Source organism: Poecilia formosa, unplaced genomic scaffold (genome assembly GCF_000485575.1).
Source record: "Poecilia formosa unplaced genomic scaffold, Poecilia_formosa-5.1.2 Scaffold74, whole genome shotgun sequence".
NCBI lineage: Eukaryota > Metazoa > Chordata > Actinopteri > Cyprinodontiformes > Poeciliidae > Poecilia > Poecilia formosa.
The window spans coordinates 654,850-719,289 of record NW_006800013.1 but is presented as its reverse complement, the minus strand read 5'-3'; the positions used below and the strand labels follow the sequence as shown (position 1 = coordinate 719,289).

At 39.2% G+C, this 64,440-nt stretch overlaps 4 protein-coding genes and 1 long non-coding RNA gene across 8 annotated transcripts; 3 read left to right on the top strand and 2 right to left on the bottom strand.

The window, feature by feature from the left end:
* Positions 1–7,338: 7,338 nt before the first annotated feature.
* On the top strand, positions 7,339–13,096 carry LOC103140712 (retinol-binding protein 2). Of its 2 annotated transcripts, XR_001662623.1 has the most exons (5): positions 7,339–7,482; positions 8,382–8,560; positions 8,648–8,749; positions 9,062–9,177; positions 13,086–13,096. XR_001662623.1 is itself a non-coding variant. In XM_007555970.2 (4 exons), exons 1-4 carry the CDS (start codon positions 7,410–7,412, stop codon positions 9,113–9,115), a joined length of 408 nt encoding a protein of 135 aa, XP_007556032.1. In that variant the 5' UTR covers positions 7,339–7,409; the 3' UTR covers positions 9,116–9,210. The 2 variants fall into 2 exon arrangements, 1 of the variants encoding a protein (XP_007556032.1); XM_007555970.2 differs by lacking the exon at positions 13,086–13,096 and having other exon boundaries at positions 9,062–9,210.
* On the bottom strand, positions 11,057–13,286 carry LOC103140711 (tubulin alpha-1C chain-like). 2 transcript variants are annotated; one of them, XM_007555969.2, is made up of 4 exons: positions 13,170–13,286; positions 12,460–12,616; positions 12,169–12,348; positions 11,057–12,093 (listed from the first exon to the last, which is right to left on the bottom strand). In XM_007555969.2, the coding sequence occupies exons 2-4, from the start codon at positions 12,565–12,567 to the stop codon at positions 11,113–11,115; spliced, it is 1,269 nt and encodes a 422-aa protein (XP_007556031.1). In that variant the 5' UTR covers positions 12,568–12,616; positions 13,170–13,286; the 3' UTR covers positions 11,057–11,112. The 2 variants fall into 2 exon arrangements, with proteins under 2 accessions (XP_007556031.1, XP_007556030.1); XM_007555968.2 differs by having other exon boundaries at positions 12,169–12,317; positions 12,394–12,616; positions 13,170–13,284.
* A 2,809-nt stretch (positions 13,287–16,095) lies between these two features.
* Positions 16,096–26,958, top strand: LOC103140709 (COPI coat complex subunit beta 2). The gene is made up of 22 exons (XM_007555966.2): positions 16,096–16,202; positions 16,635–16,772; positions 17,097–17,183; positions 17,319–17,445; positions 17,543–17,691; positions 17,777–17,923; positions 18,573–18,672; positions 18,757–18,899; positions 18,984–19,183; positions 19,489–19,599; positions 20,538–20,626; positions 21,409–21,515; positions 21,590–21,733; positions 21,866–21,996; positions 22,080–22,287; positions 22,565–22,675; positions 23,692–23,906; positions 23,990–24,082; positions 24,274–24,454; positions 24,812–24,883; positions 25,361–26,299; positions 26,388–26,958. The coding sequence occupies exons 1-22, from the start codon at positions 16,200–16,202 to the stop codon at positions 26,463–26,465; spliced, it is 3,573 nt and encodes a 1,190-aa protein (XP_007556028.1). The 5' UTR covers positions 16,096–16,199; the 3' UTR covers positions 26,466–26,958.
* On the bottom strand, positions 26,957–31,835 carry mrps22 (mitochondrial ribosomal protein S22). The gene is made up of 8 exons (XM_007555967.2): positions 31,703–31,835; positions 31,269–31,417; positions 31,032–31,196; positions 30,792–30,935; positions 30,399–30,482; positions 29,828–29,973; positions 29,002–29,110; positions 26,957–27,387 (listed from the first exon to the last, which is right to left on the bottom strand). Exons 1-8 carry the CDS (start codon positions 31,827–31,829, stop codon positions 27,295–27,297), a joined length of 1,017 nt encoding a protein of 338 aa, XP_007556029.1. The 5' UTR covers positions 31,830–31,835; the 3' UTR covers positions 26,957–27,294.
* An 11,617-nt stretch (positions 31,836–43,452) lies between these two features.
* LOC107836687 (uncharacterized) lies at positions 43,453–47,412 on the top strand. Of its 2 annotated transcripts, none has more exons than XR_001662626.1 (2): positions 43,453–43,674; positions 47,064–47,412. It is a non-coding gene; the product is annotated as an uncharacterized LOC107836687 (long non-coding RNA). The 2 variants fall into 2 exon arrangements; XR_001662625.1 differs by having other exon boundaries at positions 43,453–43,728.
* The last annotated feature ends 17,028 nt before the right edge of the window (positions 47,413–64,440 follow it).

Below are 64,440 nucleotides of genomic sequence, written 5' to 3'. Positions count from 1 at the left end.
TATATATATATATATATATATCTTTACATTTTAGAACATTGTGAATAAAGGAGTGAGTGTGGCAAAAAACTAATATTTCTCCTCTCTTTATTTCCAGCATACAAATCTGGACACCCTATCCCAGGCTGATCCCCCAGGACCCTCAGCCCTTTCCAGCTCCACAGAGGAAGCCACATGCATTATGTATCACCATCCAAGCCTATTTCAGAGCAGAAAAGCAAAAAATAGAGACGCAGAGAGCATCTCTGGCTCCAGCAATCAGTCCCACGGTTTCATATGTTTCTCTGGTAAACGAGGTCTTGTTCCTGCCGTGCGGAATTACCAAGAGGGATACATAAAATATTTAGCATTGTCATCCCCCTTCCTTGCTCTCCACTTTCCCCCTCAAACTTACTGCGAGGTAAAAAGTAAAAGAAAATGCAGAGAGCCTGCGGTGGGATTTCTGATTATCTGGAAGGTTTGTAGATTTGTGAGTAAGGGAAGAAGAACCATGCAAATTGGAGGAACCCTTCACTGCATGACTGTTGCCATCAGGGAGGAGGAAGCCACATGTAGAGGAGGAACACGAGATTTGATCTACAGCGAGAGGAAGAAGTCAGGACTCAGGCTGGCAGAGGTCTGGTCCTAGCAGACAGGAACAATAATGATATTCAGGGAAGATGAGGCTTTTAACAAAAAAAAAAGACCAAACAGCCATGCACAAGAGTGGACACATGCATATATTTATGAGAGCACAGAAATACATGAGGCTCAGCAAGGCTTGCGCTTTACCCCTGGCAGCTTCTCCAAAACAGCACACGCCTACAGTTCTTATTGGTGACCTTGACACGGAGCACACCTCCACAGGTACCTTGCTGCAAGAATGTTTTTTGACACCTTAAAAGGTTCCCTCTATTGACATTGAGGCTGGCCAACTGGCAGACCTATTATTTTCTGCTCTCTGAAAGACTGCACACTATTTGTGCGTGTGCAGAAGCCATAAAAATTGACTGGCACTTGCGTAGCTTTTGTCCCTTCAATTGGAAACTGCAAAGCTCTTCCAGCAGGATTTATTTTGCATCTTTATCTGTTTGTGTGGAGACATAGCGTGTCTTTAAAGCTACTGCATCTCTGTAAGTTTTTGTGGTTTGTAGTTCCAATCAGGTTGCCAATCATACTTCAGCAGACTGGGGGTGGAGACTGCTGTATGCTTTCAGTATTATGAAAGCATACAAGCGTGTACGTCAGTAAACTGATGATTTACCATTTTTGGGAAATGTTCTTATTCTGGTTTTGTGGGACAGAGAAGAGAGGCAACTGAGCTTCTTCACAGTGAGAACAGTTGACTAGGTTTCGCAATTTCCTCCTTAGTGGCCAGCAGGTTGAAGAGCCTGTGAAATGTTGTGGATTTTGTCACCTGCAAATTTGAAGGGCTTTTGTGGGTGATGTAAATGTCCTGCTTCTGTTCCCAGAGGAAGTGTAGGAACTGATGGGCTGTCCTGGGCAGTGATGCAGTGTTGTTGCTCCATGACAGGTCTTCAGAAGTATCCACTCCCAAGAAATTGGTGCTGCTCACACACTCCTTTTTTTTTATTTTTTGTTGCAACATTTCGAAAGTTTGTCTATAATTTGCATGACAATTTAACAGAAACTTAGTTACCAAAACGATAAGCAGAGCTCACACTTAGCAAACGCTGAGGAAAAATCTTTCTCATGCATGAGGCTGCCACCACAATGTTTTACCATTAACCGCAGCAACTTCTTCTATTTGAGTGTTGAATAAAGGTTTGTCTGCAACTCATAGTTATGCTTTTGGCAGAACTTTGCTGGGTTCGCAAAGTTACCATGAGACACCTGACTGCCTCTGGGATCCAAGCTCTTCCTGCCCAGTCTGTCAGTTTAGATGGTTGACTCTTGGTCTTGGTAGGCTTGCAGTTGTGTCATCCTGTCTCCATTTTTAGGTGTTACATAGAACAGAACTCTGTTAGATGTTCAAAGAATCGGGATATAGTTTTACAACCTTTCTCTCTGAGCTGTCTCCTGTGTTCCAATGCAGCAGTGTTTGTTCACTGACATTATTCAACAAACCTCTGAGGCCTTCGTAGAACAGTTGCATTCATACTGAAACTAGATTACACATAGACTGACTCTGTTTGCTGCTACGTAACTTTCATTATATATGAGAAAAGGGGGGTGGGGCGGGGATGACAATGCATCTCAGACTTTTGCAATTTTGGGGTATAAACAATTCTGAGACCCACGTATAATTTTCCTTCCACTTGCACTACTCTGTGTTGTTCTGTCATGAAATACATTGAAGTTAGTGATTGTAAAGGCACAAAACATGATCAAATTAAACAGGTGTGAATACTTTTACATGGCACTCTGTGTTGTTTTGATATGTGAAATATCCTCTAATGTGTGCATGCGATTTGTTGGTTTTAATTATGAATAAAGCCAGAATAATTCAACTGTGTGAGAACATTCGGGCCCTTTCAATACTCACTGGGACGCCAAAGCACACAGCAAGACGCAGCACTATTAAAATCCATGGGTGGGCCGAAAATATATCACAAACACATCTACTCTTGGGGGTTTCGTAGGCAAGAGCAGCCTTCTCTCAGTCATTTGTGTCCTCCGCGGATTGTGATTAATCTTAACTTTGATGTTCCTAAAGCAACGGGGAGGAGGAAGATATTGGCGAGAAGAGGGAGCCACTGCTGGAGCTGCGAAGGGGATGTAAAGACAGAGCACTAAACCTCTGCTTTAAATGTCAAGTTAATGAAGCAAATTGAATTGAATCGCACAGGATATTGAAATTGTATTGAGCGACACAGCACGCAAGAACGATGCTCAAGGTCTTACTGTTATAAGATTAGGCTGCCATAGAGGGATAAGAAACTCTGCTCTCAGAGGGAGAGGAGAAAAACCCAGCGACAAAGGAAACAAAATTATACCATTAGATCAAAGCCTGTCAACTGCTATAAGATGTGAATTGGCACGAACATTGTTTAAACACATTGCATATGCATGCAGGCAGGTGGAAATTACAACTGGGATGTATTCAGAGCACACAGACACACACAATCGGTCCAAACAAGAAATATCTTTGCATATGAGCACTTGGGGCCTTCAGGACTATTAGGCAAAAATGCATTTGGGGTGAGTTAAGATGCTTTAATGATTCATGGTGCAAATTCACGCTTCTTCCTTTTGTTTCATAGTTACTATAAACCAGTCAGCGAATAAGTAAAGTTGATCCTGCTCTGTCAACCTTTTTGTTTACCAGATGGCTCTGTTTAATCTGCGCTTGGATCACAGTATAACTTGTGAGGATCTTATTTTGGCCTCAAGTTGCACAATTGATGCATAAACACTGAAGCCTCCACTTATATGCAGCAACATTGCCCCTTTGTGGCAGAATGCAAAAATGTGGAGACGCTTGATAAATACCTAAAGATATAAATGCTTCACTTGAATCTTTGGGTTAGGGTTAGGGTTAGGAGAATATTTAATTTATGTGGTGAAAAAATGTCCGATTAGGAATTCTAATGTCAAAAAGACCAACAGAAAATCCACACTTATATTACCAACCCACAACTCATCATCAGTGTAGGGTTTCGTTCACACTTTCAAACTGATATGGCTCAGACTTGAAAAATCCTCAGACTACAGAGTATGAATAGCTGGAAACATGTGACATTTGTGAAGCAATATATTACTCATGCCAGGTTAGAAGTGTTTTTCATGTGTTTGTTTCACTCTCTCACCCACTTACTTTTCACAGCAACCCCAGGAAGTGGGGCTACAATACAGCCTGGGGTGTCGCAATGAATTCTGGGTCCCATGACAAAAGAAAAAATCTAATGGGGCCCCTCACCTCCATGTAGGTCCTTTCACCACAACTTTATAAAATCTAAAGGTTTTTGAAATATATATATAAAAAATACACTTAAATATAAATTTACGTCTGTGTGCAAATTACAACATGTATAACATTTAAATTAAAATGCATAAACATCATTACTTCGAGTAGTGAAAACAGCTGATTTTTTTTAACAAGATCATAACAAATAAGTTCTTGAAAGTCAGAATATTCAATAAAACATGCCGTTAGACAGCTATCTGACCTTTGCTCAGCCTGACTCACCAAGTCTGTCTAACACTGCTATGGCTAATAAAATGTGTGTTAGCAACTCTGTTTATTAAAAGCAGGATGTTCTTTGCTGCTGCTTGACCAAGGCTGCTGTTAAGTACTTCCATCGAACTCTGAAGCCCATGGTGAAAGCTTAGGAGAAAAACACTTTTGCACAATTATTCTTACTCTACAAGCAAGTTCCTGTTATGTTATATAAGTTCATTAGGGAGAATTCCATATATTCTGCCACCGTCTGCTGGGGTTGCAGCATAGCATTCACGGATTTAATAACAAGCTAATAAAAGAGGCTGGTTTTCTTTTGGGGACTGTTCTGGTGCAGTGAAGGATTCTTCACACAATAAAGAACACAACTGATAACGCTGAACATCCTCTTCATGAGCTTGTCTAACAGCAAATATGACCACTACTGGAGATCCTTCCTGACCTCAGTCATCACCATCTACAACAACTGACAAAATTGAAATAATAAGAGTAACAACAACATTCAATTTCCCTTTTAGATTAATACAGTTATTTTAATTGGTAGGAAATATGAATATTTCCATAGAAGTGAAAAGGTAATTTCAGTTTTAGTGGAACTTGGCTGTGCAAATGACATCACAGTCTACTTATCTGTTTTTCCAAGTGTAAATTTATTGCAAAACAAACAATGAGAAGTACAACTCCTTAACTATCATGATGACACAAGTGTAGTCATGAACCCATTGACTTACATGTAAGCATTTTGAAGGTGGCACTGCTAAAAAAAAATAAAGGGAACACTCAAATAATGCATCCTAGATCTGAATGAATGAAATATTCTCATTGAATACTTTGTTCTGTACAAAGTTGAATGTGCTGACAACAAAATCACACAAAAATCATCAATGGAAATCAAATTTATTAACCAATGGAGGCCTGGATTTGGAGCCACACACAAAATTAAAGTGAAATGTTCCCTTTATTTTTTTGAGCAGTATATTTTGATCCATTAAGCATGAATCAAGGCGAGATGCATGCACTTCTAATAATCTTATCAGTTCTGATAAACTTCCCATGCTGCTTCACCTTTAACCCTCCACATACAAGTCCTTCATCACAGGATCAATTAATCTTCAGATAGAGCATTATCGTAAAGTTGTTGTAAAACCATATCACCTAAGCTGATTTTTTCCCCCCACGTTAAAGCACGCGAGCAAGCTCTAGATATCAAACATTACTCTACACAATATTGTGTTGAAGTTTCTTAGATAAAGAACAGGAAGAGATTAGATATTAGATAGCAATTTGATTGAATTCTCATTGTAAGAATGACAAACCACTGCCTGAAACCTCAACAAAAACTAAGAACTTTTCATTAACCAGAGTTGTGCAGCTCAGAGATATAACACACAAAATGTTGTCATAAATACTTTATCAAGGCAGACTTGCACACTTTGCCTGATAAAGAAGCTCCAGCAGACTGAAGCACAGGCGTCTTATCTTAAAGTGATTCAAAAAGAGAGCTTGAAGCATGGACTCTTAGGGAACACTTGCGCAACTATGTACTTGAACTTCCATCTAAGCGAACAAAATATGCTTTCTATAGTAAAAGAAACTTTCTGTGAAAATAAAAACAGAGAAAATAACATTTCTGCTCAAAAAAAATTGCACTAAAGAAATGAGCTCCTGCTTATTGGTGGACATCTGTCTTACAGCTTCTCTCCGTCTCGCCCCCTCCCCCCCACCCCCATTCCAACCCATTAGATGGAGTAAAAGCAGGCACCAGCTTGATGGCAGGAAATGGAGATGGAAAAAAAACAACTGGAGATTCCTAGAGGACATGCAACAAATGCATAGTAACACTGACAAAACAAGCTGTTAGAATTTAACCAATTAAACTGGTGATTTTAATTATATTTCTTTGTAGACATGACATATGTTTAACAGCTAAAAAAAAAAAAACACTCTTTAAAATGTCTTTTGTCCAAAACAGTTTGCTAAATTCAAAGGTTTTTTTGGACTACATTGGCTAATTTAATTAATCAAATAAATCATTTGTATAAAATTGATATAAAGTTATATTAAGTCAGTATTTATAGACTTCGACAAGTAATATTTGTCCATTTGTGTTCCATGTTCATATATCATGTTCAGAAACATTTGCTGGGTTCTGTGCTGCAGAAAGACATGAAAGGACCATCACTGTTATCATCATGAGGTCATCTGGTTTGTCCTCCATGTTAAGACAAAAAAACCAAAATAACTGGTTTTTGATTGAAGCATGAAACGTTACTGAATTAGTAAGAAGCAGTCTATTCTTACAATGTACCATTTAAACCATTTCTGCAACTGCAGCATCAAAGGAGCTTAGGGTGTTAGCAAGTTTAGCATTAGCATTATGGCTGAATTAGCTAAAGCCGGAGAGAAACGTGCATTTTTGTGCCATAACATGGAAATGTTCCTAACCAGAGTTCTTATGGAAGTTATTAATCTTTTCTAACCTGATATACTTATGTCATTCATATTACAACCCACACAACCATCTTAGCATAAGAAATATCTGCTGGACACCAGCATAAATGAGAAAAACTGCTAAATGGACCTGACCCATTTCACTGCCCCCAGGAATATCTTCTATACTCTGACAAAGATAAATTTTGAGACAATCTACAAAAGAAACTAGAAGAAAGGAAAATGCAGAAAAAACAAACAAAAAAATAACAGGAAAAGCATAGAAATTGGCTAAATATTTTTGCAGATAAGCTTCTTTTATGAAGCTTGTTGTACAAAGCTATGTGTGTTATTTTTTTGCCATTAATCTTTTGCAATTAGCTCCGAGTCTTTGAGGTCGGATGGCATTTTGCCATCACCCTAATCTTTAGTTCCCTCCACAGATTCCCTCTTAGAATCAAATAAGGATTCTGGCCAGTATATATTGAATTTTTTTATAGCTAAAGTTTACTATTGTTCAAAATGCATTTTTATAGTGCAGAGAGTCGTGTCCACTCTCTACAAAACAACATTCATCTTGTGATGTTCTGCCACAGAAAAACATGTTCTGTAAAGTGGTTACAATGCAGCGAAGGAAGCATGAACTTTATGCCACATACACACACTTCCAATGTCCTGAAGCAATTATCAGGCGGACCATGTCCTTTGGTCCACATAGTCTCACACATTCATACACACACTTAAGCACACACACAGAAACAAAGTGTATATAAAGGGCTGGGCCCTTGAACTCTCTCCCTTCGTTGGAAAATCATATCTCAAGGCAGGCTGCTACCTCCTCTCACTAATTGCTGACAAAATGCCTGCAGACTACAATGGACGCTGGGAGATGGTGAAGAATGAGAACTTCGAGGATGTCATGAAGGCTCTCGGTAAGTTCCATCCTGATGCAACGCATGTAATTTGATCTTGTTCAATTGATCATGAAAATCGTCTTGCTCAAATCAGAGTGCCATACTAAATGATAGAGTCAGGAAGAAAGGAACATCTTTGCAGAAAATGTAACACCAGTGTGACAGAGAGAGCAAGAATGCTGGTAGGAGAGGGACAGAAAGGAAAGCAAAAAAGAGGTGTGATGTGCAACTGCTTCATTTCCTCATTGAGCTGCTGTCAGGCGAAGTTAACCTCCTCTCTATGAGCAGTTGCTGTCTGTTGCTGGGCCAAATACACATTGATTCAGTCCCTTCTGCATTTTCTTCGTTCCCCATCTAAGAAAAAAGAAAGATTCTGACCCTGGATCAGCTGACGGGAGCTGGCTCTCCTCCTTGCGAGTCGTTGATCAGCCCCAGAAACACTTTCATTTTTCACAATGACTTTGTCTGCAATTCACAAAAAAACAAGCCACAGTGCAGTGAGCTCAGTCAAGAAATCCGGGGTAATCCTTGAGTCCTCAGACACATTTCCTTGGAGCAGATTGGAAAAAGAGATCCTTATGGAAATGGGCCAGAAACTATCAGTCAGATGGGTAAATATGGTGCCCCATCTGTAAGAGTGATGGAAAGAAATTGAATTTCCACTTTACGGCAAATAGGATATGAATATCTAAACGATTAGGATGGGTGGTTCACTGTGGCAGAGCCTGATGCTAAAAGGGTCAAAGAAAGTCATTCAGATCTATTCTGACTGAATTCAAGGTGATTTTTGACAGGTTATTGTCACATCTGTGTTTTCACAAATGCCATCAGCATCCAGGAGAAGTTTTCACAACTTTACAAAAACATACATTAGAGTCTGTTTCCTGACCACATCTGACCTCTCTCCACAAATCCAGACATTGACTTTGCCACCAGGAAGATTGCCGTCCATCTGCACCAGACAAAAGTGATTGTGCAGAACGGAGACAAGTTTGAAACCAAGACCCTGAGTACCTTCAGAAACTATGAGGTCAACTTTACCGTGGGGGAGGAGTTTGAGGAGCACACAAAGGGACTGGACAACCGGAAAGTAAAGGTGGGGCAACCAAAGGGTCAATGAAGGGGGGGTTGGATTCTAAATGTGTTGGTCTTTGCTTTAAATGTCTGTGATGTGATATATCAGAGCCTGGTTGTCTGGGATGGGGACAAGCTGGTCTGTGTACAGAAGGGGGAGAAAGAAAATCGCGGCTGGAAGCATTGGATCGAGGGAGACCTGCTGCACCTGGTGAGAATAAGCGTGACACACTGGCAACTGGTGTGAATTTATTGCCTGTTTCCTCATTAATAAATGAATTAATTTATTAATTTAACATTAATTTCCTCATTAATTACTGAACATAAGAACTCTACTTCATTTACTTGAACCAGTCGTTCCCAGTTGCATCACATTGAGTTGCCTCATGTCTCTGGGCAATAATAAAATGCTTTTGAAACATGCATATATATATGTAAGCTCTGCCTGCTTGTGCAACTAATAGACGCCCTTGTTGCATCACATTCCTCCAAGTTTGAAGGTCTGTGCCTTTTTTTTTTACAGGAAATCACAGCCCTCGACAAAGTCTGCCACCAAGTGTTCAAGAAGAAGGAATAAAAGGAGGAGGAAGATTGATTATGTGTAAAACCCTGACTGCTGTGTGTGTCATGTGCTTAAATGTGAACTTTATTAAAACATTTTAATAGAAACGATGTCTCGTTAACTGTCTTTTGGATGTGTTGTTTTTAAAAAGGCATCACGTTCTTTCACATCACTTCATCTCACTTCCACTTTTCCTATTTTAGATCAGTTGGTATCACAAGTTTTATTTTTTTTTGCCACCTCCCAGAATAACAGACCAATTTTTTTTCAGTCAATTATGTCTGCATTCTTTAAATTCAGAACTTTACATGCTACCAAAATTGCTTTGTAGATGGATTGTAGGGCAACACCTCCAACATAATGATTCCTTTTGTGATTTTGTGAAACAATCCAAAGAGAAGAAGTCCACTTCTACAATCATGGTATTTTAGGGTTAGGTTCTTCAGCATGTTTGGATCGTGTGATACTACTATAGATGGAGGGACTTTATCCATAAAGAAGAGGCCTGTGCTTCAACTGGCTGATAAGCCACTCAGTGAGGAAGAAGCCATCACTCTAACAGAAATATAAAAAGCCTGGTGGGCAAATGTTCTGTGGTCCAATTTAATAAAATGTAATGATTTGGCCATCATGACTTTGCAAGCCTGGCGAAGAAAGTATAGTGGTGGAGGCATAATACTCTGGGGTGCTATGCTGCAGCAGTGAAAGGTGAGCTTTGTAGAATAGATGGCCTCACGCAAAAGAATATTAAGTGTAAATATTAAATCATAAAGGAAATTAAGGCTTGGAGACAACTGGCTCATCTGAATGGACAACGACTTGTAAAATTACTTATAAAGTTGTTTAAGAGCAACAAAGTCCATGTTTTGGAGGAGCCATTAAAGATCAAACTCTCAAATAGACTGTGGGCAGAATTGTGTGTGAGCAAGGCAACCAACAAAACTGACTCAGTCATCCCAGCAGCAATATTTACCTGGAGAAAAAGAAAACATCTTTAATTTTCAATTTACAAAAAACAAGCAAATTTCCTGAAACATCTCTGGACATTATAAATCAGAGATACAGTTGGAGATTAAGATGTTTTTGTATGTTAGTTTCCCCTTTGCAATTTTAGGCAGTGTCATTCATTTGTTTTTGTTTTTTTTAAATAGGGGATCAAGAAAAAATATGCAGCACATGGTAATATTGCTAATAGTTATGCTGCTATAAATTCCTTAATTTCCCTCCCACCCTTCCTTCCTTCCTCATCCCCACTTGTCAGATATAGGCTAAACGGTCAATGACAGGAAATATCTTGGCCAGTCCTACTCTGGCCTAACCTGAAGCTTTATCTGACTGCAAGTATTAAAAAATAAATCTAAATTTTAGAGTATTTGTATTTTTCTAAGATCCCTTTAACGTCCAAGCTCTGTAAATAAGTGAATGAACGCCGTTATGTGGTAAATAAGCAAAGAAAAATGTACTGATACTTAGAACGCTTGCTTTTATTTTAAATGTGGTTTGAGAAATAGACTAAGAGGCAAAAACATAGCAAATATTCCCCATTTGGTCCAGTTTTGTTTAGACTAGAGCTGTAGAGAAGCTTAAAGCAGACTAATGGGATCACTGGCAAGTGCTAAACAGGCTCAAAGTAGGAGAGGAAAAAGGAAATGCAAAAATTAGTCTATTTTTCATCTTAATTTTAAAATGTATTGTTTTTTGTGTGCTCCAAGTGCATAAAGCAATGCAATATAGGTTTTAAGGTAGTCCAAGTTTAATATTGTATAATCTGTTATCCACCACAAAATGCATGCAATTTTTCTTTTTAAAGATACTTGACACAAGAGCCAACTTGTAATATTAAGACAGCCCAAGTTTGTCACCTCCAATCAGCTTTACACTTGTCCCATGTGAAGCAGACCATCTTTCAAGTGATAGAAGATATTTTAAGTTAAATCACCACTTTGAGCCAAGAAGCGCAATAATGCAACACCATTCTTTATTAATCAAATTTATATAAGGAATACAAGTCTTTAATACTCTTCTCCTATATCATCCACTGTAGCTTCCTGGGAATCTGCGCCAACCTCTTCGTAATCCTTCTCCAGGGCTGCCATATCCTCCCTGGCCTCAGAGAACTCCCCCTCCTCCATCCCCTCACCCATGTACCAATGAACAAAGGCCCGCTTGGCATACATTAGGTCAAACTTGTAGTCGAGTCGAGCCCAAGCCTCTGCAATAGCCGTGGTGTTGCTCAGCATGCACACAGCCCTCTGAACCTTGGCCAAGTCACCACCAGGAACCACAGTGGGTGGCTGGTAGTTGATGCCAACCTTAAAGCCAGTTGGGCACCAGTCCACAAATTGGATGGACCGCTTGTTTTTAATAGTGGCAATGGCAGCGTTGACATCTTTGGGCGCCACATCACCACGGTACAGAAGGCAGCAAGCCATGTACTTGCCGTGGCGCGGGTCACATTTCACCATTTGATTGGCTGGCTCAAAGCAAGCAGTTGTGATCTCAGCCACAGTGAGTTGCTCGTGGTATGCCTTTTCAGCAGAGATCACAGGGGCATATGTGGTCAGAGGGAAGTGGATGCGTGGATATGGCACCAAATTGGTCTGAAACTCTGTTAGATCCACATTAAGGGCTCCATCAAAACGAAGAGAAGCGGTGATTGAGGACACAATCTGGCTGATCAATCTGTTCAGGTTTCTGTAAGAGGGGCGCTCGATGTCAAGGTTTCTGCAGCAGATATCGTAGATTGCTTCATTGTCCACCATAAAGGCACAGTCTGAGTGTTCCAGGGTGGTGTGAGTGGTCAGGATGGAGTTGTAGGGTTCCACTACAGCAGTCGACACCTGAGGGGCTGGGTAGACTGAAAATTGCAGCTTGGACTTTTTGCCGTAGTCCATGGAGAGACGTTCCATCAGTAGGGAGGTGAAACCAGAGCCGGTTCCTCCACCAAAGCTGTGGAAAACCAAGAAGCCCTGAAGTCCGGTACACTGGTCAGACTGGCGACAAAAAGGGAAACCAATATGGAACAGGTGCATCAGCTCACCTAAAATAAAACTGCAGAGATTTCCTACCAGTTTGCGAATCCTGTCCAGAACCGGCTCAATGATCTTTTTCCCGATTGTGTAGTGTCCACGGGCATAGTTGTTGGCAGCATCCTCCTTACCAGTGATCAGCTGCTCTGGGTGGAACAACTGGCGGTAGGTGCCAGTGCGCACTTCATCTGACAGACACTGACTTAGACTTCTAGCAACCTTGGGGTTGAGAATTTGTTGAAGCTTAACAAGTGATCTGCTTACCAATTACTGAGGGCTCTAGATCCACAAAAACAGCTCTGGGAACATGGTTCCCTGCGCCAGTCTCACTGAAGAAGGTGTTGAAAGAATCATCTCCACCACCAATCGTCTTATCACTGGACATCTGGCCGTTCGGGTGAATCCCATGTTCCAGGCAGTAGAGTTCCCAACATGCATTACCGATCTGGACACCAGCCTGACCAACGTGTATGGAGATGCATTCACGCTGTGGAGTAAGATGAAAGAGTTATGAGCAAAAAACAAATTGATGCAATTACATCCCAAGGCCTCAAACCCCTTGGGGCAAGCTGCCTTTTTCCTCCCGTAGCAAACAATAAGGGTTCTTGTAATATCTGAATCTGATGAATGAAATGTGTTTAACTGGAGCCTTGAATCCGATAAGTAGGTTTTCAGTTGACAACCCAATAATAGAAGCCCTGGTTCATTGACTGAAAGGGACACAGGTGGAGCTGATTAAACCCGTGGAGGTCATTTCTGTACAAACGCGGGGTGCTTAATGAAGCCATCTGAAGTTAAAAACTGTAGCTTCCATTAACCAAAGGACCACACAACTTCTAAGAAGCAGTTTAAATAGAGCGTCGCCTCCCCACACATAGCCAGCAAAAAAAAAAAAAAACAATAAATAAACAAACAAAACAGGGAATAGCCGTTTTAATCCGTCGAGGCAAACTAAGCAATTTTCCTCAAAAGTCTCCCATCAGTTTAACAATAGACTTTTAGGAATTCAGCTATGCCATAAATATAACATTAATACTCACCATTTTTCTGAAGCCAGATGACTTAAGAATCGGACAAAAGACAAACGCTGCCGAATCTTGTCCCACTGGCAGGAGTGTTGTGAACGGATATTGGTGCGGCAATTAAATACATCTGCGTCGGAAGTAGGTCTTTTATTCTGATACGTCTTTTTACAAGAGGCAACGTTCTGATTGGTTGAAAATGAACACTGTGACAGAGCATGAGGTTCACATCAAAGCGACAACAGATGTGGGAGATCATCGCTTTTAAAAACGAATTCGAAAAATATATTCATTATGTGCAGTTTTCAGCAAACTCCCAAGGCAATTAAAATTGTAGTTTGTCAGGTTCCACTCTTCTTTTTAACGTCTGTTATCGCTCCCTAGCGTTTAAACAATCGTGCTTTTAAGAATAAAATAAATACAAAATATTTTTTATTTAATTTAATAAATGTATTTATTTTAAAGGCACTCATACATTTTATATCGCAATAATGTTGAGCATCAATAGTAACGGCAAATGGAATGCATATAGTGACTTGGAATCTCTCTGGTTGAATTTGATTTACTTTTTTTTTTTAACTTATGCATTGTTGGCATCTTTGGTAATTTCTGCATTATAGCTATCTGTTGTGCTTCCTCACTTATTGTTTCTTCCCTTTAGCTCAGCCCAAATGTTTTTCTTTCCTGTGTTGATTTGGCCATGTTGGATCATTATCTTAATGAGAGACCAGCTGTCTTCACATTTTCACTTTTCTGGAAGAAGCTACAAGACAAACATTTAAAATCTCTTCTTTCATGATGCCTTTAACCATAACAAGATTCCCGTGCCTCTGGAAGAGAAACAGGCCAGAGGGTAAAAGAAAAGAGCCTCTGCATCAGTTCACAAGTCACAAATTACTGAACAGTCTTAGGGCTGCAAATGTAAGCTACAAACGTATGAATATTTCAGTTACAATTATTTTAAGTTTAGAAGGTTACCAGTAATAGTACCTCAAGTGATGTTGTGAAAAACCATTACTTCTTACTGATTATTTTACATTTCTCTGTGGGAAATTATGCTACAGCAGTAAAGCATGTGTGTATGTTTGTTTAATTTGTTTTGACATTTAAAAAGATAGCATGCATGCGATAAATTGGGTCTATCAGATTTTTTATTTTTACCAGAAAATTTAAAATTTTCCGCTTATTTGTTTCATAAACTGTGATTTGAAGGCCGTTTATAAATCATTTTCAACAGGTTGCATACATGCAAAGATTTATTTACAGTGTGTGAAAGAATTACACTCGCTTTCCAGTTAGACATTTTTCTGAAAATATTTCTTGAGAAATTATGTAAAGGAAAATATATCAGTGACTCCTGAATTTAATCTGAAATACTAATTTGTGTTTCAACCCCAAATACCTTAGCAATTGATCAGGAGTGAATTCAAAGTTCTGAAGTGGTTCAAGGTATTAACGATTTATGAATTAATAAAAAGTTTAATTTCAAATTTAACTAATTAAATTTCAGAGTAAGATTTTTTTTTATATAAAATATAAGATGCTTTCATTTGCCTTCTGATTTTTATGTAGATTTCAAAGTTCACAATTCAAACGCCAGAGGGAGACAAAATCGTTTTATTTTTCTATCACCCTTTATTTTGAAACTGACTTGAATTAGAAAGTAATAAAATTTATATTTCAGGTGTACTGTTCATAAGTAAAAGCTGGACTCTTGGAGTCTAATCAGAAAAAAACACACAACAGAACTTTTTTTTTTTTTTTTTTTCAAAATCTTTTGTTTTAAAGGTTCCTAACAGGAAATGTGGCCATACTGTCAATCAATCGATCAAGTTGTATAACACATTTCAGGAATATGGCAGTTCAAAGTGGTTTACATCATAAAAAAAATACATACACACACAAAATACAAAGTTATAGAACACACAGTCAACAATTCTTGGGTCATTCCAAACATCCTCTCCATAGTCTTAATTGGTGTCACAGGCAGCATTATGTTGTGGGAAAGTTTTTGTTGTTGTTGTTGTTGTTGTTGTTTTTCTTAGTCGGGACAGTGACATAGGTCAGACTTGATAAGAAGACAGATGCAGTCCTGGAAGAAAATATTGCCATTGAGAGTTGTAAAATTCTAATAAAATACACTATACATAAAATACACTGTTTCAATGTGACAAAATAACAAAAATAGTTCAGTGGGTATTACCTTGGAAAACCAGAGTAAATTATCTACAACCGAGACAGATCTAATTCCGCATTAGCTGATTTAAACTAAACTAAACTAAACTAAACTAAACTAAACTAAACTAAACTAAACTAAACTAAACGTTTTAATGTAATGCCGACAAAACACCACATTCCTAAAATAGAATCAGTTTTTTTTTATTGTCGTGCATCAGTATTTGTACGAGTTGCAGGTACAAAGTGTTCTGAAATCGCTGAAAGATCCACGTTGCAAAGTAAAAAAAAAAGTGTCAAGTCAAGTTTGCGTCGACACAGACAAAACAGGAAGTTGAATTTCTCATCTTCAAAGTAAATGCTTACAAAACAATTTGAAAGAGACAACAAAGAATCCACAAACCCCTAACCAGCTGAAGCTAAAAGAGCTTTTGTCAAAAATTATTACGAGTTAAACTTAAATAAATGCAGATTTGGTGACGTTTGTGCCATGTTCGAACTCAAAATTAATATTCATGAGTATGAATTTGAATACACAGGTAAGACTGATAAACGTTAGAGCTGCTTCACCATATTAGCTTATAAAACTTAATCTTAACTTAGCTATTCATGCGCAACACATTTTTCTCCTAGTTTATAGTTTTGTTTATGTTTGTTCTTCCCGTTTTTTGCTAAAGGCGTTAATTTTGTTACTCGTCACTTCGGGCAAAGTATTTACTTTGAAAAGCATCACCGGAAGTTGTTTAGATATTGTCTTCAGCATGATAATCAAACTTTTCTCCGTTTAACTGGAGGGACCTGAAGCAGCACAGCAGCAGGATGGTAGGTGGGTTCTCCCTGGACTGTAACTGAGACACACGCTGACGTGGAGACATGGTAGGTGTCCCAAACAAACTATTTATCACGTCACAGTTTAAAAATGTGTTATTATCAGAACTGTACTCGCCACCCTGTTATACTTTAATGGCACTTAGAAAAAAGTACAGTAAACTCTCACAGCTCAAAATAAACAAATTACTAATATATACATCGAACCTTCATAATAAGCATTTAATTTGAAAATCTTAACAAACTCAACGTGTTGGAATGTATATTTTATTCTTTCATATGTCGTGCGATCGGTGAGAAATCATCGATGTGAAAACAAATTTAGGCAGGCATGCATGCAAAATGTGGTATGGGAGAACAGACACACCCACTCCCTAACTAAAGCCAGAACGTGATTTAAAGCTGCAGAGGAGCATCCTCCAGCCTAGCCGATGCACAATGTTGACCCCGCTCGTTTTTATTGTCTCTTATATTAACCAGCCTCTGAGGTTGGACATCCAGCGGAGGCTGACAGCTCGGTCAGAGAGAGTGAAGAGTGCCGACCTGCACCCCACTGAGCCGTGGATGGTGCTCAGCCTCTACACCGGCACTGTTGTCGTCTGGAACCATGAAACACAGGTGTCTATGAACCACTCCCGTCATTTCGGACTCACTCCCTCCTAATTTTATTCCAACATTTCACTCAAGAATGCTTATTTTTCAGTAAAACAAAAAGGATTCACTTGTCGCCCAAAGTTCAGACAGATCAAATTTCCAATCTTGACCAATTGGACTTAAGCCTAGACCTTATTTATATATTTAAATAATTAATATAAAGATACAATAAAATAAGTATGTACATGTGCATCCCTTCAAAAAACCCTTACAATGATACATTTTGATAAGGTTTCTGTGGCATGAACTCTTCAGTAATACTGTCTGACCTTGCTTCTCTGTTCCTAGGCAATTGTTAAATCCTTTGAGTTGTGCGATCTGCCTGTTAGAGTGGCCAAGTTTGTAGCCAGGAAACACTGGATCATTACCGGAGCAGTAAGTGGTTTCTGGATAAAAGTTTGTGCACAAATCTTTTCTGTGACTCTTAATTTTGCAGAACAAAAGCAGCTATTCTGCTGCTGTGGACTGAATTGGGATCATGTTTTGATAAATCTGTTCGCTTGCCCACAGGATGACATGCAGATCCGTGTGTTCAACTACAACACGCTAGACAGGGTCTTCATGTTTGAAGCCCACTGCGACTACATCCGCTGCGTCGCTGTGCACCCCACGCAGCCCTTTGTCCTCACCAGCAGCGGTAGGAAATGCCTACCTGGAGTCATGCAAAATACAGTCGTCCAAAGACAACATGTAAACATTTACTGAGTTGTCTGACGAGCGGTGTGTGTTTCCAGATGACATGCTGATCAAACTGTGGGACTGGGACAGAAAGTGGACGTGCTGTCAGGTGTTTGAGGGACACGCACACTACGTCATGCAGGTCGTCTTCAACCCTAAAGACAACAACCAGTTTGCCAGTGCCTCTCTAGACAGAACCATTAAGGTACACAAACATAGGTGAGCACAGACTAAAACTACAACTATACTTCTAAAACACTAGTGCTACAAGTCATCTTGCTGTACTGTAGGTGTGGCAGTTGGGCTCCAAGTCTCCCAATTTCACTCTTGAGGGTCACGAGAAAGGAGTGAACTGCATTGATTACTATAACGGAGGAGACAAGCCCTACCTTATATCAGGAGCAGATGATCATCTTGTGAAGATCTGGGATTATCAGGTAATCCAACACACATTGGATGCATATAAACATGGATCCTCAAGTAGTACACCTAAAAAAAGAGCACCTATTATAAGATTAAGAGCAAGTATGATAAAAAAAAGTTTATTCAGCTTCAAATAAAATCTACATTAAACCAGTGCTACAAAAGGCATCGATCTTTTGACCAAGAGCAAAAGCACATTTTTATTGAGATCCAGCTGTGTTTATATTAGTTGACTAACATTCCTCTTTTGTTTCTCAAAAAGAACCTGCTGACACCTACAAACGTGAGTTTAATTTGGAAAGTTTAATCTGGAGTTGCTCCCGGTTTACCAGTGGGAAATCCGAATTTGGATTCCCAGTTTTGACTAAAACTTGAACGCAGCATTAGTTCCTGGAAAGTTGAGAGTGTAAACAACCTACTCAGCTAAAAACAACATGCTTAATACTGGTGAAACTAGCACTTTTCAATATCTAGACGTCTATAAATCGACGTGGCAATTTGGAAAACAGAATAGCAGTTTTGATATAAAACCATATCATTTTTCCAAAGGATAGAAAGTGAGTCGTGGGTTTCCGTCTGAAAACTGAAAGCGGCATTTTCCTCAGGTGGTTTGTATTAATACCACCAGGTAAAGCCTTCGTCTCTTCTGATTTTATTTGCCAGAACAAAACGTGTGTTCAGACCCTGGAGAGTCATGTGCAGAATGTGACCTGCGTCTGCTTCCACCCTGAACTGCCGGTCATCCTCACAGGATCTGAGGACGGTGAGTAAAACCTGTCTCAGTTATTACTGGGTCACAAAGAGAACACTAACCTGGTTCCACTTTCCCACTTTGACACACCCACAGGCACTGTCAGAGTTTGGCACTCCAACACCTACAGACTTGAAAACACACTTAATTACGGGCTGGAACGAGTGTGGTGTATATGTGGGCAGTCTGGCTCCAACAATATAGCTCTGGGCTATGATGAAGGCAGCATCATCATTAAGGTTTGTGCACCGTCAGAGCTTTAGATGAGTGCACTGTTACGTTTTCATGAACACATATTTATATTTATCCTCACCTTGTTTCAGCTGGGTCGGGAGGAGCCGGCCATGTCCATGGACTCCAGTGGGAAAATCATGTGGGCCCGTCATTCTGAGGTGCAGCAGGCCAACCTGAAGACGCTGGGAGAGACAGAGATTCAGGACGGAGAGAAGCTCCCACTTGGTGCCAAAGACATGGGCAGCTGTGAGATTTACCCACAGACCATTCAACACAGCCCCAATGGCAGGTGAGCCATTGCAGAGTGGGAATATAACCAAAGCAGTCATCATACGTGACCCAAACAGGAGACTTTTTAAATTTGACATTAAGTGTCGTCATCTCCATTTCGAATGGAAAGGCAAGCTTGTGTAAACTGGAATGCTTGACATTAGTGCTGGTAAAATTGTGTCTATACATGCTGATGGTTTGAGTGAAACCTCATATCTGTTATTGTTACAGTCAATGTCATGTTTCATTTTAACAAAACTTGATAGGTATTCTGTCTGAGATTTCTAAATGGATACATATGTGGTGTGCGTTTCATTCTGGCAGATTTGTAGTGGTGTGTGGAGATGGGGAATATATCATCTACACCGCGATGGCCTTGAGGAACAAAAGCTTTGGCTCTGCTCAGGAGTTTGTCTGGGCACACGACTCCTCACAGTAAGTTCTACCAATTAAAGGAAGTCCTTTTTTGTTAAGCATTTAAAAAAAAAAATAAAAATAAATATATATATATATATATATATATATATATATATATACACACACACACACACATACATACATATATGTGTGTGTGTGTGTTCCCTTTCTAAAACAAGTATATTTATTATTGAAATATTGTAAAAGAAAAAAAAAAGGTTAGAGTTTTTGTAAAAAGTTTGGTAAAGTTTGTACTTTTTTTCTTAGTTATAGCTCCTTCGCCGTTTCCACTGTTGTTGAAAAGTTTAATCACTGAGCTCTAAACTGACTTTTTTGTATTTTTTTCAGAATTAAAAGTTTGGATTTCAGAAGTAATGAAAATGGTTAAGACTTTAGTTGCCTTTTTAAAGATGTCAGAACTGTGCCACAGATGATATACAGATAATATTAGCATTAGATGCTTGCTTTAAAACAAGACTTGACTTCCAGTTCATACTTCCTCTTTGAGTGACAATGTTTTTATCTTTACTTTTCATCTATTTATTAATGTCACATGCCATTTTTATTTCTTCTTTAATTAGGTAAAGCACCTTGAAATGCCTTGCTGTTGAAATGTGCTATGCAAATAAAATTTGATTGATTGATTGATTGATTGATTGATTGATTGATTGATTGATTGATTGATTGATGTCCTGGTGTGAAGTCATTAAAACATCCCATTGTTATACACCATGATTTTACCATCTGAACATTTATTAATTATACCCAATTGAAGAGGTTCAGTGAAGTCTGAATGGATCATTAGGAAGATCAAAATGGCAGCTTTTGAAAACTGTTGAGGCTCCCTTTAGCCTCTTCTCTAATCCAACTCACTGGGTTTAAATTGTCCAAAGTTCTGTTCCAACAGCATAAATCCAGTATTTAAAATGACACACCTTTTTTTTGTTTCTGTGCAGGTATGCCACGAGGGAGGGCAATAGCGTGGTGAAAATATTTAAAAACTTTAAAGAGAAGAAGACTTTCAACCCTGATTTTGGGGTTGATGGTACGTTTCTTTTGCCACTTAAATCACTTTTTTCTACATTCAAATAGTAAAATGAACTGAATCTATGTACTACTGTACTGGCTAATCAAAGTGCTTTATCTGTGTTTAAAAGTGTAAACATACTTATGTTGTTTAAATGTGGTGCCTTTAAATGACATTACATTTGAAAATTTGGTTTCAGGGTTGAGCAGCAGAGTTGGTTATGTTGGTAGCACCAACAAATAACTCGTCAAATCCTGTCTGCCAATGCCGAACAGCATGTTCTGGCATTGACCCTTATTGGGTGTTGTTCATTGAACTGGGGGATGTACCACTTCTCAACCGGTTCTTGTTGCAAGTCAGCTGATGTGGTTATGTTGGTCACTCTGGTGCGAACAGCTGACCCAGGATGTTCAGTGAGGTTAAGATCAGGACTGCTATAAATTTGAGAGTTTATCAGGTTTACTCCCAAATTCTGGTGGTAAACCTGATAAACTCTGCCCCGAGGGGACAAGTCTTGCCACCTTGGAGGATGGAATTTGGTCCCTAAAAATGGTATAGGGTTGTCACTTAGAGTAAAGTCTATTCTTGATCATTTGGAGCATTGAAGTCACCTCCAAGCCTTTTTTTCCAGTATGTCACCCTGTGCTTTGACACCACCTCCACCAAAATTTGTCTGGTACTGAAATGTTTTTAACGGTTGCAACCCACAAAGGAATTTTCCTTACAAAAATGGCAAAGAAAATAATCTTCCACATGTTCCTACTTTAATTGATATGTTCATTTTTATCCCTTCCGATCAGGCATCTTTGGTGGCTTCTTACTGGGAGTGAGGTCAACCAGCGGACTGGCTTTCTATGACTGGGAAAGCTCCAGTTTGATCCGCCGTGTTGAGATCCTGCCTAAACATGTCTGTCACAATCTCCTTAGTGCTAGTCTAAATTAACTGCAGCTTTTTCATAAGCCTTTCATTGGTCCCTGCAGATGTTCTGGTCTGACTCTGGGGAGCTGGTGTGTATTGCTACAGAAGAGTCCTTCTTTGTGTTGCGCTACCTGACAGAGCGAGTGTCAGCAGCACAGGAGTCTAAAGAAACACTGACAGAGGATGGGATAGAAGATGCGTTTGAGGTCAGAGCTGTTTCTGGTGGTTTGTTGTGAAATGTTATCGTAAGATGCTGATATAAAAGGGAAAACTTCATTGTCTTTCCTTTAAGTTTTCATTTCATGGCTTCTGTTTGTTGTGGTTCTTCTGCTTCCCAGGTACTGGGTGAGGTCCAGGAGGTTGTAAAGACAGGTCTGTGGGTCGGAGACTGCTTCATCTATACCAGCTCCGTAAACAGACTCAACTACTATGTTGGAGGAGAGATCATAACCATTGCTCACCTGGACAGGTAGCACATTTTCATTTGCTTTTATAGGCTAACGAAATAAAAGGTGCATTAAAATGCCATTTCATTGTAAAAACTCTGAATAGGACCATGTATCTGCTGGGCTACATCCCAAAGGACGACCGTCTCTATCTAGGAGACAAGGAGCTCAACGTCATCAGTTACTCCCTGCTGCTGTCTGTGCTGGAATATGAGACAGCTGTCATGAGGAAAGATTTCACCATGGCTGACAGGGTCCTTCCCACAATACCAGTGGAGCAGAGGACCAGGGTCGCCCACTTCCTGGAGAAACAGGTGTCACTGTCCTCTCAGCATTTGTCCTTTTGAAGTTTGCTGCCATGCTTGAACTTACTGCCAACCTAGTGATGTTGTACTTGGATTTAAGATTTAGAAAAGACAAGGAAGCCAGATGCAGTCAAACCTCTGGTTAAAATGTTCTGTTTTATGGCAAGGATGCATCTTCTCCTTGTCCTTATACCTGCCTCACATTTAACTGTGGTCATATGGCAGCTCTGTTTCAGTGTTATTGAAGAAAGTTTAATGTTTTTTTTTAATGCATTTTCTTTCGTAGGGCTTCAGACAGCAGGCGCTGGCTGTGTCCACTGACCTGGAACACAAGTTTGAGCTTGCTCTGCAGCTGGGCGAGCTGGGGGTGGCGCATGAACTGGCACTGGAGGCAGAGGTCAGAGAAAGCCTCATGCTATGTTGATGTATGGCTGCAGTTCAGCACCGCTTTAAAACCTTGATAAGAGAGAAACAAATTCAACCAGAATTTTTCTGACCTGTCATTTTTCTTCTAAAAAAAATGTTTGACAATGAAACAATGAAAATCTGAAAATTTTATATTAATTTAAGCCTTTACAGATTTTGTTTACAGGTCACCTTAGTTGAATGTGTTAGGATAGGTTAATGTGCTATATAAAATATGTTCGTTACATTTTTTGCTCAACATCATTAGCTAATGAGATTTTAGCATATCCTATTTGGGCCCCTTTCAGAATGAGCTGTTTCAAGTCTTCTTGTCACATTAAATCCAAATAAACTGCTGCTAGAAGAGCTCTCCCAAATCAATGTTTACACTCACACTTGAAAATGGCTGCAAACAGATGAGCAATTATACAACTGTACATCTTTGAAAAGCGTTAGTAGAGCTTCTTGCACAACCAATAATAACGAAGCAAATGGCATCTGGATAGTAAGTCCACAACAAAACGCTTGCCTTTTCCAGCAGCCATAGTACGGTGCATACAGTGGTAAAACCAGCTGACCAAATCTGCTTTTGCTCTACTGGGGTTGCTAGGTAATGGGCTGGGCTCCACTGGGGTTGCTAGGTGAGGGACATTCCTGCTGATTTGTGACATTACATTCAGAAGGTTTTTGAAATGGCTCATTTTCTAGACACAACGTTAACTTATTGTATAATATATATATATATATATATATATATATATATATATATATATATATATATATATATATATATATATATATATATAAATAAATAAAAAAACCACTGGGTGTTTTTTTTTTTTTAAGTGTGTGGTAATTTCATTTGGGAAGTACCCAGATGGAAGTACAAAAATGTGTAAAATGTGAATTTTGCCACATCTGTGTACTCTCTAAGAGATGGAGAGTTATTATTTAGTCAACAATCTTTTCTGTTGTCTCTTTGACTCCTTTGCGTGTTGGGGGCTTCAGTCAGAGCATAGATGGAAGCAGTTGGCCGAAGTTGCCTCTACAAAGGGGCAGTTCAGCCTGGCTCAGGAATGTCTGCACCAAGCTCAGGATTATGGTGGATTACTTCTGCTGGCAACCGCCTCAGGCAGGGCAGACATAGTAGGGAAACTGGCCGAGGGAGCGGAGAAAGATGGGAAGACCAACGTGGCCTTCCTCACCTACTTCATTCAAGGAAGGTTGGTATTTCTGGAACAGTTTGTCCTGTTTTTGTTGCTTTTAACATTTGGCGTGTTGTTACTCTTATATTTTGTTTTGGCAGAACTGACAAATGTTTGGAGCTGCTTATTAAAACTGATCGATTGCCAGAGGCTGCTTTCCTGGCAAGAACATACATGCCCAGCCAAGTCTCAAGGTAAAGGTGTTTCTAATCGGTTTTCCCCATGTTGTTGAATGGCTAACTTCCAAATCCTGTTTCTGTGGAACTCCTGCATAAACTACTTTGTAACTTTTAAATTCCCAAGGTCAGGATGCAAATAAAGTTGAAAAGCTCTCCTGTTCCTTAAGGTTTACTGGTGCGAGCTGGGTCTGTCTCTCTTCCTCCAGGGTGGTGAAGCTGTGGAAGGAGAACATGTCCAAGGTTAACCAGAAGGCAGCAGATGCGCTGGCTGTCCCGGATCAGTACAACAACCTGTTCCCTGGCCTCCAGCAAGCTCTGCTGGCTGAGCAGTACCTAAAGGAGACTCATGTTGGGGTCAGACCTGCTGCAGAATACCCCCTCATCGTGGTCAGTGGTCTGTTTAAGCTCAAACATTGTCAGAAAAAAAACTTTAAAATGACACACATAGGCTTTAATTAGAGACGTTTTAGCACCGTTGCTTCAGAATGGTAAGGTTTTTGGTTCTAGGGTCTCTTACTTCGTGCATGAGTTATTCCTCTTAAGTTCAAAGCAGCCAAGTTAGGTTAGGTTTTTTGTTTTATTTAATCCAACTAGGGAGCATGTTTTTTTTTTTCTTTTTTTTTTTGTCCACCTTGCGCCCAAAGACTGTGGGGAGACACTTCAACAGGTAGTAGAAAAGGGATTGATGGATTACTAGAAATAAATTTTGCTTGTTTTTTTTTGTTTTTTTTCTCTGTTCTCAAGTCAAACGAGGACCGTGATGTTCTGGAGGAGTCCAAAGGTTTTATCACCAAAGGAGAGATGACTGAGCCAGGGGTGAGGAGAAAACTCTATGCATCTTTGCGGTCTCTTTTAGATACTAACCAGATGATCTGCAGATAGATCTTTAGGCTGCATTTGCAACTCTTGTTTATGTGTAAATTGAGTTTGTGATTGGAACAGATTGTTATAAAGTGTTTGTGAGGACTGAATTTCCTTGTATATATTGAAAGAAATCACAATAGAGTGTTTCTCTTATACAGTAACCTTTTTTTGCTGTTGTAACCAAGTTTTTCAAGCATGAACTCAAATAGTTCTTGACTGACAACAAAGCAATAACACCTGACCTCTGTGTAATCATCGCCACCTAGTGGCCATCCATGGCATTTCAGGATCTGTTACAGGGATTCTTGTAAATGCCTATTGTTCTAAATGGGAAAAAAAAAATCTTTTTCACAAAGTTGTGTAGGAGCCATGATTTAATTGAGAGAAGTCATGCAGTATTTTAATTGTTGTGTGGTGTTTGTTTTGAAGGAGGCAGAGAGAAGCATGAATGAAAGCCCTGCTGCATCTTCAGAAGCAACGGTAATGGAAGAACCCATTCCAATACAACATGAGCCTCCTTCTGATCCTGTTCCGGAGACAGAGAAAATATTTAGTTTTCCAGAGGAAGCTCCTCTGTCTGTCTTTGCCACCAAAGACTATGTTGAGTCAAACCCAGCACTGTCTGAGTGTCGAGTTAAAGGGGAAAACATCATGAAATCAGAGACTTTACTTATTCCAGAGGAACGCTTGATCCAGAAACCCTGCACTGAGGTTCCTGCCAAAGACTCAGAGGCTGTACAGTCCAGTCCAGTCGAAGGTGTAGATTTATCTGATGAGGTGGCTGATCAGGGCGTAGCTTCAGCAGCTGAAGCTCAGCCAGATATCACGGCATCTGGAGAGGAAGAAACACAAACGGCAGATGATGAGCTAATTAGCACGGATCTAAAAGCCAAGTCTGTAATTGCATCAGAATCTGCAGCATTAGAGGAAACATCCAGCCCTGATCAACTGGAAACAGACACCGTTCCCTTGGTTGCTATAGCAACAGAAGAAACTCCAATTGCGAAGCTACCTGTAGCAGTAGAGGAGCTCGTCTCTTTAGAACCAACAGAACGTTCCCTGCTGGCTGTTCCATCAGTCGCGGGCCAGGCTTTTTCAGATCCGATCCTCGATTCATCGCTAGACTCAGATGAAGATGCATCAGCGGCGTTGAAGCCGGTCGCAGTGTGGGAGGATGAGCAAGAACAAGAGGAGAAAACTGCAGAACCTCCAGCAGAGATGGAGGATGGGTCGGAAGCGGGCGATATTCCTGAGGCTGAACCAGAAGGATCAGACGACCCAGCAGAGGCGAACGTGGCAGAGCAGGAAGCAGGCTCTGAAGGAACACATGACCTAACAGAAGATCTCGAGGAAGCAATCGACCATGAGGTAAACTGTGGGTTTATTTATTAGAAATTAAATTAGGGGAATTTCAGTAAGGTCCTTAATGTAACCTAACGTTTCTCTTATTCTCCAGGACCTTGATGATCTGGATCTGGACAGTTTTGAACTGGAGGACATCGACACCTCAGACATGAATCTGCTGGGTGAATAGTAGAAGCAACATTATTCTGGACATTTTCTCGAGACCAAATAACTAAAAGTGCCATTTTTAAAGCTAACCAACCAAAGTTTTCTTTTACTAAAAGGAGTTAAAATGTGGGTCAAATACAGACTAGTTCAATACTTTAAAGGCCAAGGGGAAAGCTGGAAAATTCAGGTCTACATCTTAATGTAGTTAGAACTCCTACCTCTATTTCTCAGACATTACTGTTGATGTGTTATGAATAACTTTTATTAAAAGTTTGTATTTTAACAGGCAGGACAGTCTTAACTTAGTACAAAATGTGTTCAGAAATGTTGAATAAGCATAATTCACTTCTGCAGTCTGCCTCATAATGTTAGGGCTGGGAAAGATTTACCCCGCCAAGCCAGTACCAATATAACTTGTTATAATCAAAGAACCATATTGATGTCATTTCTACCTTTCAGTTACTAGTTTTATTGCTCATCTCTTTTTTTCAATAAAATAAATGGATGTGTTTCTGGACTGGAAAGATGATTTTAATGAGCTTTTCCTCATGAATTTCTCTTTATTCTCCGGGATAGCTTGAGTTTACCTTAACATATCGTAAGCTCATTTTGCAACATACATCAATTTAATTCCAGTGATTTAAATGAAATGCATATATGAACAAAGTCTCTGCAAACATAAAGTGTTGGAGTTGAGTCTTTAGATCGACGCTTTCCTTTCAGTGATGATGGACCCAGGGAGGCAAAGAACAGAATGTCGTGTTTCATGTGGAACATAACTTCAGCTCTGGCTTTTTGTAACATTTTACTTCTGAAGTAAAAGTTCAGCTTGTTACTAGGATGTTGGGACATTAGGAAGCCGAGCCTTCAGCGGCTTTCTCTTCGTAGGCCTGCAGAGCCAGCTCGATGTAGCCCGACCTCTGAGACTCCTTTTGAGAATAGATCTGCAGGGACAAACACCACAGGACAGCATTACTAATAAACTCCAGTCCAGGTATATTGTTTATACATCCAGGATGGTCTTCTAGGGTACACGTGCATTACAGTAAATCATAACATTGCATAAGAGTTCATTTCTGCCAGAAATTAATTTATATAAGAAAAGTGTATTGATTGATTCCAAGCATTATTTTTCTTAAACGTTCATCTTAACCGGTTTATGGTGGAAATATTTTGCAGTAGAGGATTTTGATCATGGCTTACAGCAAATACAAACTCCAAGATCTGTTTCTCAGTAAACTACAATGTTACATCATCTAACAGAAATACGATGGCCTACATAATCACAATGAAGAGTGAAGATTCAACAGTTGCAAAGTAGACACACATCCTCCTTGAAGAGGATAAGTCTCTAAAGGTCACTGCTGAATTAGATGGCCGTTTACAGTGTGCTGTATTTAAGCATATCAATGGAAGGTTGAGTGGAAGGAAAAAGTTTAGTAGAATATTGTCTCAGTGTGGAAATGCTGGTGCAACAGCAGCAAATTTTAAAGGCCTTCTACATCAACTGTTCTCTGCAACAATATAATAGGAGTTTGTCATCATCAGCGTATGAAAGTGTGTGTGAATGGAAATGAATAATTTTATGTAAAGCATCTTTGAGTGTCATAATAAAGCACAATATCTCTGATGCCATTTCATTTCATAAGCAACCTCAATAAACAGATAAAATGAAGGCTAGCAGTCCTTATATGTAAACACTTCTGAGAATGATGGTGTGGGGAGGATATGAAAGTGAAGCTCGTGTGTGGAATCTGCATCTCAGAGCGCCTTTATATCTTTGGGAGTGGCAACTCAAGGCCAGCATTCCTTTATTCGTGTCTTTAAAGACGGGCAAGGATGGGAGGGAAGACAGAAGGTCGGAGAAGCAGGGAGACGAGGAGTGAGGGGGAGACGAGGAAGAGAACAGAGGAGCTTATCTAAATGCTTCCTCTCAGCTGACAACACCAACATAGTTGATGCCACAAAGGAGTAAAAAAAAAAAAACAGAAAAGTTTAAAAAAAGAATGTGCCATGTGAAGCAGAGTTTAAGAAAGACCGCACACAGACATCTGCTCCCTTCATATCTCTGAGCCACTCCTGAATCAAGAAAGTGTCAGAAGCATCTTAGCTGTACCTGCCGATGCCCCCAACATGTGCTTTAATGGTCATAGTATCACAGTCTTTAACAGGCCTAACCTGAACCCAAGGAGTGGGTTCAGAATTTCCTGCAATTAGACCTCGAAAAACATAAAAAATTATTTATTCCTTAGCCCTAATAATGGAAATAATTTCACTTTTTAAAGCTATACTAATTTATTAGAATCCACCTGTACAAAGATACCATTCAGAGCATCTTCAATAATAAGCAGTTCTGAGACAAAAAAAAAAAAAAAAAAAAAAAAGATTTCTCATGGACTCTGAAAAAGTCCCCGCCTTGTCGACGCAGCCCTGACATGAACTCTTCCAACTCCTGCTTTAAATCTGAGATCTCACTGGGAACACGAGTCGCGTCGCAAAGTCAGTGGTGGTGTGAAATGGAGAGTAAATATTTCTCATCCTGGCCAAGTTGTCCTCACCTTCAGGAGGTCGGTACCGGTGGCCTGTTGGCTGGTGGCTTCCTGAGCCGACTCACTGTGTGGATGGACCATATGGAACAGAGACACAAGGCTGATGGCATCTTGTAGCCTGCAGACACAAACCCAGACTGAAAACACTGCTACTCCCCCGCAGGTGCAACATCTACACTCATGTTCAATAAATTAGAATACATATCCTGATGAGTCTCGTTTGTCAAATTTTTGGAAAATAACTTTTGAGGAGGTCTTAAACGTACTTTTTATTAAGGTTGTGAGTATATTTTTAATCAGTCAGATGTAATATTCTAATGACTTAATGCTTTTCGAAACCATCATAAACAAAATTTAAGACAATACAAGTGTACAAAAGAAAATTCCATATTTTACATAGTAATGCCAAGCTTCTTTTATTCACACAAGGCATTGTATGGGTTGGCAACAGAAGTGAACCACTGCCAAAGACTAGCCAGCTAGGTTTGACGCATTAGCAGCTGGTCAGCAGTAGCCTCAATCACTTCAAACCACAGAATGGAATGAGGATGTTTAAATGCGACTTTAAACTGAAGACATTTTAGATCTTAATTTTAGACTTTTTAACAATGTGTGGATACCTTGTAATTTTAAATGTCATGTTTTCATTGGCTATAAACGGAAAATCATCATAACCAACGAGAATAAAGGCTTTCAAGCATCCGTCTGGGTGTAATTAATCTATATAATTTGCTTCACTTACAAATAAAGTTTTTGAAATAGAGTTTTCAATAATATTTTAATTTATTGAATAGGTGTGTATTTATAGGATTATATGAAAAAAAAAACAACCCACATGTCTCTCCTCAGCATGTCTGCTATAAGTCCGTCAACTCTGCGAGCGTTGACCAAGTACCAAGCCAGGCCTCCAAAGTGCCTGGTGGATCGCAGAAGATTGTATTTGCCGTTTTTCTCCAGGTCCTCATATGTGGCTTCGTGCACCTACACAGAACAGGAAGTCAGTGACTATTGCTCATACTGGATCAGGAAAATTCTCTTCGGATCAAACATTCAACTCTGAAAAACCAAGATCCTGGAGAAGGTCAGACCAATTGATACTTTTAGTACTTTCTGGGTTCCAATTTTTAATAAACAGATTTTCCTTCATAGTGACCAACTCTTTAAAAGCATTTTGCTTCTCTGGAGCTTTTAGCTGTGGTTCAGCACAAAACCATGTGGTTAATAGATAGTTTATGGGCTATTCACAAGTTAAAAAAGGAGAAAGGTTTAACACAGTTCTCTTTTTTTATGAAGGAATGGAAAAGAATATCTATCCATACTTCAGACACTCTCTTGTTTATCTGTTAAAACAGAATTTCCTATCTTCCAGTTTTTTTTAGTTAGAATAAAGACCGGTGTAAACTTACTCTAATATAATCTGCAGAATCTGGCTCAAACTGGACCAGACACAGGTTCAATACATCCTCATGACGGTCCTGGGAAAACACAATCTGCAACAGAAAAGAGATGTAACTTGGTTAAAAAAAAAGAAAAAAAAAAAGGATTTGATATTTCCAAATTTCTGCTTTGGAATCTTGTCCAAAGCAGAAATTTGGAAAAGATTCACATGATATTATGGTCTCATATATACTGACCACAACATGTTTAGAAAACACACTGAAATATTAAGATTTCTGACTCGGTCTAGGAAAAAGGTTATCAGAACTTCACACAGCAACAGCGTTTGAAGGTTAAACTTGTGAAGCACAAAGAGCCAGAAGGAAAAAATATTTGGTTAAACCCATTAGGCTGCTGCCCACCTTCAGGTTCTCTTCTTTGAAGAGGACATGTGGCATCAGTTTCCGGCCCCGTTTGGGGAAATAGACCTGAACGAGACGATCTCTCTCCTCCCAGGTCGCCTTCCTAAGAGTCCCATCAGGCTCTCGTACAACTATGAACCTCTCCTGAACAGAGTAAAAAAGCAATTGTGGACATTTGTACTTATTTTAACTCCACTTAGTAAAATATCCGCACAAAGAGGAACAGTAAAGTGTGTGTACCCTGTGTGGGATGCTGTAGGTGATGTCAGTGAAAACATATTTGGCTGTGTCCATGCCATCCAGGATCTTATCCACAGCCAGGACGTCGTTGATGGGCTTCCTCTCTGGAAGGACGGGGGGCATCTGAAGTTGCTTTTTTGCTTCCTCTGTGGCAAACTGTATAGCCTGAAAGCACACACGGGGGATTAAAATTATTAAATTTATGAGGTGTGTGTGATACTGAGCTGTAATGGTTACCTGCTCCAGCTGTTCATCCGTCATAAGTTTATAGGTGGGCGGCTTCATTTCTTGTTTAATGGGTCGGAAGACTTTCTGCAGGTCCAGTCCAGTTATCCTGGTGAGGATGTCCTGCACAGCTGCATCTGTGAACCGGGGCTTTGCACCACCTGCGGGTTATAACAGTTAATCATATCTTAAAATAAAGGTTTAGAGAACCCAATGTAGCATTATAACTTGTTTTAAGACACACATCTAGCTTCAATAGATGTAGTAACTATGATAGATTTACACAATATCTCACTTTTAGCCTCTTTACATTGAAGTAAAATACGAATTTCGGACAATATATTTTGCAAAGCCTGTAGTGGGGGTTAACGAAACAAGCTACAAGGTCAGCATTAAAAAATTAACATTATTCAACCATAATAGCCTTCTCAAAAAATAAAAGCTACCTTTTACACTTGTTTCATCACAGAACGTTCTCGCGTTACATTTAAGCAATGTTTTCCTGATCCTCTGTACATCTTTAACCCGATAAAAGCTCTGAAACAAGCAACGCGCTGTGCCCAGCGCCGCCATCTTTGTTATTACCTCATCTACGCAGCTGCGCAGTGACGTGACTGGGTGCGCACCATTTGTAGCCCGGGAGAGCAAGGCGGTGCAGATATAGTGATACGTTTTCAAACGGCGCGTCAACAGGGCCTAGATGTCCTGCTTTAATCAATCGGTGACGGCAACGAATAGAATTGTATAGTTGTTTAGGTACCGTTGTGATTTCCTTTATTAAACAAACAATGAAGTCATTGTGTCTGCAGTATGAGGATATGCATTGGGATACATTTGGCTTTACAACGGGAATATAATAGGGCAGGGCAAGAAAACTACCTGGTTCTTAGAAAACGAAATACTCCTCACGATAAATCCCAGGCTGTGAAATGCAGCGGGCGATCTTTGTAAAATGACTTTATCGGCCTGCCACAGCAATGCACAAATGAGCTTTGCCTCCTATGCATTGAATAGAAGTCACTTTTCTTCACTTAACCCGCACCCCCCAGACGGTGTACGATTACTTCTGTTGGCATATCGAGTAACCATGGAGACGTAATTAGCGAAAAACCCATTAGCTTTGTTTACCATCGTGAATCGAGCAAGTCTAGGTAAGTCAACGTGCTAGTGATACCCCGTATGCTACCAACACCATGTAACCTTACCTTAGCATTTTTGCCTTTTTTAACTTGTACACTACTGTTTGCACACTGAATGAAACAGTTTATGTCAGTCAACATGATAGTTGTAACCCTCATCTTACTGGTAGTATCAGCATGCTAGTCACTCAACATGCTAGTGATAGTCCTCCTGCTAACATTAGCCTTACAGCTTAAATGAGCATTTTAGCTCATTTTTGATGTGTTGGCTAGGTTTAGCATACTGAATGGATTACATCCATGTTAGCCAACATTCTTGTGATATGACTTCTAATGACTATATTTTGGTTAGCATTGTTGCTAATTTTCAGCATCAGTACCTCAGATCGTGTCAGATCAGAACGCTCGGTCCTAATCAACTGGCACACTTTGGCAGACCCGTTTTAACTTTCTTCAGAAATTTTGTAGTGTGTTATTATTGTCATGTGCAGTTTGCAGTGGTTGAGCCATGAACACAGATCTATCTTGAACATTCTCTGTAACCTTGTGCCTCAAAACTTGATGAAAGAAAACTCCAATTTTGGAGCAGAGTTATCCACCTGGATCCACCTGGTTGATTGCTAGGAAATATAGTTTTTTTCTCACACACATCACGGCAGAGGATGATCTGCTACAAAAAAATTAGAAAAGGGGAAAAATCACCCAATGCCATTCATCCATTCAAAAAGGATTCCGAAAAATTGGTGAAATGCAAATTAGCGTTATATAAAAAGCTAAAACTTCTTGCATCAAAAGCTTAAAGAGACCCAACATACAAATGCACCAATTATGCAGAATAATTATTAGAACATTACAATACACCATAAAAAAAACAAACATTTATATATTTGTCAAGGAAATCCCGCATTTTACCTTTAAATCACCAGATGGCACTGTGCTACCACATCTGACAGCATTTAAATGTCTATCACCAATATAACGTTTGCCTCCATTTAGAAGAGCAACAGAAATCCCACATTCATTCGTACTATAAATTTAAATCAGAAACTGGCTGCCGTTAGAATTTATCTCCTCTGCGTCTCGGCTCTGCCTAGCCTACACACATTCCTGACTCGCCATGACAGTGTGTTCCTGAATCGACTGATAATCTGTCTGGGTGAGAAGTCAAACACTGCTTGCGGGGAAGAAAAAAATAACACATGCCAGCAATAGGTCTTTGCAATTTTGTTTTTATTTAACTTTACCCCCTTTTCCTAAGTATGTATAAATGGTGTAGGAAAAAAAACTAAGACATATGACGTAAGCAGTATTTGTTTCAACTTGTTTTAAATATCTGTTATTTTGTTTAAAAAATATATTTTTCTGACCAAACAAGAAATCCAATTATTATTATTATTAATATCCCAGTAAATAATTACCCATGTTGATTCTTAACATGTAATCGATTTGGTGATCAATTAATTTAATTTAGCCTGTTTTAAGATCAAGCAACAGTATTGCATATTTCATTTTTAAAATCACAAACCAAAATATTGTATTGCATCTTTATATATGACTTACATTATAAAAACACATTTGTTGTTTTTGTGTGATTGGAGGAACTGGACACTGTCACCAATGAAGAGGAGAAGTAAACTGGTTTACAAAATTTAACTGGTGTTTAGTCTATGTTTTTGCACAGGTTCAACTATCACAATTAAAATGACAATGAATACATGTTTTAGATAACATTATTATAACAACAATGACCAATAAATATTATGTAGCACATAATTGCAGAAGCAGTGGAAACATTTCTTGCTTTTCTGATTTAAGTAAAAGCTTTTTTTCCTTTTCATTTCCATTAAACGTCATTAGAACTATTGTTACTCAGGACCATCAAATTGGGAGTGTTTAATATAAACACCATGGCTGCAGTGCAAATACATGTGACTTACAAAAAAACTAGTAAAATACTTTAAATGAAACTGACCAAGTTGAAATGTAAATAACCTGAGTATATAGTTGTGCAGAATGATATTTTATGAGGAACAGAGTCCAACGTCCTGTCCTGTTATGACACTGATTGGTCATGTGACTATGGTGTGAGCTATGTTTTTTTTTTTTTCTTTCTGTGGAGTTTTGTGGTTTGAAAAACATTTCTGCATAGATGCATAAAGAGATGCAATAGAAATATTATTGACTGAAAATTGATGTCACTTCTCTTTGTTTTCGCTTTTTTTTCTTGTTCTCTCTCTCTTGAGAAAACACACATACACATAATTTACAGTAGCCACAAGCTTTCCACATGCCTCCACAATCCGCCCCCCGCTAAAAACAACCGGCCTCCATCTCTTCGCCACACAACCCAGGCAGTTATTAATTCAACCACATGTGCCACGCACCAACCCGTCCTCCAGGATCCTGTTTCCCCTCTCCTCCCTAGTGCCCCAGCCGCCGACCTCCCCTCTCCGCCCCCCAACTGGCTCCGTGAAGAACCCGATGATCTGCAGTCAGATTTAGATATTAGGTGGACGGGTGGAGGTGTGGCCCGCTCGGTAATGAGGTGAGCGGTGGCAGCGAGTCCGGAGGCCCAGACACCGGCGAAACGACGTGTGGATTGAGATGTAGGAGGCCCCTACACGACCAGATGTACCCAGCTGTCACACTGCTGACAGAAAGTAATCCTGCAGCCGCAGAGGCTGAACACAGGATTAGAGGCTCTTCTCTGGAGTTTGAGCTCCGTGCAGAAGTCTATTTTGGATCCCAGTCATGTAACTTTTCAGCCTTTCCTCCCAGCAGCCTTAATATTTAATGCACCAACTTTACTTTTAATGAAAGAAAGTCTCTCACATTCTCACTGCCGTGAAAAAAAAAGTGCTTTTTGTTCCATTGCTTCAGTTTCCATCAATAGGCTGAGTGTGTGTCAGTGCGACTGGGAGCAGCAGGAAGCTGGGAGGTGAAACCTGAGTGTAGAAGAGGGCCGGCATGGAGGTGGAGGGGCGTGAGGGGGGAGGTGGTTGTAGAGGTGATGCAGGGGGTGAGGAGCCAGGCAGGGTGGTTGAGGAGCGGGGCACACTGGGAATGACTCGCCACACATGTTTATTTAGCTTTCTGCACGGTCAATGAAGAGCAGGTTCAGAGCAGGGTGAAACGGAAAGGTGTGCGTATGTGTGCGTGCGCGTGTGTGTGTGTGTGAGAGAGAGTGTGCGTATGTGTGCGTGCGCGTGTGTGTGTGTGTGAGAGAGAGTGTGGACGCACAGCGAGAAAATGTGAAGAGGATGTCTGTCCTCAAACAACTGGTGAATCAAAAATACAGAACGGTGAAGGAGGATGACAGATATTCTTTGACTTGGAAACTGTTGAATGTGTTACAAATAGTTTGACAAGTTATTTCCAAGTCCGAGTCCTGGCAATTAGAAAGTGATGCATGCGTGCGTGTGTGTGCGTGTGTGTGCGTGTGTCACTATGCAAATTATGAGGAGATATTTTAGCGCTGTATAAAGGTTAAGAATAGCTTTTTAATGTGCAGCAAATCTGATTTCTTCCCTGAAAAAATTTGACTTTGTGAAGACAATTCGGCTTTCATTTCTCAGAATAAAATTAAATCATTTTAAGCTCACTGACTTTTTTTTTATGTGTTTTTCCTTATCAACCTTATTGCATTTAGAAAGTATAAACTAATTTAGAATGAGTTTTACTGAATTCTGAAGACAGGTGATTCCTTCTCAAAATCAGTACAAAATCTACACTTTTAGAAACATAACTTATGTGTGTTCAGACCTCTGTCATGATTCTGAAATTCGTTATTTATTTCTATAAGGATCAAAAAGTGAAAACAAATGTTTCAGTTTTTGTCTAAATCACAATTTGAATAACAAGCAAAATTCTAGAAAATAATGTAATGTAATGCTTGAGCACCTGCCCTTTTTGCTCCTTGCCCCAAAGTGCCCTTTTGGTCATTTTTTTTTTTTTTTTTTTCAAAGCCCTCTTCTGACACATAATAACATGTACTAAAATTATTTTTTGTTTTGTTTTTTTGTACAACATAATAAGCCTTCCGATCACCTTGTTACCTTTGACCTTTTGCCCGTGACGCAGTGAGATAAAGCGGCTAACGAGCTCAGCATAGCGAACGTTCCAGATTACAGATCAGTTTTTGGTGTTGTTTTTGTGTAATTGGAGGAACTGGACACTGTCACCGATGAAGAGGAGAAGTAAACTGGTTTACAAGATTTAGCTGGTGTTTAGTCTATGTTTTTGCACAGGTTCAACTATCACAATTGATAGTTGAATCAATTGTGATTCAACTATCAATATATATATATATATATATAAAATAAACGTTTTTGGTGAATAAAGTGGAGCAGACTTGCTACTTGTCAGATGACAGAAAACGTTGAAGTATCGTTTCTGCTTCAGCACGGAGTAGCGGTTTAAGCAGAGAGGTAATGAAATACAACAGACACTGACAGGCCTCTGCGTCTGCTTTTCTCTGAAGAACTACTGAGCGGGAGGAGACAGCCAGGTGAGGAAAAACTGTTCTTATCTACCGATTCAGTATTTTTACCATACTGACATTAGGCTGTTGTTGTGCTATTAGCTAGCTGCTAGCTAACGACTTTGCTAGAAGCTAGATAACTAAAAAGCTTCTTCCCTGTGTATGAGGCACATCCCCCGTCCAAAACCGATCATCTCCATAATGAATATATGTCGGATCTTCTAATTTCCTTTGCTGCATAATGTACATTGCATTTATTCTGGCGTTAGGTAAATGTATCTTGAAGGAGAATAACACTTAAATAAAAGTCCAACAAGGATATTCATTTAGAATTAAAAATAACTCACCCTGAATTACCATGATAGATATAATGTATGTCATTGATGAAGGGGAAAAAACTCAACCCAGACTTTTAAGTTTAGGGTCTGGTCCGTAGTTAAATTTTTTCCCCAATTATTCAATGGAAAAAAATAAACTAACCTCAGTTAAGTAAAATAAAACTGTAATCAAAACTTTTGGAATTGTAATGATTTATTTTTTTAAAAACAAATTGTTTTGTTTAAAAAACTTTTTTTTAATTAAATAACTAATTTTTGTCTTGTGAACTTAAAAAGTTATTTGCCAAACATAAACTTTTATTTGCACACATCAGAAATCTTGTTGCGATTTTGGGTCCTGCCCATGACTTCATGTGAGAATCACAAGCAAAACTTTGAGTCAAACAAAAACTTAGAATATCAAGAAAAGATTTCTGACATGCACAAATAAGTTTGTTTTGCAAAAAAAATTCACTTCATGAGGCAAATGTGTGATTTAAATGTTTTAAGCAAAACTCAGTAGGCTTTTCCCATAGTGACATGCATTAACAATTCAATTTTTCCTTTAGTTTTTTTCTTTTTTTTCTGCAGTTCCATGTTAAAGTTTGATGCAGCTCTGCTTTCCTGAATGGACCATCTTCATCTCCACTGCAGTAGCAAACAGGCAGCTCTTTCTTTTATAGATTACAGTTCACTAAAAGGTTGCATTGTGCCCTTGTTTATATTTTTAATAGTGTAATTCTGTAAAGACAAAATATGTAAATCAGAGCTAGACCTCTAGCTCTGATTTACATATCTTGCTAAATTGCGGGTTTGAATATTGCAATACTTTCCTATAACAAAATAGACCTGCAGAAAGAAATTACTAATAAAATATCTTACATATGCATAGTTGTATGNCTTTCCTATAACAAAATAGACCTGCAGAAAGAAATTACTAATAAAATATCTTACATATGCATAGTTGTATGCTCTGTATAGAGATTTACCTTAGCTTTGATTTTATATTTCTCAATTTTGTAATTTATCATTGTTTATTAAACTCTGAAAGCTGAGAGGCTTTGTTAATATTCTGTCCTAGAATGGGGTAAGATGTGCCCTTTTTTTTTGAGCACCTGCCCCTTTAGTGGTCTCTGCACAGCCCTGCCTGATATGCATGTTTCATAAATGCTTACATTTCGAAGCCGACATTTTTGCAGTAGAAAAGTCATATTTGTTAATCTCAATATTATTATTCTCAAATGTTTCCATTTTTCTATTTCCTTTTTTAAAAAAATATCAAAAAACTTATTTTTTTTCTGCTTCACTTCGCAATTTAGGCTGAGAACAAATCCACTTTCAGATCTTTTTAAGAAAAGCAATAGATTTTTATTTACTCAAATATGAAAATATGAAGCGTGACATATATGACAAATACAAACATAAAAAATAGTAATAAATATCAAGTGCTTCACAGAAAGACGAGTGAGAAGACAGAACTATTATTTATATATATTTTTTTTGTTTGGTTGTTTTTTTGTTTGCTTTTGAGCCCAGATGAAGAATTAACCTTTATTTATTTCCTGTTAATTACATTTTTGAGTGTGAAAATTTCAAAATAAAACCATTTATGAAGAAATGAAAGCTGTGATATTTAATCAAGGATGAAAACAAAATAAAATGTTATCTTTGCTGTTCAGCTTTGCTATTTTTTGTTTTGCTATTTTCTGTTAGTTGCATGCATGTGTATGTGTGCTCGGCAGAGGTTAAAGGGATCAGTCAGGGAGAGCTGGATGCCTACATCATCTCTTTTTCTGCAAAACATTTTCTCTTAAAAAACGAGTTAATCAACCTGAGCAAACAGATAAAATCATGAGGAGTGGATCTTACATGCAACAAAGAATATGTGTGCAGTCAAAGACCCTTAGAGTGATGTGGTGAGGAAGATACGGTAGTATAGCTTGTGTGTGTGAGCTACACCTGTGTGAGAGCTGTTGTGGCTTTGGGAGTGGGCACTCAAGGCCAGTGTTCCTCTCCTACGCCTCCTTATCCGTGTCTTTGAAGACGGGCGAGGATGGGAGAAAAGGCAGACAGAAGGTCAGAGAAGACGCAGCGATATGAGGAGTGAGGGGGAGACGAGGAAGAGAACAGAGGAGGCGTGAGGGCGGAGGAGGGCATGGTGACATTGCCTCCAAGGACCTCGGCAGCTTCTCGGTGTAGCTCGCTCTGAATCTCAGAAAAATAGTACAGACGGCATTGGTTGGAGGAAAGATTGTTTAACGGATTCAAAGCAACAAAAAAAAAGTATTTTCATCTCTTCTTCATCACTTTCCATCCATGTCAGATATGCCACGCTGAAGTAAATGTATATGCTGCCATCTTTACCTATGTTTACAGATGATTTTCTTTATAGATATTCATGTATGTCAATAAGTTTGACATTCACAGCTGCTTGAGCGAGGTATAACTACTGAAGAAAATCTGATAAAGTGGGTGCGCGTGCATGTGTATGCATGTGCAGCTGAGGTCAAAGGTCAGCATCAGGGAGAGCTGGATGTATGAACGCTGATGGCTGTAAGGTTCACCTGCACCTCCACTGACCTCCATCCATCTGTTTATGTTCACTGATTCTGGCTTCTCAGAAAGGATCTATGCACATATACACACACACGCACACACATACGCACACGTGTGGAGAACACCATAGATGTTTTACAAAAAAACTGATGTAAAGTTTGACTGTGAAATTTAAAAAATGTGTTTGAAGCAGTGAGAGAGTTGGAGTGCTGTTGTTTTCCTATTATGGGAACAAAGTGATTCAGGTGAATAGCAATACATTTCTTTCTCAGTACCTCCTAGATGAATACTTTTTTCACATTCACTTTCCACATTCATTTTTGGTGTCATAAAAGACATTTCCTTATGTACAAATCATCAATTGTTGTTAATTAGATGAGTTTATAATAGGTTTCCCTGGCAGAGTGACATCATGACCACTGCGCTTCACCTTTAGCTGTTCTCTGTTTTACTAAAGCGCTTTATTCCTGAATTAGGCTGGTGTCAAACTAAATCTAAAAAGTAGAAATATGAAAAGGTTTTATGCATGAATACAAGGTTTGATAATGTAGCACATGTTCACATGTGCTATCTTATTTTACTAAAGCCATATTTGTTTAGTTCAATAATTGCAATTAATCGTGAACTGTATACTTTATCAGTTTTGCTGGCTGTATAAGCTCTGTAGCTCTCTGTGGTCCTGCTACCACCTGCAGAAACGCACCGTTCCTGGTCAGAAACAATCAATCAGAGTCGAGAGGAACGTCCCAGCTCTGTCAGTCATGCTTATATATATGTGCCGCTCACACCCTCCTTCACACAGAGTGTACAAGCTCAAGGTTGTTGGTTTGTTCCAGCTGTTCTAATGATAGAGAAGCAACCTAACATTTCAGAAAAAACTGCTCCCCTCAACCATCCCCTACATCTATTTGTTCTGTCTTGATAGAGCAGAAGCAGCTTTCTACTTCATTTATTGCATGTAAGAGAACCACGATGGTTCGATATTGGTGGATTCAAGGGTGTAAAAACAAAGGCTATAAAACAATAAAGAGAAGTTTTTAATTACATCCAATGAAGGAAAACAGGGAGTAGTGTCAGCAAAGACCCCAGTAGTAACTGTATAACAATAAATACATTTCTAAAATTAAAGTCAGAGAAAATGCTTCTCATCAATAAATACTTTTAAAAATAAAAGGTTATTATTTACATGACTATAATCCCATCTTAATTGTGAAGCCACAACTCCAGTATATGAGAACTAAACCCAGAGCTGTTTGAGCTGAATGGAGTGTGAGCACACACTCCCACACCACCTCTGTCACTGTCTTGTTATTTTTATAATTCAAGATCTGTGTGGACAGTAGACGAGGTGACAGGGGGAGCGTGGCACTGATAAGGTAGCTAATACCCAGCTTTTGATGAGGTCAAAGGTCAACTCCGCTTTACTGCTGGTATTTAGGGTGTCATGTGTTGTTATCTGGGGAGGGAGTGAAAGGATTTGGGGGTATCAATTTGTAGATGATTGGGGGAGGTGACTTGTGTGATTTTATACTTGCCATTATTTTTGTTTGAACCTGCATAAGATAAAGAAAAAAAGTTCTCATCACTGATGAGGAACAGAATCAGCATCCCACAGGAACAGGAAATCCAGAGGGATCAGTCTTCTGATCCGCCCCAGCACTCAGACAGTCCAGCACACATGTTAACACACACGTTTGCTCCCGCTAAATCAGCCTGTTGATTGAGAGGGCTGCTAATTTTAGCAGCGGAGCGCCCTCCCGGCTGCAGACTGGCAGGCCCTTTTTTTTTTGCGTGTTCGGGTCCAGTTAGGAGCAGGCGGAAGAGAAAGCGATTAATAACTGTCATGTCTGTCACGACAGAGCAACACACAACAGAGGGGAGGGTCCGGGGCACTGACGCTACAGGGGAAATGGAGTTACACGCAAGATGCTAACAGCTCCTGTTGTTGTTGTTGATGTTGTTGTTCAGGGGGTTATGCATGCTAATGCAACTGTTAGAAGAAATGAACTGTTGAACTGTCAAGGTCAAAAGTTTGTCTCAGGACACGATTACGAATTATCTACAGCTAGACACATGCGTTATTTATAGTGTATGTGTGATTAAATAAGATATCTATATATTGCAGATTATTGCAAACAACACCTTCATGTGTTTCAGTTGAAGACACTTTAGAGAACCATGTTGGTTCTCTAAAGGACCAGCATTTAGAGAATTAACAACCAATAACGTAAACCCCCCATAACATATTTAAAACCATCAATACAATAACTCTTATAACTAATATAAGAAAGTGTTAAGCCAGTAACATGACCACCTTCATTATATTTGTTCAACACAAGTAGGTCCCATGAGTGTTGTTCTCTCTTTGAATACATCACTAAGTGATCCAATTACTAAAATAATTTTGTAGTAATTAATTAAATAATATTTTTTCCTACATTTAATTCTTCCCCACTTACGTTGATTAGAATGTTAAAATATGGGAAAGCATTATGTCATCATTGGCCATTATTTGATTATTGGTTTGCTTGCACAAACGTTTGTAATGCATGGCAGCCATATTGGATTTTAACGTTGGGGACGGAGAGAAATCTCCAAGTTTCTATCAGAGTTTCAAGTTCTTATTTTTTTCCAACTTCTAACTTGAAATTTTGCATTTTTGAGTTAAAATGAAACACACGACGCCATGCATGTTTTGTATTTGCTAGGTTTTTAGAGGAAACTTAAAGTTCTGTTGTGCCACTGTTTTAAAATGCTTGTTATCAGACAATCAGACATTTTCTGGAAAGATATATTTTAAAAAAAAAAGGCTTAAGAAGTGGAGTTGTAGAAAACTGACAGAACTTTACGCTCTGTTGTGCATTCTGACCTTTCCTGCTGCGTTGTCTCCAGCAGGGAGCTGCATTGGAAGTCTCACCACTAGAGGGAGTCAGGTCAAAGTGTTTTCTTTCCTTATTTCTACAAAAAGCAACACACTACTTCCAAGAATGATTGGAAATATCAGTCATATCAATCGAAATATATTATTGTAAAATTGTATTTGCTAACATTTGCATGATCCCTGATTGAAAACAACTCGCCTCAGAGTTATTAATCAAAATCTCTCTTTTAAGATAGTTAAAGAAGTAAATTTCTCAGATTAATCATCGTGTTGATCAAGTTTTAGCTGAGATAAATGCATGCTTTCTGGTATTTTGGGGATTTCTCCTTTTTTTAATTTTTCAGAATTTCTGAGGAATTGTTATGAGATGATGCAATCTTTTCCTCTTACTGGTTTTGTGTAAAACATGTTTATATCAGTTAGTAAATCTTTTTATTGTAAACATGCCCAGACACTTTACACCCATGTGTTTAATGCTTGTCAGTGCCATGTAGAGCAGAGGGGCTCAATCTTATCTGGCAGCCAATTTTAGAGATATTTAGACATGTATGTCAGCACTAATTGCTTGGCTGCAGTTGACCTTGTTCTTTTTGATGATTACCTCATCAGCTTCTCTTCAGTCTGCAGCAGGTGAACTCTAAGATTGGAAAAGCTGTTGAGGTGTGCATGATAGAAGTATATAGATGTTTGTGTCTGTGACAGTGACCTCGGTTTGTCTACAGCACTGTGTGTTTTCAGGCTGCTCATCCCAGCCCAAGTGGGAGACTCCGGGTGTTTGATGTGGCTGACACTTGCCTCCTTTTCTCTGTCTAGCTACAGATCAGTGGCCAGGGCTTGGCTGGGACGGCCCGGTTGAGATGACCGTTGTAGACGACGATCAGCTGCCAAACCGCCAGCTCGGGTTCCCTTTGGTCACATGAGCTGGGTCACATGAGCCATTGGGGGCAGCCAGTGGTGCTGCTGGCCTTGCCTCTTCATGCGGTGGGAAAACATTCCAACAGCTGGCCTCGGACTGTTTCAGAAACATCTGCAATGTTCGTCACTGGTGAGAATCCCAAACTCCCGCTGCTCCAGAACATGACCTTATGATAATAAGTTGGTAGGTAAAAATCTGCAAGGCCCATAAGTCATTCTGAAAATTCATTTGATAGTGTGGAGATTTTAGAGTTGCATTGTTTTAGCAGGGTTAAAGGATCAGGGTTTCTCCCTTATCTGACATCTGTGTGTGCGTGTGCGTGTGTGTGTGCGTGTGTTTGTTTTTGTGCATCTGTTGGATCTTTTTCCAACATTGCCACATAACCTAGTCCTAATGCAGCGAACCACTGGAACAAAGTCATAAATTTGCATACACAAAGAAGACTCTGCTTTTAAATAATCTGGAAAAGCCCAGATTATGACTTTAGGCTCATTCACAAACATTTAAACAATTAAGGTTAACATAAACTCGAGGTGGCAAAAACAGGAACTTTTGGGATGCCATCAAACTCCAACATTTTTTTATTTCTGAACATTCATGCAATAGTCGTCGGACACCACATAGGAAAAACGTTTTGCTCTGAAGATGTGCTAAGACCAAGCTACAGAAATTTCCAAAGCAAGAACATGATAATGTCACATCATTCTTGCCAAATCCGGTCCTAGACATTTGGGCAAAATTATGTGTGCTCACAACTAAGTATATTAAAGAAACCTCATGACATAGCATTATTCTACAGCACAAATGTGGAAATACTGCTTCATGGTAGATTCAACAAAATACTAAACATGGATTAATTTAATAAACAAGCAGGACCATTCAGTATCAATCCAACTGCATTTTATTTCACACCTAGATACCAAACTTTGAAAATATTAAGACATTAACATAAAAAAATTACTATAAAATGTAGAATAATTAAAACACATGCAACATTTACACTAGAACCTGTTGTTATATTTGTGGAGTCTGAGGTTTTGAGGATGCAGGTCTTAGAAATTTAAGAAGCTCATCTGAGGAGAGATGAACAGATATAAATATTACTGATAATAAGCCACAGTATACTTACTGATAATAAGCCACAGTAAGCTTACTCTGTTTCAGTTTAAACACAAACAGCAAAGAAAGACTGAGGTAAATTTTAACATCTGAAATAGCTTTTTAATTTTTAAATTTAAGTTGTCTATTAAAATTAGGACTCAGCAACATTATATTGATTTTATGATTTAAGACAAGATGTAGGTTTAGATGTTGATTATGATAATATTGCTATACAACACAGGCCTAAGTTTTATCTTTTCTTAGTTTTAAAGGCCATGTTAGATGACAGTGAAGTTGTCATTTTGTGAACTTGTCAAACTGTTCCAGCCGTTTCAATATTATGATTTACCTTATGATTCATCTCTTCACGTAGATATGTTGCAAATTCTCATGAACCTGTTAACCTCACCTTAGTTTCATAAATTTTTATTTTGATCAAGGTCGTATTTCAATAAAAATGGTTATGGCATAATGAGAACAGCCTCCTCCCCCCTCAGCCTCAAACGAGATCTGATTTTGGATCGTATCATGCAGTTCTGCTTCTTGCAGAAAAACAAATTTCTCTGTTCTTACAGAGTATGGATTGGTCTTTAACAAAAGCCACATCTGTGGATGTATTTTGAGCCTATAACTGAAATTCACTGAGGAAGGAATCAAGGAAGCAAGGATTGAGATTTGTGGACCTTCATGAGGGGTCTGTGTGGTAAACAAGAATGTGTTTTGGTGCAAAATGTGTGTATTAATATCAGAACTAAAGGAAAAGACATTGTCAAGATGCTTGCTGAACTTGATAGTGTTTTTTATGCATGTTGACGTAGGCTAAAAGGGCAGTCAGAGAGAAAGAAGCCATTACTCCAAAAGCGACATAAAAAGTCAAATTACTGTTTGAAAACGTCCCCAGGAACAATATTGCATTTGTTAGCCACAGTCTCTGGTTTCATGGAAGTAAAACTGAAGGATCTTGCAAAAACTGACCGCCGGTACATTTGAAAGAAAAAGCCTGGGAACACCATTCCAGCTGTTAAACAAAGAAGTGAAAGCATCGTGTGGATTGTTGCATGAGAATCCACTTCACAAAGTAGATGACATCCATAAGAAGGACACAAATGATTCTTCTAAATTGACAATTACTCCTAGGATGAAGTTTATATTAGCTATAATTTGTCTTAAGAACAATTAGGCCAACATTTTGGAACGGCCATAACAAAACTCTGATTTCAGTGTCACGTAAAACATTTTAACCAGAGTTGAGAAGGCGTGTGTGAGAGCAAAGTGGCCTAAAATCTGACTCAGTTAGAGGGACTGGACCAAAGTTCCATGAAACAGAAGCGCTTGAAAAATATTCTCTCTCAATGTTCTGACCGTTAGTGAATAAAGATCACTTAATCCTGCCTTTCCTAAAAACGACAGACGTATTTTTTTTGTGTGATGTCAGACAGGTTGTATCTCTATTCACACTGGGACTGTTGATAAGTACTGATAGTCAAAGCTTAGTGTTGGATACAAATGGAGAAACTAAAATGCTTGGCAGTTAAAGATATCATCCTAATAGGGATAGAAATCCAGACTGTGTATCCATCTGTGGGTGTGTGTGTGTGTGTGTGTGTGTGTGTGTGTGCGTGTTTGCGTGTGCACATGCACCCATAGCCTTTGACATATTGTTAATTTGAAGAATGTTTGAAGTATGATGCAACATCAGCTGCTCTCACTTAACTTTAAGCCTGTTCCTCTGAAAAGGACCTCCTTCTCGAATTACCAGGGAGAAAACCCGAGTACCACGCTGTGTGTCAATTATGGAAGGGGAGGTGGTGGGGGCGAAAAAACGCTTTAAATGTTTTGTTAATGCAATTTAACTTTGAAGCATTTGACAGTTTTCAAAGCAGTCATTAAACCGGCAATGATAACAATTTTGGGCCATTCCTAATGTGGAATAGATAATATCCATATCTGTTTTGGAAATTTGTACGTGGTCAGTGAGGCAGTGTCTCCAGTCGGGGACTGTTTTAAATAATGTGGAGCTTTGTGCACGGTGTCTTTGTTGTGATCTGGATGTTAGCGTATAAGTGGATGGAATGGAACTGTGTTTTCAGAGTATTCCAAAACCTTTTGCTGGAAATTTGAGGTGGAAATCATTTCGTTTCCTTCAAATTTCATTTGGTTTTATTTTTCTATGACCTGAAAGAGAGGATAAACGTTTTCATCTTCTTGTCATGATGCAATTTAAAGTTTGTTTTTCCTATAACATCCCATCTACCCCATTGTTAGGGGGAACGCTATGACAAGCTGAAATCCAGCATTGGGGAGTAAAAGAGAGGTGTGAGTGCATACTCCGGCCCTGACTCACTGAAGATTTTGCTTCACTCACTCTCTCTTCTTTTATTTGTTACGTGACCTGAAGTTGCTCATTTACCTTTCAGGGTTGGTCTCTGCCCATGCTCATCGTCCCACCAGTTCCTGTTGGTACTCTGCCAGTATCTCAGGCTTTAACACTTGACTTTCCGTTGGAGTTCTACGTGAGCTACTGGATTTCCACTGATGCAACTGATAAACAAGAGAGGACAGGATTCATGGCGCCTAACGTGGCTGGTGCTGCACAAAGGCACAGGCAGGTAGAACAGCTCCAAACAGTTGAGCTGCACGCTACGCTGGTGTAATCATGGCAGAACAGGAACACTGCATGTTAAATCAACTATTTTTTTATGTTATGTTGGTTGCTGCACAATAGCATTACTACATTCAATAAAGTAGCAGTTTGGATTTTATGGACATTTGGTAATATAGGTACTAAATAAAAACCTGCAGAGGCTTTTATAAGGAGGACAACGAAGGTTCAACTTGAAGATTTCTTTTAAAACGGGGATTAGAGGAGAAGCTATGAGTATTCAGTAGGCAGGCTTCAGTCTCCAGAAACAGCAACTTATTCTCACTTAGTCTAGCCAGCAATTAATCACAATCACTAGGTTGAAAGATTTCTTGGTTGTGGACAAAAACCTTTTCACAACCCTCTTTATGTCTGTTAGTTTTACTTCAGATAGCTATTTAACACCGAAGATAGTAACAGTTCATGGTCTCTTATCAATATAGTTGTTGGTGGCATACATGCTGCAATGTTTCAGCGTTATGTGATAACTGAAAGAGTAATGATAAGGTCTAAGTCCCATAATGTTATTGTAGTTATACCTACAGCATTGCTTTTTAAATACAGTACTCCCTTTCTTTTCCTTTTGCAAGTTAGTCCAATTAGGCTTAACACAATTCGAGGAATGTTATTGAGAATGTAGTGTGGGCCAAGAAAAAGAAAAAAAAAATTATTTAGTCAAAATGAAGACATTGGGTAAGGTAAGTGTCCAACCAAAAGGCTGTGAGGCAATTTCTAAGGAACAAAAAGAAAACAATTCTCTTATATTTACTTTTTTTAGTAAAAAAAATGAAACAAAGTTGATAAGTATAATAACACTGGAAAAAGATATTGTTTCAAGAGAACAGGAATAAAAAGTATTGCGGTACCAAGAAACCATGAAAAGACCTTAACTGACAAACATAATTTTTGTCAATTGTTTATTTTATTTTTTATATTTTACCAATCTTGTTATTATTTCAACATTTATGTTTGTTTGTTTGTTTGTTTGTTTTTTCTCATTTTTAACACCTTTTAAAATGATTGGTGGTGTAAGACGATCAAATTGATCAAATCCCAACTGATTTTGTTTGGTCACCAGATTTTAGGTTGTGATGTCCAGTAACTTTGTCAGACCTGATCACATCTTTTATGAACCTGATCTCAGGTGGAATCCAGCAATACCTCCAGGCATTTCTGCATGACACCCCGAGTGTGTTTTACAGAAGGCGACAGATGCACAACTATCAAAGTGATGCACTGAAGACAGCCTTAGTTATAACTCTGCACCCTTTAAAGATGAAAAGTTTCCTAAATAGTAGTATTAAAATCTTTTAAAATATTTTGAGGAGCTATCTGGTGAAATCAAATTAAATTGAAATTCTTCCTGTGGATTTTCTGCCTGGGGCAAGCAGAACATTTGTAGGTTCTCATCAGTAATCTGGGCTCCGTCCCATATTCCAAAGACTCTGTCTGGTTTAATTAGACTTACTAAAGCCATGAGTGTGTGTGTGTGTGTGTGTGTGCATGGTTGTTGGTCCCCAGGGTCTCTGTGATGGACAGGCGGCCTGTCCAGGGTGTATCTCACCTCTTCATCCTGACTGAACCAGTCCTTCACAACTCTAAAATTATTAAATGAAATTGATAGATAATATTAATAGTAGAGAAATAAATGTCTAGCATCCACATTGCCATTTGTACTGTACATATTGCTAATTGCTGACCAGTTTCTCAGCATTATTCTCTGTGCAGTATTATTTAATTTAATGTTTTTATTTTTGACTTCTCACCTAATTTAAGTAACCTAGGCTTCCAGCTTTTTTCTTGAACTCTGAGCATAGGCCTTTAGCCTTTGGATAAGCTTTGTGATATAGGAAAAGGAAACGGCACATGTTTAGTTTGTTTTACATGCAGCTTAATGGATTCCCGCCTATACATGCATGTGTGAACGTCTGCTTCCCTTAGCCGCCGAATTGGCAGCTCTGACACGCGTGACCACGCACAGGCACCCTGCCTGGGGACAGGATGGGCACCTACACAGATGTCCCCAGTGTTGAGGCCGAGGCGGTCCAAAGTGTGGGATGATGTGGGCACTCCGGGCACAATGGAAGGATGTGGTGTATTGTTCAAGTTCATGGGGAAACTGAAAAAAGGCTGCTTGGGTGTGAAAGTCAGGATTTGACGCATGTGACATGTCTGTTGATGGACAGTAGTAAAACCAAAGAACATGGAACCTAAACTGTGAAAGCATAGTGTATATAGCAGCATTTTAGTATAACATAAAATATGGTCATTTTAAAAAAGGTTTTTGTGGATATTTTTAAGAAGAAAACATCAGCTTCTGTGCTAAAATCATTGGATTCTTTGAGAACCCGTACTTGCGACCGGTTGAGCATATTTGAACTTCTTTTTTTTTTTTTTTTTTTTTTTTTTAAAAAAGGTTTTTGTGGATATTTTTAAGAAGAAAACATCAGCTTCTGTGCTAAAATCATTGGATTCTTTGAGAACCCGTACTTGCGACCGGTTGAGCATATTTGAACTTTTTTTTTTTTTTTTTTTTTTTTTTTTTTAGCAACCATGCATAATTGGCCAGGGGAATAGCAATAAGAATGTAAGCTGGAATGGATCACAATGCAGAATATGTCACAGCCAATCAGGCGCCTCAGTCTCAGGAAGACAGCCAATCAGGTCATGGCACTTCAGGTTCCCAAGAGACCAGTGAACTCTTTCCAAAGGACGTTTCTGAGGAGATCATGAACTTTTCCCTCCAGCAGTTGTCTTTGCGTATAGAGTATTTTCTCTCGTAGGCGAGTATGTCTCTCTGCCAATTTTATTTTGCATCATGTCAAAGAAATGTTTCCTCTGATACAGACTCTCATTTCTTTCCTTGCCTCTCTGTCTCTCACTCATTATGTTTCTATCAGTCTTCACTCATTCCCCCCTGCCCCCCGCACTGCAGTGATGGGAAAAGAGCAGGAGCAGGAATTTCTGTCTATGAGTTCTGTTTAGTTAGACAGGTCATATAACACGACAACAGAGCATTCACATGTGTCTAAGAGCTGAGCCAGTTACAGCTATTTATATTAAAGACCCCAAAATGAGCAGCGCTGGGGCTTTGAGCCTCCATGGTTGCATTAAGTGAAATAGAATCACCCTTTTCCTTGCCACTCAGCACACTTTGTTTCTGCCCATTCACTCTATTCTCAGTCTTTTCACCGTTTGCCTTTGACATGCACTAAAATCCAACGTAACTTGGTCATTTAATCGCACTTTTTCCTAGTTCCTCCTTACATCGTCCATTTGCCGTTTTTGAATTTTTCCTTGGATGAAACTACTATTTCTTTTTTTTTGTCACCCGGAACGTCAAAGCAGACGGTAGCATCTACTCCAAGACAAACTTGTGCGCTCAAGAGCTGCCAGTTGTCAACAGGGCCAGGTGTTATAACATCACTATGAACACCTGTGACAGCAAATATGTGTTGCCTTGTTCTCTCCACATCTTGCAGAAGTGGAGAGAACATCTTACCATCTCTGTTCAGCCAACATCTGCTCATTCATTTTATTTACAAGTACTTAAAATTATAATTTACCATTTAGATGAAACGTTAAATTAATGGAAAAAAAGACAAGTGGACAAACAGTTTGACTTCATCTGATGCAGTCATGTTTTTATCCCTTCACAAATGGTTGGATGGGGATTCCCTCCAGCTGTCATCTGACGGTGTTAGATGAACGTTAAAACCGAGTATCCATAGACACTTTCACCAATGCTTGTCATATTGGTGAACAGAGTTCAGGTTCTTTGTGGACTCCACCCCCAAAATGAAACAGCATGAGCAATGGATTTGACATAAAGCTGTACCAAATAAAATCACTTATGGTCAACTTTTTCTAATGGAGGGCAATGTTCATTCAATTTTAGACCGTCCTGGTCACTGAAATCCAGAGAACACACTTTTGGCCAAACAGACCTGCATTAAAAGTTTTTTTTAAGATCATACCCACAACAACTGACTTACTATTGGCAAGCTTATAAATCAGAACTGTATAAGTATTTCACAGCAACAAAAGCAATTTTCACTCTCTGTCATCTTAAAGAGCTGGCCATGACTCACTGGAAGTCTGAGAAGAAAGCAGGGATACAAAAATCTGGCACACTGGTCCATCAGTACTGAAGTAAGCAGAATTCGTGACAGCTATTTTAGTGGGTTTGCCGAGATTGTGCCAGTGGCAAAAAAAATATAAAATCTGAGCCACTGGCACAATCTACTGGATTGCAGTGAGCAATCTGTACTTTACTTTCTGGCAGCAGAAGCTTCTTCAATGTTTTTGTTCAGTTGAGAGAGAGAGTTAAACATTAAAAAGAAACACATAAGAAACATATTTACGACTAAGTTGTTATGATATGCGGTCCCAAGTGAATCCTAATGTCTCATTCTATCCCAACATCCAAGTTGCAACAAGCCCTTACACTCATCCCTGCATGAGAGCATTTTCTCACATTTCTTCATCTGTCTCTGTACTGTATGCCTTAAAATGCTCCCTCACCTCCGAACTCTGTGCGGAGCTCGCTGCGTGCCACTTTCGGTCTGACAGCCGCATCACAGTGTCAGTCTTGTGCTAATTAATTTTGTCTGTGTTTATACCTGCTCCACTTTAGGTCATTTGGAGAATAACTGTGGTTGCTGTGGAAGGAGGCTTAGTTCATGTCAGATGCTTTTTTTTTTTTTATCTCACTTTTTTTTTCCATTTGGGTTCAACAAAATATTTTTGAAGTTGAACTGAAAAAGCCAGACCTGACAATTCATATTTTTTTTTTTTTTTTTTATCTCACACCAACACTGACAAACTGACACAGACACACATGCACACAATCATGAACGTACCTTATATTCCTTTCACACACACATACTGAGTTACCGTGACTAATACCGTACCTCTTGGCAGGCACAGGCCGAGTTCAGAGGTCACCTCTGTGTCAATAAACAAGGGAGTATGTGAGTTGCTCTGTCGTGCCTGAAAGCATCAATGCAGCCATCTTTGATTGGTTTAAACTCCACCTAGCATCTCTGTCCTATCTCTTACAGGATGAACTTTGCAAAAAAAAAAAAGCCAAACTTTCATATTAATGGTAATCTTTCGTAATTTAGAGCAGTGGTGTTGAAACATATTTTGCCTGAGTATGAGCCATCAAATCAGCCTTTGTTTGAAAATGAAAATAAAAACTTAAGGATTGATGGAGCTCTTTTTTTTTTCTTTTTTTTAGCCAGCATTACTTGGATTTGTCCCCTGATGCGAGCCAAGTCCCCACTCTGACCCTGCTGAGATCAAATCCTTTCCCTTTTAACCTGATGATGACTCTACCTCCAGCCTGCTCCAAAAAGACAGGTATAGTGTTTCTCCCTGAGCCTCACAGTGCGCTTGACCCTGCCACATAGAAAACATGTTAGATAATGAGCCTCGGCCGGTCGGTGGGGCCAAGTCGCAGCATTTGATCGGGAAATCCCGCATGAGGCCAAGCGAGATGGAAATCTGATTAGTATCCTTGGTGACAAAGCAATAAGATCCACGGGGCTTTGCTTCAATCAGATGTGACAGGCTAAGATTTTGTCCACGGCTCGAGCGCAGCAGGATCAGCCCAGTCTTCAGGGCTGAGTTAGAGCATTAGATAAAGTGCCGTAGAGTAATTGAATGTATCAGCCAAGGGTGGTGGATAGACCTCTGATTCTGGACCGATAACCTGAACCACTTACCTAATTCAACTGTTCTTGATGCTTAGATGCCTTATTGACTGCATTTTTTGGAGCGCACTAAATGATTAGCAATAGAGCTTGTAAATTTTACAGCGGTTTTGAGATGTTTGCTTATATTTTTAAAGTTTAGGGCAAGGTCAGGCAGGCGGTGGCCAGGAACATCAGCAGTTTGAAAGGGTGAAAGTAGATTCCAGTAGTCAGGAATTTCTAAGCATAACAAACATGTCAGACCTATTTAGCAGGCAACGGCAGGTCACAAGCCAGAGCTGTGAGGTGTATATTGTTTCTGATTAAGCTTTTCTTCGCTCATGGAGCCGCACTTTATAACAATTTACTTTACATCATTAGAGCTTAAAACATTTGGCTTTGCTATTGCCTTAAAAAATAAATCAGGCACTTGGAAGCAAAGAAGGAGAGAGTGCTTCCAGTCTGCTGTTCTGTATCTGATGTATCACTGTTAAACCTGCACAGAATGACCAATACTGGGTGGGTAGTTATTGTTTCTTTTTCTTTTTTTTCTTTTTTTTTTTTTTTTTAGTTTACCGTTTTAAACAAATCATGCCAAGTGGGAACATTTTACACCAAAACACCTCATCTGCTCTCCTGACTCGAGCATCCACAAAAAAAGAAAAAAGGAGTCATTCCGTTGATAATTTTCCAGCCATCTGCGAAAAATGTAACCTTTCTGTCGCTCTCATGATGTCAGCAGGCTGTTGTGTTCAGCGGGGGATTGGGCTAAAATGCTTGTGGCGGAGCCAAGGTAAACCGTTCCAAATGGAGGAGCGGCGCGGGAAAAGGGACACCATCGCAACAAAAGGAGTTAGATATGGATCGTTGGGCCTGTGCACTGGCCACAGCTTGAGGCAATTATCAGTGTCATCTTGATCCAATTTAATCAATCTGAGGGGGAGACTGCGAGAGGTGCGGGAGGGTGCTGGACGGGGTGCAAACGTTGGTCAGATAGCCTGAGCTGACTAAGGATGTTTCTTGCCCTGCACCAACCAGTCATCCTCCTATCAGCAGCTCCAGGGAGGTATTGATTAGGATTTTCTTGTCCCCAATGTCAGTTCTACTACATAGTTTTTCTTTTTGTTTGTTTGTTTAGGTTTGTGTTGAAGCCCATCAGAACTCTGGTGTAGGACCAAACAAGCAAGCTCTGGTTCACCTGAAAACTTGGGTTTCTGTTCGCAAGTGAACTCTAGTTTGCTTACAGCTGGAAATCAAATACTCCATGTAGAACCAAAGAGAGGAAGTATCTATTTCATACGTTTTCATACGTGTATGTGATCTGAAAACTTAACTCTGACCAAACTGTGTTTTATCCTTTCTTTCTAATCACATCACTGATTCAGCACAAAGCTTCTGCTGGAGTTGCAAGGTTACATTATGTTTACCTCTGTATTTTGATACGACTCGCTGAACATTTCATTTGTAAAATATTCCAATGTTGAGAAGTCTAGTTAGTAATGAGTGGACAGAATGACTTTCCAACTAACTCTGGACCATGTCACAGGAAGAACGAGATGCATTTTTTATTTAGTTTCTTAGCTGTAAGTCATTGATGTTCACGCATGCGGTATTCATCTAGATTTGCCTTCAATTTGCCACTTTGCTTTGTGCAGGAGACTAGTTTTGTAAAAAGAGAGGATGACTGCAGGAATATGTGCTAGTCACTGTCACTATGTTTGAACATGAAGTCTAGCATGTGCAATAAGTCAGGAGAGGCGAGAAGTGGAGCCAGTTTTGAGAAAGTGTATATGTTTTATCAGGGTTCACTGATCAGTGCACAACCACAATGACCGCATGCTTCAGGTCATGTTTACACACAGAGCTTTGTGACAGTTTTCATGCCCTTTGTCACATATTGTTGTATATGTGATAACATATACAACAATATATGTTGTATATAATATCGCAGTATTTTACCAGAAATATTTGGCGGTAGTCCAACACAAACTATCTTCCACCATATATTTTCAATGGGAATTAGGTCTAAACTTTGACTGGACCATTTTCTCCATGCCATTCCAATGTAACTCTGGCTCTTTTTTTTTTTACCTTCATTGACCTGCAGGAAGCTGCACCTTTGCCACCCTCTACATATTTGCCTACCATCAACTCTAAGCAGTCTCACTGTCCCTGCGGAAGAAGACATCCCAACAGCATGATGCAGCCATGCGTCACCATGGGGAGAGTGTGTTCAGGGTGGTGTGCAGTGTTTACGTCATATGTAACATTTTGCATGTAGGCCAAAAAATCCCAAAGGTTTGGTCTTATCTGACCAAATGTATGACAAGAGCATCTAATTGGAAGTGTTTTGCTCCAATGTGGCTTGTTGAGAATGTCTGTCATAGTAAGCTGATCATTTATAATCTGATAATTTGTTGTTATACATCTTAACTCAAGACTAGGAAGCAAGAGATCAACACATATCAACAGACTAGAATACATGTGCAGCACAACAATGTGTTAGACAGTTACAGGAGACAAAAATGGACAGGAAGAAAAAAGGTTGGCATATTTACCCATAGATTGTCCCAGCCTATTGTCAGCATGTGTGTTTGCCTAAGTTGGCGACTTTTGCATCTAACCTAGACATCTGTTTGGGGCATCAGCATTTGCACAAAGACCAGCTTCATAACTATGCCCCCATGATAACCTATGTGCACACAAATGTCTGTTCGAACAGAACGACTTCCATTTTATATATAATATAGTTAATTTGCCTTATCTGCACAATTTTCCAAAAGTAGCTTTTATGCAAACGCAAACACAACAACTCCCTTGTATATTAAGCTCTCTAAGTCTCAGTCTGTTTGGCTGAAAGATGGCAACAGTCCAGACATTGTCATCTAACAGCTCACCTTCCGTATGCCACAACATTGCTCTTCATCAATAGACAAACAAATAAATAAAATGCGCAGCCACAGAAACACAGACACACTCTCGGACGTGTAAGAATGTGTCAAGTCGCATCTAATCACGGCTTCAATCTCCAGGAGTCGGCTGGAATAATTAGGGCTTGGAAAAGACAATACACAGAACTGGAAGTTACTTTTCATCTAAAGCGGGGTCATGTTCCCAATTACACTAAAATGTTGTCATGACATGCTCTCTGTTTTTAATAATAATATTTATATTATTTCAGGTAATAGTTCTAAGCAGAGGAAGAGAAGCTGATGGTCGCTCTGAACAGCAGTTGACATTAAAGTACTGAAATAATTCAAGCAATACATACACAGAAAATACCTCTTTACAGCTCAGTTGCAAGCTGTATACTATTGCTAAAAAAAACTTTATCTTTTCCAGCCTGCATCTTAAGCCTGTAGTTTGTTTATACATCCCTGTCGCCATCTGTTGTCGGCTCTTTTAACAGTTGTTGCAGTAATTTACTTCATGCCCTCCCCTGTGATGTCGTGGCAACCCTGGAAGCTGATGTGTGCGTTCACAGGATGGTAGCCAATTACCTGGAGCCCACTCCGGTTTTCTAAATTAAAAATGGCCTCCCTCCACTGTTGACCTTGGATCGGCTTTCCCTTTCTTATTATTATTAGGTTATTAACACAAACCCCTGAAAGTATCTTTTAAAAGTCTAAAACAAATTTGATTAGGGCTCTTTACTCGCACTGGTGCAGACTTACCTATCGCTGTCTAACTCCTGTCTGCTCCCTATTACATTCGACACTGAAGTCAGTGAGAGAGCCTGGACCTGAAAGCCTATATCCCTCTGCACACTGGACAAAGCAGGGGGGGTACCAGGTTTGCAGCACATTACCGCTTTATTGAATTAATTACGATAAGGATCATAACTTTAAACGCAGGGTGAGGCACGGGGCGTTCTTCAGCATGGATTGCTCGGAGCAATTTCTCTCCCGAACGGCGGTGGAGGGGTTATTGGATCTGTCAGGTCTGAACTCTGTGGCATGGTAACGAGGTCCATAAGGTAAGCCAAGGCCGGGCACAGTTCGCCGCGCTGATCCCTACATGCCTGCAACACAGGGAAATTTGTAGTACATACTGAACAAATAGCATGCGAGGCGAGGCAGACCGAGGCGGCTGGTGAGGCCTTGTTTTCTTGGCGTCTTAGTCCGAAAGCCCACAGGGTCATTCGGGGTTACACCCTGGTCTCGCACCGTATACAGCTCCAGTAGATGCAATGGAGCGTGTCATTATATTATGATGCTCTTTGAGTGTTGCAAAGATTTTCTTTTTTCTGTTCACTACGCTCTTTAATGGCTTTAAAGGATTGTGGTTAAAATAAGAATTATATTATCCCTCCTGGGTCAGGGGGTTCTAAATTTATCAGTTAGCTGCCAAGACCAGTTCAGTCACAGAGCTATTTTGGACTATGGCAGCTGTATTCAGGCTGAAATAAGGTAAAAGACAGGCTGTCATTTGAAGTGAAGATGCTAAAGAGATGGTATATTTCAACAGAATCACTAACAATATAAGGACCGGTGTGCGTTTATGCGTGTGTGGCTTTGTATTTGCTGCATTGTAAAATCCATTTTTCCAACAGATAATACATTGTGAGGATCCTCTGCACCTTATGGGGCCCAAAACCCAGACCCCATCAGAAAAAGTGTTGTTGTTTTTTGGTTTACGAGTTAAGTTTAGCATTAAGGTGTGAATTGATTTTAGGCTAGGTTCAGGGTATGTAATGGTTGGGATTAGGTCAAGTGCCAGGTTTAGGCTGCAGAAATGAATAAAAAATGAATGAAAATCAATGCAAAGTTGCTGTAAAGAGAGAAAGACCAAGTCTCTGTGTGTGTGGATGTGTGTATGAGATAGAGACAGAGAGAGAGAGAGAGAGAGAGAGAGAGAGAGAGAGACCCTGATCTCATACCAATAACTTCACCTCATTCCAGACCCATTTGAGATTCTTCTTTTTTAACTGTAAAGTAAAGATCATCAGGTCTAAAAGTGGATGTAAGTGACAGAGAGAAGCATTTCTGTTTAGATTTATGGGTGACAAAAAAGGCTTAAAATGGATAGTTCAAGATATTTGATTATAAATATTTAATTTCTATCCTGCCATGGATAACAAACTAAGCCTGCAACATGTGCAGGCTTACGTAAAAAATATGTAACATTTTTTACAAAATCATTATAGTGGTTCATGTAAGAGCCATTTTACTGACGTTTACACTATCTCACTTTTCTGTTAGGCAGTTGTTAACTAGATAGGATTTCCATTATGTTTCTCAGAGAGATAGATCATTGGTGGTGCACTGCCTCCTACTTCTTAACTGAACGCCAGCTAAAAAATCCTGAGCTATTTCTTTACATTCACTGCATTATTTTCACGAAGAAAGAACTGAGTTTGGGACTGGTTACTATGCCGATCAAAAAGGCAGGTGTGATTGTGTTTTATTGTTTTCAGCAACCACCAACGCTACCTTTCAGTCATATACTGGTCATTGGCTGCAGGCTTGTGTGTGCAAGTAGGGCTGGGAGTTAAATATGTGCAGATGTATCATAATATTTTCACTGCACAAAAAACGTCTTTGAGGCCCAATAACCTGCAGCTGAATCAGCGTGCTGCCCCACCATGCGAGGACCTTTCTGAGCAACACAAGTATCCAGAGAATGTGTAGAACTGTTCAGAGTAAAGGCTGGAGTGCTCTTTCCTTCTACGCTTTTTCATAGTTTGAGTTATGAGTATTAATCCTCCCAATCATCCTTCTTTACACGATTTCTTTTTTCATTCTACTGCTGTGATGGATCCATCCCGTCTGCATGTTTTCTATTATTTCCAACAGACACATCGGCGGACTACTGATTTGAGAAAACAATGCCGCCAGCAGCTCCATTCATACTTACAAAGTGAGAATCAAGACTGCCAATAGAATAAACAGAGACGAGATGAGTTGCAGTCACAGGTTTATACAGCTGGCCTTTGTTTAGACGGTTGACACTGCCGGGGGGGACTAATTCCTAATCAAAATACTCTGACATGAAAGGACAACTAATAAAGTTTCACAATGAATGAAGCTGTTGGGATATAGTCTGCAGGGTTTGATTATTAATTTGCATGATCATATTGTTAAAGCTCTGATGTTGATGTAGCAGTGAGAGTGCAAATGAATATGAAATAAAACAAAGTGGAAATTTGTTTAGCTGTGTTTTTACAGGGTGAACGATAACTGTATGCCTGTGGAGGGGAACAGGAAAAGACATCAGTTCACATCCCATCATGTCGTGGCAGTGAATGCAGAGTTATATGAGCTTAGTCATGACAGCAGAGACAGAGCAGATCTTCCAGGTCTTTCCTTTTCTGCTGACGAGCCACAGAGATGTATCCGAAATTAGCAACAGCCAGTAGTAAGTATTCTTGCTTTTATGATGTCGGAGAAAAAAAAAATCAATGCTCTCTGAAAATGATTGTTTTTGTTTCTGGCTTAGGTGTAAGGTAAATCAGCCAATGTCGCTAATGGTTAGCACAGTGGTTATCACTACCTCCCTGTTTTGCATATGGAAACAATTTAAGGGCGTATAGCAAAATGAAACACAATCTTATTAATGACAAAAATGTGTGCAAATAATGCCAGCAGTAATAAATGCACAGATTTAACAGAACCTCTAAGAACAAACCTTGCGAAATAAAAAAAAAATGCAGGAAAATAATGTTTGGAAAATTAAAGATGATGAAGAAAAATCAAGTATTGGTTAGAAAATAAAATTCCATATTTAGTATATTTCAGTCACAGCAAAAAGCTATCAGAATGCTGTACAATGTTAGTTTGCATGTATTTAAGCTATTCTGTAAATTAGTTCTTATCACTTATGGTGCATTAGGCCTTCTGACTCCCAAAGAGTTCTGCAGTCATATATATTTTTATTTAAAAAGCGATGGGAAAATGTCACCAGAAGTAAGCATGCTAACTAAAAAAAATATGTCATTTAAAAAGTAAATTAGAAAATTAAAAAACTGAACCAAAAAGAATATAAAAAATACAAAGTAGAGTTTAAAACACAGTTGGAGGAGACCAGGGGGCCAAATACAGGCATAAAAAACAAATTCATAGTTCTACAGAGAGGAACAATCACTTTTCAAATACTTACTTTTCCTTTCCTACACTCAAACATTACTGGAGCAGTATTTTTGGTTTAACAACATTCCATTTAGCTTTTGGCAGTAGAGAAAGCCCAGATGCGATTTACATAAAAAAATTAAAAAAAAAAATAAAAATAAAAAACACTCCGATAAGGTAAGGTAACTCCATACCAGAGTGCTGCTGTTTTATGTAGCTAAAAAGAAAACTTTAATTTTTCCTGTTATGACAAACCAAAATCCTCACTGTAAACCGGTTTATTGAGTTAATGTTTGTTTTTTTTTATGGCGGAGGAAAACAAACGCCTTCTGATCTTGGAAACAACTGTGGTAACCTTAAGATAATGCAAAAGATTTTGGTCATGGTTGCACCATCTGAATTTGACTGAGGGATTCATCTTTAACATTTGTCTAATATGTGAAACTGTTGTTTCAAATTTGTAAATATACAACTTAGGTTTAATTTTCCCTCTTTAAAAACATCTCAGTATTTTGCAGAATTATTTTTTGGCTAGATTCATATTTGCCATCTGCATTGTTTACCCCCTCTCTCTGCTTATTTAAAAACATAACGGTATCTTTGAGTTGCAACCATGCTCCAATTCCCAGCCTCCACCACCACCATCACCATGAAGGCTCTCTTTAGGATTTTTAGCACAAAATCTGTTTTCCATCAGTAATCTTCTTCTTATTCATCCCCTCTGAGCCAAACAATTGTATCGTGTTCCCATCTGACCAAAGAATGTGTTCCCGGCCTTTCATCTGGACTCTTTTTATGTATTTAACGAAGTTTAATCTGTTTTTTTTTTTATTGAATACATTATAAGCACGTTCCTTTTTGTATTACTTCTCACTTTCCTTGCAATTGTTTTAGATGAATATTTAACTGCCATAACACACTAGTTATCCAAACAACTCAGTCTACTCGTGGATCATGACTAAAATTTATTTCACTTTGCATTAGTTACAGATTCGGCAGGCCGTGAGTATGCAGGAGCTGTGGTTGACACTTAGGTGATGTCATTTTGCACGTCCTTGGGCGGCTAGTTTCTCCTAAATCTACGCAGCCATAGTGAGGTAAGGCAATGACATTGAATTCAGATGAGCCTAAGGTGGAAGAGCTGTAAGATGAGAGTGCTAAACCGGGGAACTAATGGGAGGAGACTAATTAACAAAGAAAACACAAAGGGAGCATAACTAAACACAAGGGGAAATAAACTGAACACAGCTTGAAGAAATATCTAAAATCACTATAATAGGATTGCATGTTGGATGTAAGAGCTCAGGTACAGAAGACAAACACACCCAAGCCAAAACACAAATACAGATCAGCCAAAGTCTAAACCTAAACTGAGTTGAGAATGCGGAGCAAGACAAGTGTCGTGACGTTCAAAGATGATGCAATCTTCTTCCTCTCTTGGTCTTTTCTGAAAATAAATATTGCTGTTGTCCTGCCAGTTGTCATGATTTCATAAGCTGGTCTTTTTATCACTGGATTCCTCTGCCTTCTCGTCACTGTTTTGTTTTCAGTGCCTTGATCTTCCACGTGGCTTCTCGGTGGTATTTATATTTTCGCTCACTTGTCACCTCATTATTTGTTGTGCCACGGTACAGTTAATGTTTCTGATAGAGATAGGAGCTGCAAGAAAAGCACTCCTTCAAATGTTTTGTGTTTATTTTGTTATCCTTCCCTCACCGTCTTTCTCTTCAAATGCAAGAGGCGAGCGGAGCTTAGTCTTTATCTGCTAGCCAAGTTTACACATTGTGAGGAGAGAGAGGCTTCAGACAAACAGCTTTGCTGTCCTTAACGTAAACACCAGCACTTAAACTAGACCAAATATTTACCTTCTGCCCCTGTTCATCCCTCTGTTTGGATCCACCGAGCCACATGCCAGCTGATGCATATCGCAGCTTATTGTATCAATAAGTTGCTGTAACATTTACATGTGTTTTATCGTGGCAGCACAAAATCCTGAAAGCATTCATTAATTTTAAAAATATCAGGGACTGAGTGAATTATGAATGCTATCTACATACTACTTAATTTTTATTTTCAAAATAACGACTTAACTCTCTTACACATACTCCCTCACACACTTGTTTTTAAAATGGTCATAGATACACACACACGCACACACACTTAAATCTCAGTGGGAGCTTGGCTGTTTGTTTTCATACTCTTCAAAAATAATAAAACTATCTCTGTTGCACTCTCGGTCTCAGCACACGCGTCCACGCGCACACACACACACACACACACACACACACACACACACACACACACACACACACACACACACTCTGAACAGACTGCCTTAAAAAGCTTCTTACGTGTAAGGCTATGGTTGGGTTTAAATAGCCAATGGACTGATTTACACTTCAACACTTTTGCAGATAAGATGACTTTTTTTGCATGAGCTACTTATAGTTCTTCCACATGAGCGCGTGTGTGTGGAGCTCTCAATGCTCATTGTGTTTGTGTGTTTGTATAGGGGCACAGCTTTTGTTTGTCGCTATCAGTCACCACATCATTTTCTTCCTGTGCCTTGTGCGTAATGTGAGTCTATGTCCAGACGAACTGAGTTAGTCACTTTGTCTGTGTCCGCCTAAATGAATCTGATGTGTCTGCCTGGGCTCCATCAGCGAGGTTATCATACACTGGCTGTACTGGGGTCTGATCGACTAATCTTCATGAATCAGACTACAAAGCCTGAGCCTGGCTGATGATGAAACAACAACATGTTGGGGAAAATACATAAAATGTGTAGTGTAGACACAAGGCTGCCTCTTGCTCTGTATCATCAGCTTTTATTTTAATACTTGCAGTTTAAAAGTTTATCTGCAGTCATCTGCATGGATATCATGACAGCTTTGTGCTTTGAGTGATCTAACCAGTCTTTTCTATTAGTTGGAATGATTATGCAACATGAACTGGAACGTCTGAACTGGAACGTCAAACTTGGGTGCACAAGTTTGAACTTATTGTCTCACACAAGGAGACAGTGCTTCCTGTTGGTTGTCTTGATTAACTCTGGCTGATAATCTCTGCAGGTATAAAAAAACAAATATTTAGTTCGCTGGATTCTTTGGCTTGACCAAAACTCAAAACAATGGGAAGCCTAAGGAACTCCGAGAAGTTCCAAAAAAGAGATCTTAGATTTACACAAGTCCTTTGGATCCATTTCCACATTACGTCTAATTCCATCTTTTTTTTAAGTTGTTGTTTTTTGTTTTTTTTTTCTGGCTTTTGTGGCCTTTAATTGACAGCAGTCACACTGGAAAGCAGGTTGGTAAAGAGGGGAAAGACAACCTTTTCATTTTTGTGCAATTTTAATCACATATTGCTTCATTTTTCTATGGATTTTCTTGCTGTTATTTTTGTGGCACTGGTTTTTATATTCTTGAAAGACAATTCACTGAACACAAATAAATGGTAACTTTAGAAATGCAATAAAAAGCTCTTTTTATATTTGAAATACAATTTTTTTTTTGTTTTAATTTTTCCTCAAAAGGTTATTTATTTCTTGTCTGAATTTTTTTATTACTATTGTTATTTATTTATGTTAATTCGTTTTTTTATTTATTTATTTTTAATGGCTTAGTTAGCAAACAACAACATTGAGAAAATGAACATTTTCCAACAGCAGGAAACATAAAAATGACATCATATGAAAAAAAGCACAATAATCAGGAGGCACACTTCTAATGCCCTGATCTTCAGGCAGTGACACACACCATGGGAACAAGCTTTGACAGGTTTTCTTTGATAACCGTCACTTCTTCTGACAAAATGCTGAGCACACTGGAATCACTCAGTGTTCAAATAAAAGAGCCAATTCATATCTCTGACATCAGCTCTTATTTATTTATTGTGCGTGGATAAAAGGATGTGAACAAAAAGTGCTATCCCAGCGAGCAATATATGCTGTTCTTTGTAGATGATATTGTGCTTTTCTGCGATGACACTTTAGTTCTTCTGGCAGATTTAAAGAAGCAGAATTTTGGGCATTTCTCTGCCGCGTTACCCTGCCACATCCCATGAACTCCCTCATCCCATCCTGCCCCAGCGCCTCTCACGAATACCAGCATGGATGAGCTTGTCCTACCACTGAACCCCGTCACACCTCCCTGGTGACACACAATCACAAGCACCCACCCTTATCGCCACCATCTTGTGCAGAAAAGTCTTTGCTTCCTGCTTTGCTCAGACGCATATACCTACCGTGCACTTGCAGACCGCAGACTCACAAGGTACAGTCTTCCCACAAACTACAGCATCACAGGACCGGTCTTATCTCATTTTTTTTTTCAGATTAAATCACACATAACTTCATGTGTATTCTTGTGCGCAAACTTCTAACAGAAGCGTA

Coding starts and splice junctions, on each gene's coding strand:
- LOC103140712 (XM_007555970.2), top strand. CDS start 7,410: ATGCCTGCAGACTACAATGGACGCTGGGAGATGGTGAAGAATGAGAAC. Junction 7,483..8,381: donor GGATGTCATGAAGGCTCTCG/GTAAGTTCCATC, acceptor CCACAAATCCAG/ACATTGACTTTGCCACCAGG. Junction 8,750..9,061: donor AGGGAGACCTGCTGCACCTG/GTGAGAATAAGC, acceptor TTTTTTTTACAG/GAAATCACAGCCCTCGACAA.
- mrps22 (XM_007555967.2), bottom strand. CDS start 31,829: ATGGCGGCGCTGGGCACAGCGCGTTGCTTGTTTCAGAGCTTTTATCGG. Junction 30,936..31,031: donor CCTACAGCATCCCACACAGG/GTACACACACTT, acceptor TACTCTGTTCAG/GAGAGGTTCATAGTTGTACG. Junction 27,388..29,001: donor CCGGTACCGACCTCCTGAAG/GTGAGGACAACT, acceptor TTGTCCCTGCAG/ATCTATTCTCAAAAGGAGTC.
- LOC103140709 (XM_007555966.2), top strand. Junction 18,900..18,983: donor AAGGCAGCATCATCATTAAG/GTTTGTGCACCG, acceptor ACCTTGTTTCAG/CTGGGTCGGGAGGAGCCGGC. Junction 24,455..24,811: donor CAGAATACCCCCTCATCGTG/GTCAGTGGTCTG, acceptor TCTGTTCTCAAG/TCAAACGAGGACCGTGATGT.
- LOC103140711 (XM_007555968.2), bottom strand. Junction 12,318..12,393: donor TCTAGAGCCCTCAGTAATTG/GTAAGCAGATCA, acceptor AGTGTCTGTCAG/ATGAAGTGCGCACTGGCACC. Junction 12,094..12,168: donor TGGACAGGATTCGCAAACTG/GTAGGAAATCTC, acceptor TTTTGTCGCCAG/TCTGACCAGTGTACCGGACT.